This window comes from Salmo salar, chromosome 27 (genome assembly GCF_965601325.2).
Source record: "Salmo salar chromosome 27, fSalSal1, whole genome shotgun sequence".
In the NCBI taxonomy this organism is placed as follows: domain Eukaryota; kingdom Metazoa; phylum Chordata; class Actinopteri; order Salmoniformes; family Salmonidae; genus Salmo; species Salmo salar.
In genome coordinates, this window is record NC_138317.1 from 19,790,036 (window position 1) to 19,862,124 (window position 72,089).

The window sequence follows — 72,089 nt, forward strand, 5'->3', positions numbered from 1 at the left end:
TCCTTTCAATAAAGCACAAATCTGGTTCATCCATGACCCTCTGACCTGCAGAGTGTGCAAGGAGAACACAGGCAACAAGAAAAAAAAAAGAAAATGGAACATGGTAAGATGGGGATGACAACATTTATTTTGTTGGTGAGGAGTTCAGTATCATTGGGCTAAATTACCTCTGGGACACTGAGCTCAGAATGCAAGTCTCTCTCTACCTCTCTGGTTTAGAACCAAATTGATTGAACTATGTCCCAGAAGCTTGGAAACTCACCTAGGTAATTAATATATGAGTAGTAGCTCAATAAAACGGCTTCTCTTCAGCTCTTTAGGACACAACATTAAGTAAAGATCACTGCTTTGAAAATCAGTGTGTTTTCGTCTTCTTCTGTAGTTAAAGAGAGAGTTCACTTAGTAAAGATTGTCTGTGTTAAAGCTCGGAATCAAATGTGGCAGACATACAACATTCAACACTTTTCGTTTGGTTTATAAAAATGTTAAAACTGTTATTTGTCAGTAGATAGGTAGTATATTGATTTGGATTCTTATAAGCTACAACCAAATTATCACTATCTTTTTTATTCATTTTTTGATTTAAGTCAGTTGTACAGGCAGAACCAAACACCCCCTCTGCTGGAATGGCAGCCTACTCAGAGCCAGCCTCTGTCTGACATACAGTAGCCTGGGAGGGAGGGAGAGGGCATTTTACTATAACCTTGACTAGAGTCAGAAAGGACCAAATGACCAACCCACGGCTTTGTACTCATGGGCCACTTTGTGTCACCATTAACCCCCATCCCCCACCCCTCCCCAATGTCAGTTTACTATCAGAGTGCAGAGGGCCCGTTGGCAAAACATTTAATGAAATTAAATGTCAAATGAAAGAGAGAGAGGACAGAAAACTTTGGTCACTGCAGGGCTGGAAGGATTGCTCCTTGAAAGAGAAAAAGTGGCTTACCATGAGAATTCTGTGTTCCTCTAAATGTTCTTATCCGATGTACAACTAAAGATTAAATTACGCTCTCAAATTTGAAGATAATTTACACCTTCCCTCTAAATTTTCTTTGGAGAAAATAGACCTCATGATCTCTTACCAGCAGACCTGGGATCAGTGTGGTACCAGCCTGTAGTGATCATCCTCGCCCTGTAGATGTCTATAATTGTCTGGGATGAACTGTGATCAGATCAATGTGATATCATCCCAAGAACCCTGAATATAAGGTGTGCGTAATAGCTGAAATGGGATCAGTGTGATAGCATCCCCAGGTCCCTGTAGATGATGTCAAGATGGTGCCGACAGAGAGGGCCGCCTCACTTGTAGTCCTTAGGAAACTTTTTTATGTATTCTTACAGAAAACCTTAAGTTTTATTGTGAACAGGCAGGAAGAACAATTGGATATCAGAGCGATGTCAACTAACCAGCACTACGACCAGGAATATCACTTTCCCGTAGCGAATCCTTTGTCTGAACCACCCAGGGCATTCAAACTGATTCCAGAGCTGACCCAAAACAACGCCGCCGCAGAAGAGTTAGATGGAGCGGCCTGGTCAGACTTCAGAGGTGCACACACCACCCATTCCATAAAATGATGTCATGGCTTTAGAAGCTTCTGATAGGCTAATTGACATCATTTGAGTCAATTGGAGGTGTACCTGTTGATGTACTTCAAGGCATACCTTTAAACTCAGTGCCTCTTTGCTTGACATCATGGGAAAATCAAAATAAATCAGCCAAGACCACAGAAAATATTGTAGACCTCCACAAGTCTGGTTCATCCTTGGGAGCAATTTCCAAATGCCTGAAGGTACCACGTTCATCTGTACAATAGTACGCAACTATAAACACCATGGGACCACGCAGCCATCATACTACACAGACGCGTTCTGTCTCCTAGAGATGAATGTACTTTGGTGTGAAAAGTGCAACTCAATCCCAGAACAACATCAAAGGACCTTGTGAAGATGCTGGAGGAAATAGGTACAAAAGTATCTATATCTACAGTAAAACGAGTCCTATGTCGAAATAACCTGAAAGGCCGCTCAGCAAGGAAGAAGCCTCTGCTCCAAAACCACCATAAAAAAGCCAGACTACGGTTTGCAACTTCACATGGGGACAAAAATCATGCATTTTGGAGAAATGTCCTCTGGTCTGATAAAACAAAAAATAGAACTGTTTGGCCATAATGACCATCGTTATGTTTGGGGGAAAAAGGGGGAGGCTTGCAAGCTGAAGAACACCATCCCAACCGTGAAGCACGGGGGTGGCAGTATCATGTTGTGGTGGTGCTTTGCTGCAGGAGGGACTGGTGCACTTCACAAAATATATGGCATCATGGTGAAGGAAAAGTTGGTGGATAAATTGAAGCATCATCTCAAGACATCTATCAGGAAGTTAAAGCTTGGTCATAAATGGGTCTTCCAAATGGACAATGACCCCAAGCAGACTTCCAAAGTTGTGGCAAAATGGCTTAAGGACAACCAAGTCAAGGTATTGGAGTGGCCATCACAAAGCCCTGACCTCAATCCCATAGAAAATATGTGGACAGAACTGAAAAAGTGTGTGCGAGCAAGGAGGCCTACAAACCTGACTCAGTTACACCAGCTCTGTCAGGAGGAATGGGCCAAAGTTCACCCAACTTATTGTGGGACGCTTGTGAAAGGCTACCCGAAACGTTTGACCCAAGTTAAACAATTTAAAGGCAATGCTACCAAATACGAATTGAGTGTATGTAAACTTCTGACCCACTGGGAATGTGATGAAAGAAATAAAAGCTGAAATAAATCATTCTCTCTACTATTATTCTGACATTTCACATTCTTAACATAAAGTGGTGATCCTAACTGACCTAAAATAGGGAATTTCTACTAGGATTAAACAAAAGGATTTGTAAAAAATGAGTTTAAATGTATTTGGCTAAGCTGTATGTAATCTTGCAACTTCAATTGTAAATTCTATCAACATATTGATTGTAGAATTTGTGCTTGCAAAACTCTGGATCACTGCTACTCTAACTTCCACGATGCATGCAAGGCCCTCCCCCACCCTCCCTTCTGCAAATCTGACCACGACTCCATTTTTCTCATCCCTTCCTATAGGCATAAACCCAAACAGGATGTACCCATGACAATGCTGGTTTGACCAATCAGAATCCACGCTTCAAGATTGTTTTGATCACAAGGACTGGGACATGTTCCCGCTAGTCTCGGAGAATAATATTGATTTATTCGCTGATTCTGTGAGTGAGCATATAAGGAAGTGCATAGGAAATTTTGTACCCACTGTGACTATTAAAACAAACCCTAACCAGAAACCGTGGATAGATGGCGGCATTCGTGCAAAACTGAAAGTGCATTTACCATGGAAAGTTGACTGTGTATATGGTCAAATACAAGCAGTGTAGTTACTTCCTCCGCAAGGCAATCAAACAAGCAAAATGTCAGTATAGAGACAAAGTGGAGTCGCAATTCAACGGCTCAGACACGAGACGTATGTGGCAGGGTCTACAGACAATCACGGACAACAAAAAGAAAACCAGCCACGTCACGGACACCGACGTCTTGCTTCCAGACAAACTAAACACCTTCTTTGCCCGCTTTAAGGATAATACAATGCCAACGATGAGGCCTGCAACCAAGGACTGTGGGCTTTCCTTCTCTGTGGCCGACGTAAGACATTTAAATGTGTTAACCCTAGCAAGGCTGCCGGCCCAGACGGCATCCCTAGCCGCGTCGTCAGAGCATATGCCTACCAGCTGGCTGGTGTGTTTATGGATATATTCAATCTCTCCCTATCCCAGTCGGGCGTCCCCACATGCTTCAAGATGGCCACCATTGTTCCTGTAACCAATAAGGCAAAGGCAACTGAACTAAATTACTATCACCCGGTAGCACTCACTCAAGTGCTTTGAGAGACGGATCATATCACCTCCACCTTACCTGTCACCCTAGACCCACTTCAATTTGTGTACCCCAATAGGTCTACAGATGATGCAATCGCCATCATACTGCACACTGCCCTATCCCACCTGGACAATAGGAATACCTATGTAAGAATGCTGTTCATTGACTACAGCTCAGCATTCAACACCATAGTGCCATCCAAGCTCATCATTAAGCTTGAGGCCCTGGGTCTGAACCCCACCCTGTGCAGTTGGGTCCTGGACTTCCTGATGGTCTGCCCCCCAGGTGGTGAAGGTAGGAAACAACATCTCCACTCCGCTGATCCTACACCACCCGATGTCACAGGAAGGCCAAAAAGATCATCATGGACAACAACCACCCGAGCCACTGCCTGTTCACCCCGCTATCATCCAGAAGGCGAGGTCAGTACAGGTGCATCAAAGCGGAGACCGAGAGACTGAAAAACAGCTTCTATCTCAAGGCCATCAGACTGTTAAACAGCCATCACTAACATTGAGTGGCTGTTACCAACATACTGACTCAACTCCAGCCACTTTAATAATGGAAAAATTGATGTAATCAATTTATCACTAGCCACTTTATTACCCTACATTACTCATCTCATATGTATATACTGTACGCTAATACCATCTACTGCATCATGCCATCTTGATGTAATTAAATGTATCACTAGCCACTTTAAACAATGCCACTTTATATAATGTTTTCCTACCCCACATTACTCATCTCATATGTATATACTGTACTCTATACCATCTACTGCATCTTGCCATCTTGATGTAATGTATCACTAGCACTTTAAACAATGCCACTTCATATAATGTTTTCATACCCTACATTACTCATCTCATATGTATATACAGTACCATATACCATCTACTGCATCTTGCCTATGCCGTTCGGCCATCACTCATTTATATATTTTTATGTACATATTCGTATTCATTCCTTTACACTTGTGTGTATAAAGTAGTTGTTCTGAATTGTTAGGTTATATTACTTGTTAGATATTACTGCTTGGTCAGAACTAGAAGCACAAGCATTTCGCTACACTTGCATTAACACCTGCTAACCATGTGTATGTGACAAATACATTTGATTTGATTTGATTTCACACTGGGGTCCCACAAGGGTGCGTGCTCAGCCCCTGCTGTACTCCCTATTCACCCATGACTGCATGGCCATGCACGCCTCCAAATCAATCATCAAGTTTGCAGATGACACAACAGTAGTAGGCTTGATCACCAACAATGACGAGACAGCCAATAGGGAGGAGGTGAGGGCACTCAGAGTGTGGTGTCAGGAAAACAACCTCTCACTCAACGTCAACAAAACAAAGGAGATGATCGTGGACTTTAGGAAAGTTAAGCGTTAAGTTAAGCGTTAAGAGTTAAGCGTAATGAATGAACTGGGATCAGTGTGAAAGCATCCCCAGGTCCTTGTAGATGAGTTGTGCATAATGGCTGAACTGGAATCAGTGTAATAGCATTAGGGTGGCAGGTAGCCTGGCGGGTAGGAGCGTTGGGCCACTAACCAAAGGGTTGCTGGATTGAATCCCTGAGATGACAAGGCAAAAATCAGTCGTTCTGCCCCTGAGAAAGGCAGTTAACCCACTGTTCCCCAGGTGCTGTTGACGTGAATGTCAATTAAGGCAGCTCCCCGCATTGGGTTAATTGCTGAAGACACATTTCAGTTGAATGCGTTAGGTATCCCCCATCCACAGGTCCATCTAGATGAGTTGTGTGATATGGCTGAACTGGGATCAGTGTGATAGCATTCCCAGATCCCTCAAGATGAGGTGTGTATTGTAATGGGAGGATCCTCATATCTCTCCTCTCTGAAGGATGAATCAATGCAGCATGAAGAAGAGAGTTTCCAGGCCATTTCCGCCTCTGATTACTCCCCCCCCCCCCCCCCCCCCCCCCACACACACACACACACAAAGCTTCTTCTTGATATTACCCCCCACCACACACAGCTCCTTAATAGCTTGTTGTGTCCCATAAATCTGTCTTTACCACCCAGGCATCACAGATGGATCACACTGGATGTTTTACATATTACATTGGGCAGCAGGTAGCCTCGAGTTTAGAGCATTGGGTATGTTTTTTTTCTTCTCACCTTTATTTAAACAGGTAGTCCAGATGAGAACAAGTTCTCATTTACAACTGTGACCTGGCCAAGGTAAAGCAAAGCAGTGCGACACAAACAACAACACAGAATACACACATGGAATAAACAAACGTACAGCCAATAACAAGATAGAAAAAGTCTATATACAGTGTGTGCAAATGGCGTAAGGAGGTAAGGCAATAAATAGGCCATAGTAGCGAAGTAATTACAATTTAGCAAATGAACACTGGAGTGATAGATGTGCAGATGATGATGTGCAAGTAGAAATACTGGTGTGCAAAAGAGCAAAAAAGTAAATGAAAATAAAATGGGGATGAGGTAGGTAGATTGGATGGGCTATTTACAGATGGGCTATGTACAGCTTCAGCGATCGGTAAGCTGCTCAGATAGCTGATGCTTAAAGATAGTGAGGGAGGTATAAGTCTCCAACTTCAGTGATTTTTGCAATTCGTTCCAGTCATTGGCAGCAGAGAACTAGAAGGAAAGGCGGCCAAAGGAGGTGTTGGCTTTGGGGATGACCAGTCAAATATACCTGCTGGAGTGTGTGCTACGGGTGGGTGTTGTTATGGTGACAAGTGAGCTGAGATAAGGCGGGGCTTTACTTAGCATAGACTTATAGATGACCTGGAGCCAGTGGGTCTGGCGACGAATATGTAGCGAGGGCCAGCATACAGGTCACAGTGGTGGGTGGTATATGGGGCTTTGGTGACAAAACGGATGGCACTGTGATACATCCAGTTTGCTGAGTAGAGAGTTGGAGGCTATTTTGTAAATGACATCGCCAAAGTCAAGGATCGGTAGGATAGTCAGTTTTACGAGGGTATGTTTGGCAACGTGAGTAAAGGAGGCTTTGTTGCAAAATAGGACACCAATTCTAGATTTGATTTTGGATTGGAGATGTTTAATATGAGTCTGGAAGGAGAATTTACAGTCTAGCCAGACACCTAGATATTTGTAGTTGTCCACATATTCTAAGTCAGAACCGTCCAGAGTAGTGATGCTAGTCGGTCGGGCGGGCGGGCGGGTGGAGCGATCGGTTGAAGAGCATTCATGTAGTTTTACTAGCATTTAAGAGCAGTTGGAGGCCACAGATGGAGTGTTGTATGGCTTTGAAGCTCGTTTATAGGTTTGTTAACACAGTGTCCAAAGAAGGGCCAGATGTATACAGAATGGTGTCGTCTGCGTAGAATCACCCGCAGCAAGAGCGACATCGTTGAAATATACAGAGAAAAGAGTCGGCCCAAGAATTGAACCCTGTGGTACCCCCATAGAGACTACCAGAGGTACGGACAACAGGCCCTCCGATTTGACACACTGAACTCTATCAGAGAAGTAGTTGGTGAACCAAGCGAGGCAGTCATTTGAGAAACCAAAGCTTTTGAGTCTGCCAATAAGAATATGGTTATTGACAGAGTCGAAAGCCTTGGCCAGGTCGATGAAGACGACTGCACAGTACTGTCTTTTATCGATGGAGGTTATGATATCGTTTAATACCTTGAGCGTGAATGAGGTGCACCCGTGACCAGCGCAGAAACTGGATTGCACAGTGGAGAAGATATGGTGGGATTCGAAATGGTCAGTGATCTGTTTATTAACTTGGATTTCGAAGACTTTAGAAAGGCAGGGCAGGATGGATATAGGTCTATAACAGTTTGGGTCTAGAGTGTCACCCCCTTTGAAGAGGGGGTTGACTGCAGCAGCTTGCCAATCTGTAGGAATCTCAGATGATACAAAAGAGAGGTTGAACAGACTGGTAGAAGGGGTTGCAACAAAGGCGGTGGATCATTTTAGGAAGAGAGGGTCCAGATTGTCAAGCCCAGCTGATTTGTGCAGGTCCAGGTTTTGCAGCTCTTTCAGAACATCTGCTATCTGGATTTGGGGGAAGGAGAAGCTGGGGAGGCTCGGGCAAGTAGCTGCGGGGGGTGCAGAGCTGTTGGCCGGGGTTGGCGTAGCCAGGTGGAAAGCATGGCCAGCCGTAGAGAAATGCTTATTGAAATCCTTGATTATCGTGGATTTATCGGTGGTGACAGTGTTTCCTAGCCTCAGTGCAGTGGGCAGCTGGGAGGAGGTGCTCTTATTCTCCATGGACTTTACAGTGTCCCAAAACATTTTGGAGTTAGAGCTACAGGATGCAAATTTCTGTTTGAAAAAGCTAGCCTTTGCTTTCCTAACTGACTGCGCGTATTGGTTCCTGACTTCCCTGAACATTTGTGTATCCTGGGGACTATTCGATGCTAGTGCAGTCCGCCACAGGATATTTTTGTGCTGGTCGAGGGCAGTCAGGTCTGGAGTGAACCAAGGGTTATAGCCGTTCTTAGTTCTACATTTTTTGAAAGGGGCATGCTTATTTCCGATGGTGAGGAAATTACTTTTAAAGAACGACCAGGCATCCTCTACTGACAGGATGAGGTCAATATCCTTCCAGGATACCCGGGCCAGGTCGATTAGAAAGGCCTGCTCACAGAAGTGTTTTAGGGAGCGTTTGACAGTGATGAGGGGTGGTCGTTGGACCGTGGACCCATAGCGAATGCAGGCAATGAGGCAGTGATCACTGAGATCCTGGGATTTAGGGTTCCTTGATAATTTGTGTGAGATTGAGGGCATCTAGCTTAGATTGTTAGACTGCTGGGGTGTTAAGCATATCCCAGTTTAGGTCACCTAACATAACTCTGAAGATAGATGGGGGGGCAATCAATTCACATATGGTGTCCAGGGCACAGCTGGGAGCTGAGGGGGGTCTATAACAGGCGGAAACAGTGAGGGATTTATTTCTGGAGAGATTAATTTTTAAAATTAGAAGTTCGAACTGTTTAGGGATAGACCTGGAATGTATGACAGAACGTTGCAGGCTATCTCTGCAGTAGATTGCAACTCCTCCCCCTTGTTGGGATAGAAATCTCAGAATTTTTGGTGGCCTTCCTAAGCCAGGATTCAGACATGGCAAGGACATTAGTGTTGGCGGAGTGTGCTAAAGCAGTGAGTAAAACACACTTAGGGAGAAGGCTTCTGATGTTTACATGCGTGAAACCAAGGCTTTTACACTTACAGAAGTCAACAAATGAGAGTGCCTGGGGACACACAGGGCCTGGGTTAACCTCTACATTACCTGAGGAACAGAGGAGGAGTAGGATGAGGGTACGGCTAACGGCTATCAAAACTGGTTGTCTAGTGCATTGGGGACAGAGAATAAAAGGAGCAGTAACCGAAAGGTTGCTAGTTTGAATCCCTGAGCCGACAAGGTGAAAAACTGTCAATGTGCCCTTGAGCAATACACTTAATCAACATTTTCCAGGGTCACCATTGATAATGGCAGACCCTAGCTGTTACCCAACTCTCCGAGGGGTCTCAGGGAGAGTTGGGTTTCCAATTCACACGTGTAAAATACACACTTGTACATGTGTGATATTGGACAAATATAAGCACCCACCTAATTATTATAAACACTAATGTGTCTTTGGGATATGGGTAATGTGTGACAGTGCTGTACTATATGATTGGTATGTCAGAGGGATCCAGGCTAGAGTGTATGACATTCAGTCTGTACTGTACTGTATGCCAGAGGGATGTAGGCTAGTCTATATTATAACCAGTCTGTACTGTATCATATGTCAAAGGGATCCAGGCTAGACTGTATAATATCCAGTCTGTACTGTACTGGATGTCAAAGGGATCCAGGCTAGACGGTATCATATACAGTCTGTACTGAATGTCTTAGGTATCCAGGCTAGACTGTATAATAACTAGTCTGTACTGTACTGGATGTCAAAGGGATCCAGGCTAGACGGTATCATATACAGTCTGTACTGTATGTCAAAGGGATCCAGGCTAGACTGTATAATAACTAGTCTGTACTGTACTGGATGTCTTAGGGATCCTGTGATGTGAATAGGGGTCCAGGCCCACAGGCTAAATGTGAAACAACAGGAGCTGGACAATGGAAGGATAAATGTTCCTTCATCTGGAGAAGCTCAATCTTGCCCTGTTTAAACCAGGTGCTCACATACGTCCTGTGTTCTGATCTTATCCACATTCTGATTGTGCCCACATTTTCAGACTGGTGAAGATGATTAAAAGACACATTGTGAACTGATTGTGATCAGATCTTCCTGACCCCCTCCGGAGGTGGTCGAGTGGTATCTGGACATCTTACGAGTGTAAACGGATCCATTTATATCATCATTATCCCGCCCTCAAAAATCATTGATTTGATTTACAGTTGTTTATTTACAACTATGACATAAGCAGCAACCACTGTGTCTACTGCTCTAATATAGTTTCGATAGTAAGATTCCCTGAACTTTTGTGACTGAATCAATATTGATACCTTCTCTAACAAGAACATCTATAAAGCAGACAATATCAAATTAGATGAAGTTTGTTCGTTCACAATAAAACAAGACTGGCAACCAGCAAGCATGTCCTGCAGAGAGTCTGCCATCAATTCATCAGGTGAACAGATAAATGTGCAGCATTAAGTTAAAGCTAGTGATCACATACATCATAATACAGAGCACCTTACAAAGACAAATAGATGTTTCTCAGGACAGTCAGGACTGTTTACAGGCAGCATTTTTCTTTGTCGCAGCAGCAGCATGGATCCACTGAAGAGGAGGACAGGGATATATATGCAAACCAATCAATGGAAAACAACATTGAAAGAGCCAAATTCAGTTAGTATTTTCGTAAGATTAATATGAATTCATTGCTATGTACTCACCAATTATTGGCTTTTTTGTGGAATGCACATTCTTTTTACTTATGATAAACAGAACATGCTTTCCCACCTCTTTCTAAATGTGAGACAGTAATGTCATTCTCTATGTCACAAGCGTCGTCGAAAGGGGACCAAGGCGCAGTGTGTAAAGTGCTCATATTTCTTTTATTAATGATCACACTTCAACAAAATAACAAAAACGACAGCCAACAGTCCCGTCAGGTACGTAGACAAAACGGAAAAACAACTACCCACAAACCCCAAAGGAAAACAGGCTGTCTAAGTATAGCTTCCAATCAGAGACAACGAAAGACATCTGCCTCTGATTGGAAACCATACCCGGCCAAAATCTGGAAAACAAAACATAGAAATAGAATACTAGAAAAAACCCACATATAAACAGAAAACCCAAAACCACCCAACACAACCACCTGTCACGCCCTGACCGCTCTACTATGCAAATTACCTCTTACAAGGGTCAGGACGTGACACTCTAAGCAAAGGATCCCATAAAATTCCCTTTTCCCTGCTGGTAACTGCTTTGAAATCACCTCTGTCACCATTCTCTCCCTAGGAGAATGGAGAATTTTATTGGGAGATTATTTTGCTCAGTAAATGTGAATGCTTTATTACTTTCATTATACAAACTCTCCAGTGAAAGTGATACTTTGCCATGCATGTTTTTACGTCACTAAGTGCAACCTGCGAAATTCAATCGGTGGAAGGGAGCTACCTTGAACTGTTTAACATGAACTCATTCTAATTGAACTCTCCTACTCCTTCCAGACTGGCTAATCTCTTTCAATACGATGAGACACAATGAGGTCACCATGCCAACGACCATGTCACCAGCCAACCAGAGACGTAATCTGAGATCTCTTGCACAGCAGTGACAACATTGACTCCTCCAGCTGTGTTCTTTGGATGTTTTGTTTGTCTTGTACATTTAATATAATAGGATATGCCATTTGTCAGATGCTTTTATCCAAAGCAACTTAGCATGGTGCGTGTGTACATGTTGATATGGGTGGTGGAAATTGAAATCACAATCCTGCAGAATGTTGCAAGTGCCATACCCTACCAACTCTGCCACACAGGACCACAGATTTAGACTGTGGAACATTTCTTCTGGTAGTTCTACCTTTCTATGACTCAAAAGTGTGTGTTAATAGCATAGATATCAAACATACAGTACAGGGTATGTATCATATACTGGGTCTATATACAGCGCATTCGGAATGTTTTCTGACCCCTTGACTTTTTCCACATTATGTTACATTACAGCCTTATAAAAAATAATCCTCATCAGTCTACACACAACACCCCATAATGACAAAAACAGGTTTATAGAAATGTTTGCTAATTTATTAAAACTAAAAAACAGAAATATCTTATTTACATAAGCATTCAGACCCTTTGCTATGAGACTCGAAATTGAGCTAAGTTGCATCCTGTTTCCATTGATCATCCTTTAGATGTTTCTACAACTTGATTGGAGTCCACCTGTGGTAAATTCAATTGATTTGGAAAGTCACACACCTGTTTATATAAGGTCCTACAGTTGACAGTGCATGTCAGAGCAAAAACCATGCCATGAGGTCGAAGGAATTGTCCGTAGAGCTCCGAGACAGGATTGTTTTACCTTTCCCCAGGCACAGATCTGGGGAAGGGTACCAAAACATTTCTGCAGCATTGAAGGTCACTAAGAATGCAGTGGCCTCCATCAGTATTAAATGGAAGAATTTTGGAACCACAAAGACTCTTCCCAGAGCTGTCCGCCGGGCCAAACTGAGCAATCGGGGGGGGGGGGGGGGGGGGGGGGAGTGCCTTGGTCAGGGAGGTGAGCAAGAACCCGAGGTCCTCTGTGGCGATGGAAAAACCTTCCAGAAGGACAACCATCTCTGCAGCACTCCACCAATCAGGCCTTTATGGTAGAGTGGCCAGACAGAAGCCACTCTACACTAAAAGGCACATGACAGCCCGCTTGGAGTTTGCCAAAAGGCACCTAAAGAGACAAGATTCTCTGGTCTGATGAAACCAAAATGTAACTCTTTGGCCTGAATGACAAGCCTCACATCTGGAGGAAACCTGGCACCATCTCTATGGTGAAGCATGTTGGTGACAGCATCATGCTGTGGGGATGTTTTTCAGCAGCAGGGACTGGGAGAATAGTCAGGATTATGGGAGAGATGAACAGAGCAAAGTACAGAGAGATCCTTGATGAAAACCTGCTCCAGACTGCTCAGGACCTCAGACTGGGGCGAAGGTTGACGTCTCAGCAGAACAACGACCCTAAGCACACAGCCAAGACAGCGCAGAAGTGGCTTCGGGACAAGTCTCTGAATATCCTTCAAGGACTTGAACCCGATCGAACATCTCTAGAGAGAAGACTCAAGGCTGTAAATGCTGCCAAAGATGCTTCAACAAAGTACTGGGTAAAGGGTCTGAATATTTATATAAATATGATTTTTCAGGGTCTGAATACTTTCCCAATACACTATATGATATAATAGGCTACCAACTTTAGTCAATTATGTCGACTCAATTAACTATCTGGAAGTTTCTAAATGACAGATATCTCAATTGTGGTAAACATTTCCATGCCCATAATAATTAATAGATGTGAATATCCATGCCTAAACAAATATAGCCTCAGACAACCAAATACTATCATTTACAGATTTTCCTCTTATTTATTTCCTTCGTGACCTAAATGAGTTCAAACTTTAACTTCTTTGGGATAGGGGGCAGTATTTTCACGTGTTCAGACTTTAACATCGAGAAAGTCCTGTGCCTTCCTTTAATCTTCGCCATATTTTTTCATCGTCATATAAACGCTTGGCCAGAATAATTCAGGGATTAAATAGTCGACAAAGAAATAATTTGGCTCTGGGATGTTTGGATTAGTCTTGTATCTGTCCGAGCTTCAGACTGTCAGCTGTGAAACAAGATTTGTTTTTCTTATTCTTTGCCAGAGTTGATCTACAACCTACTAATCACAACTGAACTCTAAATCCCTTTTTCAATCACATCACTGGGAAAATAAAATATTAGATCATTTATTGGGGCATATGCATTTTCCATTTAAATTGCTTACTCAAAGAATAACAAACTGCTTAATTTAGGCTGATGCGGATCATCAGCCTTAAGATAAGAATCAATGCAGTAATTACAATATTACCTCATGTCCCCAGTGGGAGTGTTGTGTCATTGACTTTCGGTCCTCTTAGGATCGGATGGGTTGATGAGTGCATCCAGACAAAAGAATGATTGGCCTTGCATTTCAAGGGTTAGTTGGTTTAGTAATGACAACACAAAACGACCATATGATGACCTGTAGTCCTCAGAAAGGACAGAAGTATCTCTACCCTCTAGTTTATGTCCACACTCTCAAGTTCAGCTGCATGTTTCTGTTAAATTCATTTCAAAATGTCAATATTTAAAATCCTGTGAAAGTCCTGAATACGTAGTCCCGATGCAGTAGTCCTGCAGTAAATAGTTGACGTGCACACAAACCTTTCCTACATTAATGAAGTGTGGCAAATAGCAGTACAATGCAAAATACTGAACAAAAAACACACGTCACACACGCGTGCAGCACTTATGGCAGAGCAGTAGAATACATTCGAGTCAGGTTCTGCTCTCAGAGGACAGAGAGGCTATTATAAACTGATGAGGTGGAGGAGAGCTGTATGAAAATGATTCCTGGGTCTTTTTTTAAAGCATTAATTAGTGGCTCTGTCACTGACGACCATTCTGTAGAGATGACTAATGCTCTCTCCCTCTCTCCATCTCTCCCTCCCTCCCTCCCTCCCTCCCACGGGTCCTCATGACCAGTTGGCACAGGGATGTCAAAGTTACATTCACATAGAATGCTCTACGAGCAAAGGAGTCCCATTGCACCAGTGGAGGCTGGTGGGAGGAGCTATAGAATGAGGGGTTCCTTGTAATTGTTGGAATGGAATGAATGGAAAGGAGACAAACATGTGGTTTCCATATGTTTCATGTGCTTGATAAAATTCCATTGATTCCATTCCAGCCATTACAATGAGTCAATCCTCCTATAGCTCCTCCCACCAGCCTCCTCTGCATTGCACATACAGTAGAACATATCCTGGCAGGCATACAATGTATTAAGTGCTGTTACAGTACCACTATATGCCTTGACACAAAGTCTTCCATTGTTGAAATCGAAGGACATATTATGGATATAATTGCTTTTTCTGGTCAGTTTTGGGTTGAATAGACAGGTCAAGTCTCATTCTATCTCAAAATAAAATTAAATCACATTTTATTGGTTGCATACACATATTTAGATGTTATTGCATGTGTAGCGAAATGCTTGTGTTCATAGCTCCAACAGTGCAGTAATATCTTGCAATCTGCAGGCAGGAGAGCATCCTACATCCCGATCTAAAATAAGAGGCTTGAACATAGAACCAAAGAGGCACTCTATAGAGACTTAGAAATGACTAACATTCATCTTAACATGTTCCACCATGTCTTTCCACAGAGTGAATCTAAAAGAACAGCAGAGCAGCTGGCAGGCTTCGTGAAGGGTCAGAGGTCAGAGAGGAAATGCAGATTGTAGGACAGAGGCAGGTCAGCATGGTCAGCCAGACTGCATCCCATTCCCTATGCCCTACTTTTGAACAGGGCCCATAGTGTGCTGGTAAAAAGTAATGCACTAAATAGGGAATAAGATGCCATTTGGGAATTAGCCAGTCAGTCCACGCTCGACATCCAGTCCAGGCATGGGCCGTTTCTGCAGCATGTTGAGTACAGACTCACACCAGCCCAGCCCGTCCGTCTACCCAGCCACCATCCACCAGCTCACCTCTAACCCCCAGTCGGTCAGGGGTTTGATCCAGCCATCACCCTGCAGCTGCCCAGCTGTTACCAGGAGACCCAGAACCTCCTCCGGACCCAATTAGGCCCAGCCGGGTTTCTCTCCTCTGGGTCCTCATCCCCCAGCTGGCCCCCTCCACAGGGTGTATTCCTCCGAGGAGAGGGGAGAGGAGAGAGAGGGCGAGGATAGGGAGAAGAGGCAGAGCCAGGCATGACACTGATGTGGGCGTACAAATGCTGAAGGGGAGGGCAACGGGAGGTGCAACCTTTGAGGCGATGCCAATAAGTGTTTTCAAATGAATGCCACTCTTGTCAAACGTTCGCTTTTTTTTGTAGCTACACTGCCATAGCCACCATGTCCAGGGTTAGTGCCTGAGGCTATTACACAATGACAGTCACTTTTGTTTTTGTAGTCTCTCATTGGCTGCGTTTAGACAGGCAGCCCAATTCTGATCTTTTTTCCACTAATTCGTGTTTTGACCAATCACAGCAGAACTTTTCACATCAGATCTTTTTCAGAGCTGATCTGATTGGTCAAAAGACCAATTAGTGAAAAAAGATCAGAATTGGGCGCTGTCTAAATGCAGCCATTTTGTCTTCCTTTACCTCTCCTTATTACTCTGTCTGTTTCCCTCGTGTTCTCTTTGTCTGTTCAACAATTTTTCCTTTTGACATTGTTGGTTTTGTCCATTAAGAATATTTCTCTTTTAAGAGTATGAGAATGGTTCCGTATGAAGACTTGGCTGACAGAACACATCTAACTTATGTTAATGAGTTCTCCCAGAGCGACTAGCTGGCCAACTGCCCTACAATGTGAGACAGTGACAATCTATTCTGTCAATTAGCCTGTTCTACAGCCAGAGTGTTGGGGACAGCTGGTCACCGTGATGCGACGCCAGCCAATATATCACAGATTTAATATTCAGTCACTGCAGCTATTATTTTACATTTCTTTCCAGGACTTAAACAGATGACTATTTTCTACATTGTAGAATAATAGTGAAGATATCAAAACTATGAAATAACACATATGGAATCATGTACTTAACTAAAAAAGTGTTAAACAAATCAAATATATTTTAGATTTTAGATTGTTCAAAGTAGCCACCCTTTGCCTTGATGACAGCTTTGCACACTCTTGGCATTCTCTCAGTCTTGAAAGAGTTACCATTTAATGCTGAGCACCTGTTGGCTGCTTTTCCTTCACTCTGCAGTCCTATTCATCCCAAACCATCTCAATTGGGTTGAGGTCGGATGATTGTGGAGGCCAGGTCATCTGATGCAGCACTCCATCACTCTCCTTCTTGGTCAAATTGCCCTTACACTTTCAAAGTTATTGAAATGTTCCGTATTGACTGACCTTCATGTCTTAAAGTAATGATGGACTGTCGTTTCTCTTCGCTTATTTGAGCTCTTGTTGCCATAATATGGACATGGTCTTTTACCAAATAGGGCTATCTTCTATATACCACCCTACCGTGTCACAACACAACTGATTGGCTCAAATGCATTAAGAAGGAAAGAAATTCCACAAATTAACAAGGCCCACCTGTTAATTGAAATGCATTCCAGGTGACTACCTCATGAGCTGGTTGAGAGAATGCCAAGAGTGTGCAAAGTGGTCATCAAGGCAAAGGGTGGCTACTTTGAAGAATCAAAAATATGAAATATGTTTTGATTTGTTTAACACTTTTTTGCTTACTACATGATTCCCTATGTGTTATTTTATAGTTATGATGCCTTCACTATTATTCTACATTGTATAAAATAGTAAAAATAAAGAAAAACCCTTGAATGAGTAGGTGTGTCCAAACTTTTGACTCGTACTGTACATGATGAACCATGTGACAGAATCAGACATTTTATTAGCTTTAATATGCGAATTGAGACATTCGCTATCCTAGAAGTTAATTGGGAGGATTTGGGTCTAGAAAAAAATATTTACTGTGCTATATTCTCTCACTTTATTTGTGTGAAGCACATGACTGGGACAATGGTTTCATTGGATTCAGCATATGGTCATGCTACTCTTATCAACCACCACCAGACCCAATACAGCTATTCAGCCAGGATACAGAACTACTCCCACAGGGTTCAACCAGCACCAGTATTCCCTATACTTTTGGTATTTTTGTTACATTTAATTGTATTTCAAAAAAAGTTAATTGTTTCTCTGACATTAAAATGATTGCATATTTAGAAAATCAAATTCGCCAAGATTTTGTGTGTGTGTGTAAAGAGCTCCACAACAGACACATGAGATCCTCCTCAATGAGCTAAACACAGTGTGACACATGGGTAACTCTGGTCTAATGCTAATAACACAAGCTATTCCGTTTTTTAGAATATTGTGAATAAGTATCTCACGGTTCGGGAGACAAATTGTTTTGCAAACGTGCACAATTAAACTGCATTCCTTTCAGTGCACAGACCATCAATATCATCAAAGATCGGTTCAGCTTCAGAAAGAACACACACGATGGGTCGTATTTGACCGTAGAGACGTGAGAAAAAGGAATAGTTTTTACTACTTATGGACAAAACTGAAGACAAAATCCAAAAAGTTAACTCCTTCAGGAGATCCAATTGAGTTTGTCTTCATGTGACAAATTGATTGGATGAAGACATAATGCTAATTGCCAGGCAGTCATAATATGGGTTCCAAATGGCACCCTATTCCGTATATAGTGCACTACTTTTGTTTTATGGGCCCTGGTCATAAGTAGTGCACTAAATAAGGAATAGGGTGTCATTTGGGATGTAGTCCTGGTAGTGACCCTGCTAAAGAGTCCAGGCCAGGGAGGATTCTAGTCTGAGTGTTATAGTGAGGAGGGTTGGGGGAGGGAGTGCTATGCTCCCTAGAGATGTGTGTGCACACAGCCTTGTGACAAATGAACATCAAACAGGCCCTGTGGTTCACACAAGGTCTATGAGGAAACCTCTCCCTCTACTGATATATTAATCTGTGGTCTCACCCACCGTTAGAGAGAGCTGTGATCTGATACCTTACCGCAGCCCTGGACCACTCTCAATCACATAAAACTGAAGCAATTTAATTCAAAACAAGGGCTCTGTCCCTAATGGCACCCTATATAGAGCGCTACAGGGCTCTGGTTAAAAGTATAGGGAACAGGGTGTCATTTGGGACGTAGACAAGAACTTTATCACCTCCTCCCTATTCACCCGTATTGTAAACCTGGGGAATATCACAGTGATTTTCTACTGCTGACATGCAGGCTAGGTGGGATTTCATTGGCTCTAGGTGCATAAAGATGATCGTTAAGGTGAGGACGACAGAGAACAAGGTTTCTTTTAGTGCAATTAGTTTCATCCTATAAAATACTGTACCTTCTCTGTAATTACCAATCAAATGTTATTCATCCACACTAGACTCTGAAGGCTTTATCTTCATTGTACAAAATATTTATTTTCATTTGACCCCCCCACCTTAAAAAAAACCTCTAAACCTAAAAACGATAAATACATTGTCTGTAGGGCTTGTCACACCCTGATCTTGTTCAACTGTCCTTGTGGTTGTCTCCACCCCCTCCAGGTGTCGCTTATTATCCCCGGTGTATATATCCCTGTGTTTCCTGTCTCTCTGTGCCAGCTTGTCTTGTTTACCAAGTCAACCAGCGGTTTTCCTTGCTTGTATTTCTTCCCAGTCTCTGTTTGTTTCTAGTCCTCCTGGTTTCGACCCTTGCCTGTCCTGACTCTGAACCCGCCTGCCTGACCACTCTGCCTGTTCTGACTATCAGCCTGCCTATCCCCTTGTACTGTTTTTGGACTCAGAACTGGTTTCTGACCCCTGCCTGGCCTAACCTCGAGACTGCCTATCTTCTGGTACTGTTTGGACTCTGACCTGGTTTATGAACTCTCGCCTGTCCCCGAACTGCCTTTGCCTACTGCCTTTGTTATAATTAAAATCAGAGCTTTACCATCTGCCTCCTGTGTCTGCATTTGGGTCTCACCTTGTGCCCTTATAGGGCTGAGAAATTAGAAACTTAGTGTAGGTCTTTGGTAAGACTTTGCAGGGATAAACAACATGAGCTCAGTAGGAAACTTATATAATCAGCATTTATTGAGACGTTCGTAAATGTTAGTAATCCTTTGAAGTTAATATTTTACCATGACTGTCACACCCTGAACTGTTTCACCTGTCTTGTGATTGTCTCCAACACTCACCAGGTTGCCTCATGTGTATTTATACCTGCGTTTTCTGTTTGTCTGTTGCCAGTTTGTCGTGTCCCATCAAGTCCTACCAGCGTGTTCCCGTGTTTCCTGTGATCTAGTTTTTGCTTTTTCTAGTCTTCCCAGTTCTGACCATTCTGCCTGTCCTGACCCTGATTCTGCCAGCCGTCCTGTATCTGCCTGACTCTGATTTGGATTACGACTTTTTGCCTGCCTTGACCTACCAATTACCTGCCCCTTGTATATTAAACCTCTTAGGGCTAGGGGGCAGCGTTCGGAAGTTTGGATGACTGACGTGCCCAAAGTAAACTGCCTGTTGCTCAGGCCCAGAAGCTAGGATATGCATATAATTGGCAGCATTGGATAGAAAACACTCTGAAGTTTCTAAAACTGTTAACATAATGTCCGTGAGTATAACAGAACAGATGTGGCAGGCGAGAATCAATCCGGAATTTCATTGCTAGTCTATGGGATATACAAATAAAAATGACCCAGATTGTAGTTCCTATGGCTTCCACTGGATGTCAACAGTCTTTAGAAAGGGTTTCAGGCTTGTTTTTTGAAAAATGAACGAGTAGTTGTAGTTTTTCCCAAGGCGTCTCTCATTAGAAAAGTAGTCTTGTTGAGCGCATGAATGAGGTGCCCGCTCTTCGTTATTTATCTTCCCTATTGAACATACTATTCTCCGTCTTAAATTGTATTGTTAATTTAGATATTAGAGTACCTGAGGATTAATTAGAAACATCGTTTGACTTGTTTGGACGAACTTTATCGGTAACTTTTTGGATTTCTTTGTGTGCATGTTAACCTCTATGGGCTAGGTGGGACGCTTGTGTCCCACCTACTCAACAGCCAGTGTAATCCCGTGGCGCGTTATTCAAATTCCTCAAAAATGCAAAAACTTCAATTTTTCAAACATATGACTATTTTACACCATTTTAAAGACAAGACTCTCGTTAATCTAACCACACTGTCCGATTTCAAAAAGGCTTTACAACGAAAGCAAAACATTAGATTATGTCAGCAGAGTACCCAGCCAGAAATAATCAGACACCCATTTTTCAAGCTAGCATATAATGTCACATAAACCCAAACCAGAGCTAAATGTAGCACTAACCTTTGATGATCTTCATCAGATGACAACCCTAGGACATTATGTTATACAATACATGCATGTTTTGTTCAATCATGTTCATATTTATATCAAAAACCAGCTTTTTACATTAGCATGTGACTAGCATGTGACTAGCATTCCCACCGAACACTGCCGGTGAATTGACTAAATTACTCACGATAAACGTTCACAAAAAGCATAACAATTATTTTAAGAATTATAGATACAGAACTCCTCTATGCACTCGATATGTCCGATTTTAAAATAGCTTTTCGGTGAAAGCACATTTTGCAATATTCTCAGTAGATAGCCCGGCATCACAGGGCTAGCTATTTAGACACCCAGCAAGTTTAGCACTCACCAAAGTCAGATTTACTATAAGAAAAATGTTATTACCTTTGCTGTCTTCGTCAGAATGCACTCCCAGGACTTCTACTTCAATAACAAATGTTGGTTTGGTTCAAAATAATCCATTGTTATATCCAAATAGCGGCGTTTTGTTCGTGCGTTCAAGACACTATCCGAAAGGGTAAATAAGGGTGACGAGCATGGCGCAATTCGTGACAAAAAAATTCTAAATATTCCATTACCGTACTTCGAAGCATGTCAACCGCTGTTTAAAATCAATTTTTATGCCATTTTTCTCTTAAAAAAGCGATAATATTCCGACCGGGAATCTGCGTTTAGGTAAACAGACGAAAGAAAATAAAGCATTCGGTCGACTCGGGCACGCGCCTAAGCCCATAGTACTCTGATCGGCCACTTGCCAAACACGATAAAGTGTTTCAGCCAGAGCCTGCCTCGATATCGTTCAGCTTTTTCCCTTGGCTCTGAGAGCCTATGGGAGCCGTAGGAAGTGTCACGTTATTGCAAAGATCCTCAGTCTTCAATAAAAAGAGCCAAGATGAAACACAACTTGTCAGACAGGCCACTTCCTGCATGGAATCTTCTCAGGTTTTGGCCTGCCATATGAGTTCTGTTATACTCACAGACACCATTCAAACAGTTTTAGAAACTTTAGGGTGTTTTCTATCCAAAGCCAATAATTATATGCATATTCTAGTTACTGGGCAGGAGTAGTAACCAGATTAAATCGGGTACGTTTTTTATCCGGCCGTGTCAATACTGCCCCCTAGCCCTAACAGGTTAAACTAGTGGATTACTGAAATCAAAGGCGCCAACTAAACAGACTTTTTTTGGATAGAAGGACTTTATTGAACAAAACGACCATTCATTGTGTAGCTGGGACCCTTGGGATTGCAAACAGAGGAAGATCTTCAAAGGTAAGTGATTTATTTAATCGCTATTTGTGATTTGTGTGATGCCTGTGCTGGTTGAAAAAGTATTTTGATGTGGGGCGCTGTCCTCAGATAATCGCATGCTATGCTTTCGCCGTAAAGCCTTTTTAAAATCTGACAACGTGGTGTAGGACATTTGTATGTTCATGTATGTTTAATATTACTATTTTGTCATTTGAATTTGGCGCGCTCCAACTTCACCGGATGTTGTCAATTTTTATCCCGCTAACGGGATCGGATCCCTAAGAGGTTTTAATAAACTCTGAGACTCGTACTATCCACCTCCTGTGTCTTCATCTGGGTCTTTGCCTGAGCCGTGATATTGTGAACTGGCCATGACTGACCCAGCAGACTCGGACAAGCTCCGCAACGCTGTCTCCTCCCAAGGAGCCACCATTGGATGACATAAGGAGTTACTGCAAACTCCATACCCTGGCAGAACGCAATGACCATGTGTTTAATACATTGCTGGAGTAATTCTGCTGATTCCTGACTAGGCAGCAAGCCACAACAGTAATCCCCCAGACTCTCATCAACCCCGCCACCAGCGGCACTTCCTCCCAGCCAACCCCGATGTCCCGAGAACCTTGCTTATCTCCTCCAGAGTGCTTCGCTGGAGATTTTGGAACCTGCTGGGCATTTCTCTCCCAGTGCTCCCTCATCTTTGAGCTGCAGCCTTCTTCGCTCCCTTTGGACCGCTCGAAGATAGCGTACTTGATAACGCTGATGTCCGGGAGGGCCCTCGTCTGGGCTATGGATGTGTCGGAGCAACAATCAACTGTTTGCCTCAGTCTGGAGGAGTTTGTGGCGGTTCTCTGAAAATGTTCAGATTCTCCGTTCAGATTCTCCCAGCAACTTTTAAAGGAAGAACCACTCTACAAAACAGAAAAGACACAGGACGTCTTATTTAATGAAAGTGGTTGCAGTCTGCCGTGAAGCTTTCATCCATGTATACAGGTAAGAGTCAGTTTGATATTATACGTTTCTAATTTTGTCCGAAAGTTGTTTTCATTGCAAGTTAAAGCTTGCTGTTTGCTAGATAGCTGAAGTTTGATGGCTGGATTGCTAGCTAACATTAAACCGTTAGTAATGTTTTCTCAGAATGACATTTCACATTGTTAGTTATAGCCTAATGTTAGCTAGCTAACGAGCTAACATTGAACCTATTTGGTTAACTTTATCTAGCTATGACAAGCGGTTTGTATTACTAGTACTCTGGATTGGGATTAGAGTTAATTGTTTAACTGGCTAGCTACATGCCTAAACAATAGACCCCAAGTTAAATCTTGCTGTTAGGTTGCTAGAGAACATTATGTGTATGAATCAAATCAAATCAATCTTTATTTGTCACATGCGCCAAATACAACAAGTGTGGACCTTACTGTGAAATGCTTACTTACAAGCCCTTAGCCAACAGTGCAGTTCAAAAAGAGTTAAGAAAATATTTACCAAATAAACTAAAGTAAAAAAGAATCAAAAGTAACACAATAAAATAACAATAACGAGAATATATACAGGGGGTACCGGTACTGAGTCAGTGTGCGTGGGTACAGGTTAATTTTGGTAATTTGTACATGTAGGTAGAGGTGAAGTGACTATGCATATATAAAAAACAGCGAATAGCAGCAGTGTACGAAACAAATGGAGGGGTGTCAATGTAAATAGTCCAGTGGCCATTTGATTAATTGTTCAGCAGTCTTATGACTTGGGGGTAGAAGCTGTTAAGGAGCCTTTTGGTCCTAGACTTGATGCTCCGGTACTGCTTGCCGTGTGATAGCAGAGAAAACAGTCTATGACTTGGGTGACTGGAGTCTCTGACAATTTTATGGGATTTCCTCTGACACCACCTCTGAACTGTGTGTAGTGATGTTTTCTCAGAATGAAAATATTTGTATCTGGAATTTGTCTTTCAGCATCAGTTGACCAGTCATAAAAAGAGAATGGTCTAATGCCTCCCATCAAAAAGAGAGCTAGCCCAAGGAAGCACAGTTTACACCTGAAGCATTAGGACTTGCAGCAAGTGGTGAACTTCATCAACTACGCAGATGATAATGCAATAGTATTACCAGGACGCCACCCAGGACACAAACACTTTGGTGGAAAGCTGCTGCCATCTCATGTGACAAAAGCAGCAGTGTTGCGTCTCTACAAGGAATCGATGACAACACTTGGTATGTAAAGCATCAACACGTTTTGATTATTTAATTGACCTCCAAAATGATTTGCACTACTTTTTTGATCTCACATTATTTCTGTATTTTCCAGAAGCTGTTATTAAGTCAGCCAAGCTGAAGAAGCAAGAGCAGCATCTCGTGCTTGTTCAGAATGAGTGGTCTGTCTACCAGAAGATGGTTATTGACTGCAAGACCACCTGTCAAGACCTGCAGTTGTCTATGGGGCCCTACTGAACCAGCAAGCAAGACATCAAGATGCATTACAGCTTTGATTTTGCTCAACAAGTAAGCAACATTTCCTCCTTTATACTGATTAAGGACATAGATGGATAGATAGATATACACCAATATATATATATATATATATATATATATATATATATATATATATATATACACTGCTCAAAAAAATAAAGGGAACACTTAAACAACACAATGTAACTCCAAGTCAATCACTCTTCTGTGAAATCAAACTGTCCACTTAGGAAGCAACACTGATTTACAATCAATTTCACATGCTGTTGTGCAAATGGAATAGACAACAGGTGGAAATTATAGGCAATTAGCAAGACACCCCCAATAAAGGAGTGGTTCTGCAGGTGGTGACCACAGACCACTTCTCAGTTCCTATGCTTCCTGGTTGATGTTTTGGTCACTTTTGAATGCTGGCGATGCTTTCACTCTATTGGTAGCATGAGACGGAGTCTACAACCCACACAAGTGGCTCAGGTAGTGCAGCTCATCCAGGATGGCACATCAATGCGAGCTGTGGCAAGAAGGTTTGCTGTGTCTGTCAGCGTAGTGTCCAGAGCATGGAGGCGCTACCAGGAGACAGGCCAGTACATCAGGAGACGTGGAGGAGGCCGTAGGAGGGCAACAACCCAGCAGCAGGACCACTACCTCCGCCTTTGTGCAAGGAGGAGCAGGAGAAGCACTGCCAGAGCCCTGCAAAATGATCTCCAGCAGGCCAAAAATGTGCATGTGTCTGCTCAAACGGTCAGAAACAGACTCCATGAGGGTGGTATGAGGGCCCGACGTCCACAGGTGGGGGTTGTGCTTACAGCCCAACACCGTGCAGGACGTTTGGCATTTGCCAGAGAACATCAAGATTGGCAAATTCGCCACTGGCGCCCTGTGCTCTTCACAGATGAAAGCAGGTTCACACTGAGCACATGTGACAGACGTGACAGAGTCTGGAGACGCCGTGGAGAACGTTCTGCTGCCTGCAACATCCTCCAGCATGACCGGTTTGGCGGTGGGTCAGTCACGGTGTGGGGTGGCATTTCTTTGGGGGGCCGCACAGCCCTCCATGTGCTCGCCAGAGATAGCCTGACTGCCATTAGGTACCGAGATGAGATCCTCAGACCCCTTGTGAGACCATATGCTGGTGCGGTTGGCCCTGGCTTCCTCCTAATGCAAGACAATGCTAGACCTCATGTGGCTGGAGTGTGTCAGCAGTTCCTGCAAGAAGAAGGCATTGATGCTATGGACTGGCCCGCCCATTCCCCAGACCTGAATCCAATTGAGCATATCTGGGACATCATGTCTCGCTCCATCCACCAACGCCACGTTGCACCACAGACTGTCCAGGAGTTGGCGGATGCTTTAGTCCAGGTCTGGGAGGAGATCCCTCAGGAGACCATCCGCCACCTCATCAGGAGCATGCCCAGGCATTGTAGGGAGGTCATACAGGCACGTGGAGGCCACACACACTACTGAGCCTCATTTTGACTTGTTTTAAGGACATTACATCAAAGTTGGATCAGCCTGTAGTGTGGTTTTCCACTTTAATTTTGAGTGTGACTCCAAATCCAGACCTCCATGGGTTGATAAATTGGATAGATTATTTTTGTGTGATTTTGTTGTCAGCACATTCAACTATGTAAAGAAAAAAGTATTTAATAAGATTATTTCATTCATTCAGATCTAGGATGTGTTATTTTAGTGTTCCCTTTATTTTTTTGAGCAGTGTATATATAATGGATAGTAGGCAAATACCTTTCACTGGCTGTGTAAAGACAGACTGACAGGGGTGAGACAATTAATTGTAATTTATCTTACTGTTCTTTTGTTGTTTGCAGGTGAAGTATGCTTCTGACCCTATACAGCCAGGTTCCATCTACTTTTTAACTCCTCGCAAGTGTGGCTTGTTTGGTGTCTGCTGCGAAGGAATACCACAACAAGTCAACTACTTGATTGATGAAGGATTGTCATCCAGCAAAAGTAGCAACGCAGAGCATCAACTACATGCAACATTTCTTCACCAACACATGTGGACCTGAATTGTGATACTGCAGTAGCCAAAACAAGAAAAAGTTAGTGCTCTGGTATTGTGCCTGGCGAACCATACACAAGCTCCACCACAGTCTGGACCTTCACTTCCTGATCACAGGCCACACCAAGTTTGCCCCCGACTGGTGCTTCGGCCTCATCAAGCAGCGCTTCCGAAATACCAGAGTGAACACTTTGTCTGAGATTGCTGGTGTTGTGAAGGACAGCACAGTGACAGGGGTCAACATCCCACAGCTGGTTGGACTGGAGGATGATACAGTGCTGATGGAAAGCTATGGCTGGCAACAACACCTGACTCCATACTTCAGGCCGCTGCCACAGATCAAGCAGTACCAGCACTTCAGGTGAAAATCATTTTCATTGCCTTGTATGTGTTTATTCTTCTTATATAAACTTGGGAGGTGAACTGATGTTGTGCAAGGTTGTAATGTCTTCTGAATTGTATTCCCTGATTTACAACTCCGATGCTCTGGAGCCTGGTGTTGTTGTCACCAAGGAGCGTTCGAACTCAGTCGGGACCAGGTTTCAACTGCTTTGCAACGCTGACATCCTTCCTCCCATAGATGGTCTGACTTTACAAGCACCACCTAGACTGGACACAGCTAGACAAACATATATTTTTGAGAAGATCAGGGAGTTTTGCGACAAAAAGGCTATGGGCATCACATGCCCTGCACCAAAGTCTGCAGTGTCTCTTTTCAAATGACTCTCTCCTAACACACACGCCATACGCTACATTTTTGGGGTATCCTGCTGCTCAGCCACTTTACCCGATTGTATGCATTGTATGCATATAACTACCTCGTCTATCACTGATATTGTTATTGATATTGTTCTTGTACATACTGTAGATTATTTTATTTATATTGACACTATCTATTTCTGATATTGCTACTATGCAAGTAACAATTTGGCTGTACCGTTTACACCTTCTGTAGAGACCCATCCACTTAGCAAGACTTGATATATTGATATGTAAAATGAATTTTGATATCTGTGGTCGTAACATGATTTTGTGACATACTACAAAATAGCATGTGACCGTATCAAGTGTCCACCACATAAGTATATGGCACATGCATCTGTTTATGTGTTGTACATGTGCACCTCACTCTGGCCTCAATTCAGGTTTTATGGCCTTATATATGGAATACTATGTGATAAGTGCATGTGTAACAGTATATAATGTGTCACGCCTGCTCCCGCTCCCCCTCCCTGGCGCTCGAACGTGCCCGGCTCCCCAGCATTACGCACTCCTGCCACCATCATTACGCACACCTGCTATCTGCCCCGTCATGCGCATCAGGGATTATTGGACTCATCTGGACTCAATCACCTCTGTCATTACCTCCCCTATATGTCTGGTTCCCCGCTCTGCTCCTGGCTTCAGCATTAATTGTCGTTTGTCGTTGTTTACCCGTGTGCTGACGCTGTTCCTGTTTTGTTACCTGTCTGTTCCTGAATAAATGTTGACTCCCCGTACCTGCTTCTCATCTCCAGCGTCAGTCATTACAATAAAGCAAGATAATGTACTGGTGTGAAGGCATTTGGGCAGTGGTGTAAAGTACTTCAGTAAAAGTACTTTGAAGTATTACTTAAGTATTTTTGGGGGATACCTGTACATTACTATTTATATTTATGGCAACTTTTACGTCACCACATTCCGAGAGAAAATAATGTACTTTTTACTTTTTACTCCATACATTTTCCCTGACACCCAAAAGTACTCGTTACATTTTGACAGGAAAATTGTACAATTCACACACTTATCAAGAGAACATCTCTGTTCATCCCTACTGCATCTGATCTGGCAGACTAACTAAACACAAATGCTCCGTTTGTATATTATGTCTGAGTGTTGGAGTGTGCCCCTGGCTATCCGTCAATATTTTATTTATTTATTTATGCCATTTGGTTTAAGGTAAGGAATTTGAAATGATTTATACCTTTACTCAAGTATGACAATTTAGTACTTTTTCCACCACTGGATGTGGCTGGGGTTATAGCATTTCTTTCACATGACCCATCAATTTAGACAAGTGTGTCTGGGTAAGCATCATCTAATATTTATAAATTATTTGGACACTTTCTGTTTACCTGTACATTTTTCCTTATTGTAGGTTACTACCACTTTTAGTCTTAATCTTTACTACACTACTCACTGTTTAGCACATGACCTCACATGTGAATCCTTAAAGAAATGAGTGGGGCTGGCTTAAGAGGGGGCGAACAATGTTGGATGGGTGTAGATAAAGGAGAGCTCTCCAGTAGGTACCAAAAATATTCAAATGCCTTTTTCTCAAAATTGAGTTTACAAGTTTATCAACTTTCAAAGCAGAATTAATTTCCCATTGTTCCTCAAAAATGCAGTTTATGGTATACCATTTTGTATCTCTGAGTCTCCACCAATTACCAATGTAAAAAACTCAATTTCAAATTTTGCTACATAAGACCGAATCCAGGTGGTGAGTAACATTTGTGTTTGCCTACCTCGACGACATCCTCATTTATTCCCTGTCAGCTCAAGAGCACGTCCTCCATGTCCGACAGGTCCTCCAGCTTTTCGTGAAGGCAGAGAAATGTGAGTTCCATCGCTCCACCATCTCCTTCCAAGGATACGTCATCACTGCAGGGAATATTCAGATGCACCCTGACAAGGTGAGAGCGCTGGTGGATTGGCCTCAACCTATATCCAGAGTGCAGCTGCAATGTTTCCTGGGATGTGCTAATTTCTACCGTCGTTTCATCTGGGGTTACAGCACCCTTGCTTCCCCCCTCTCTGCACTCACCTCTCCCAAGGTTCCGTTCATATGGTCTCCAGCAGCTGACTGTTCGTTCTCAGACCTCAAGCAGCGATTCACTACAGCTCCCATCTTAATCCATGGTGGAGGTTGATGCCTCGGACATCGGGGTGGGGGCTGTCCTGTCCCAGCGTTCTGCACCCTCATTGGGTCATCGGCCAGCCTAGCCTCTGGTTTCATCCATCAGTCTAACAGCCAGTCGGAGCGAGCCAATCAGGACCTGGAGACGACTCTTTGTTGCCTCGTGTCCGCCAATCCCACCACCTGGAGCCAGCAACACGTGTGGGTGGAATATGCCTGCAACACCCTTCCCTGTTCTGCTCCTGTTCTCGCCTTTTGAGTGTTCCCTGGGATATCAGTCCCCGCTTTTCCCAGAGCAAGAGGAAGAGGTCAGCATACCTTCTGCCCAGATGTTCATCCGTCGCTGTCTCCGTACCTGGAAGAGAGCCCAGGCCGCTCTTCTCAAGACCACCTCCAAGTATCAACGACAGGCGGACCTCCACCAGACCCTTGCTCCCCGCTACCATCTTGGGCAGAGGGTATGGCTTTCCACTCGGGATCTGCCCCTCAGGTGCCCCCATTTTATCGGTCCTTTCCCCATCTCTAAGGTCCTTAGCCCCTCTGCTGTTCGCCTTCTGTTGCCCCGCAACCTCCGTAAATATCCCACTTTCCATGTATCTAGAAATAAACCTCTGTCTCACAGCCCTTTGTCTCCTGTTTCCAGACTGAGATTGTGGTGTTTTTTTAATCACTTTCTAATAATGGCATGGGGTTGTTCAATGACAAATATTCATGTTATATATGCTATATATTTGCCTCACTCTCAGAGAAATACAGTTGAAGTCGGAAGTTTACATACACTTAGGTTGAAGTCATTAAAACTCGTTTTCAACCACTCCACAAATTTCTTGTTTCCAAACTATAGTTTGGGAAGTCGGTTAGGACATCTACTTTGTACATGACACAAGTCATTTTTCCAACAATTGTTTACAGACAGATTATTTCACTTATAATTCACTGTATCACAATTCCAGTGGGTCAGAAGTTTAAATACACTCAGTTGACTGTGCCTTTAAACAGCTTGGAAAATTCCCGAAAATGATGTCATGGCTTTAGAAGCTTCTGATAGGCTAATTTACATCATTTGAGTCAATTGGAGGTGTACCTGTGGATATATTTAAAGGCCTACCTTCAAACTCAGTGCCTCATTGCTTGACATCATTGGAAAATCAAAATAAATCAGCCAAGCCCTCAGAAAAAAAATTGTAGACCTCCACAAGTTTGGTTCATCCATGGGAGCAATTTCCAAGTGCCTGAAGGTACCACGTTCATCTGTACAAACAATAGTAAGCCAGTATAAACACCATGGGACCACACAGCTGTCATACCGCTCAGGAAGGAGACGCGTTCTGTCTCCTAGAGATGAATGTACTTTGGTGCGAAAAGTGCAAATCAATCCCAGAACAACATCGAAGGACCTTGTGAAGATGCAGGAGGAAACAGGTACAAAAGTATCTATATCCACAGTAAAATGAGTCCTATATCGACATAACCTGAAAGGCCGCTCAGCAAGGAAGAAGCAAAAGCTCCAAAACCGCCATAAAAAAGCCAGGCTACTGTTTTCAACTGCACATGGGGACGAAGATCGTACTTTTTGGAGAAATGTCCTCTGGTCTGATGAAAAAAAAATAGAACTGTTTGGCCATAATGGCCATCGTTATGTTTGGAGGGAAAAGGGGGAGGCTTGCAAGCCGGAAAACACGTGTTGTGGGGGTGCTTTGCTGCAGGAGGGACTGGTCCACTTTACAAAATAGATGGCATCATGAGGGGGGAAAATTATGAGGATATATTGCAGCAACATCTCAAGACATCAGTCAGGAAGTTAAAGCTTGGTCGCAAATGGGTCTCCCAAATGGACAATGACCCCGAGCATACTTCCAAAGTTGTGGCAAAATGGCTTAAGGGCAACAAAGTTAAGGTATTGGAGTGGCCATCACAAAGCCCTGACCTCAATCCTATAGAAAAACTGTGGGCGGAACTGAAAAAGCGTGTGCGAGCAAGGAGGCCTACAAACCCAACTCAGTTACACCAGCTCTGTCAGGAGGAATGGGCCAAATTTCACCCAACTTATTGTGGGAAGCTTGTGGAAGGCTACCCGAAACGTTTGACCCAAGTAAAACAATTTAAAGGCAATACTACCAAATACTAATTGAGTGTATGTAAACTTCTGACCCACTGGGAATGTGATGAAAGAAATAAAAGCTGAAATAAATCATTCTCTTTAATATTATTCTGACATTTCACATTCTTAAAATAAAGTGATGATCCTAACTGACCTAAGACAGGGAATTTTTACTAGGATTAAATGTCAGGAATTGTGAAAAACTGAGTTCAAATGTATTTGGCTAAAGTGTATGCAAACTTCAGACTTCAACTGTATGTAGTACTGCTAGGTTTTACACAGGCACGTGTAACAAATACGTAGCTACATTTTTATAAAGAACTGTGCAAATGCTACATTTGTGACATCAATATTAAAAATGATAATAATAATTCAATAAAGTAATATGAGATCTGTATGTAAGACATTTATATTCTACATTTTAGTAATTTAGCAGATGCTCTTATCAAGAGCTACTTACAGAAAGTGTCACGCCCTGACCATAGAGAGCCTTTTTATTCTCTATTTTGGTTTAGTTGGGGTGTGACTAGGGTGGGTAATCTAGGTTGTTCTATTTCTATGTTGGCCTGGTATCATTCCCAATCAGAGGCAGCTGTTTATCGTTGTCTCTGATTGGGGATCATATTTAGGCAGCCATTTCCCCACTGTGTTTTGTGGGATCTTGTTTTGTTTTTGTGTAGTTGCCTGTGATCACTTCACTTGCGTCACATTTCGTTCGTTCGTTTATTGTTTTGTATTTGCTGAAGTTTCACTTTATAATAAAGATGTGGTACGCTGTGCCTTGGTCCAGTTCTTACGACGATCGTGACAGTAAGTGCATTTATCTTAAGATAGCTAGGTGAGACAACCACATATCACATTCAAATATACATTCAAACATTCCATTCTAGCTAAACAATTAATATATAAAGTTTTGCAACAACAACAACAAATCCTACACATCTAAAATCTATGAATTAAAAATCTGAGCACAGTAATATTTTACACTAACATATGAATGTACCCATAAGCAATAATTTCTGGACAGAAACTTTTCATATGATCATAGATCTGTGGTCATTTCATTTCAGAACCCCTCTGTCCTCTGAAAGTCATTGTGTGACCATCTCTCTGTCTAAGAGGCTTTTCATTACCTGGATCTCACTGTATCATAGCCTCTCCATGCTCAACCAGAACCTCTCTGAACAGCACTTCTAACCCTCGATTGGATATTGATCCTGTTTTCTTTAAGCATATTTCTCCCCCTCGACCCCCCCCCCCCCCCCCCCCCTCGGTTCCTATGTATTTTTAAAAAGTATTTAGAGCATCTGCTATCATGTTAAATGAAGACAAATGCTTAACGTAGTATGGCTATGTCCCATGGCATCTGCCGGACAGGTCCTTCAGGAAAACTAGAATCTTAGTCTTCCAACTGAGCATGCAGTATGATATTTTCAAAAGCATTTATGTTTTTCAATTCAATAGACCCTCGTATTTCATTACCTGAATCAACACTAGACAGTCATGTTCTGAAGCTGTTTCATACTGGCATTATATGCTATTAATAAATCACGCAATTGATTAGGCATGTGTGTTCTCATAACCTCATTCAATCAACGCACCACGGTAACTGACATTGGCTGTTTTTCGATCGAAGGCGAGTTGTCGGCGAGCACACACCGCTTGATATTAAAAAGTAATTTCCGATTGAGGCTACTTCCAGAGTATTTACCATGAATGCGATCTCCGCGAACATTGCGTAAATTGCCTTTAACCAATAAGATTCTAAGCCCTGTCTAACCCTGGGGAGGGGTTCTACTAAGTGATATGTTGTTTTAAGAAGATCATACCAAGGATCATTTTGCTATTTGATTTAGAATTTTAAGACCGCTTGAAGAATCAAAAAATATATAAAAATATAATTTGATAAAATATTTTATTTGGCACACATAAACGCATTGAATCACAGATTCACTACATGGAACGAGACACCCCCCCCCAAAAAAAAATAAATCGAAAGGAAGTTTGTTCTGAAGTGTCTATCCTAAATCTGAGAGATATAAGAAAGATTAGGAAACATTATATATATTTTTTACATGTATTCAAACCCTTATTTTTATCACTAAACAGTCACCCTTTTATTTTTATTTTTTATTTCACCTTTATTTAACCAGGTAGGCTAGTTGTGAACAAGTTCTCATTTACAACTGCAACCTGGCCAAGATAAAGCAAAGCAGTGCGACACAAACAACAACACAGAGTTACACATGGAATAAACAAGCGTACAGTCAATAACACAACAGAAAAAAAAGAAAGTCTATATACAGTGTGTGCAAATGGCATGAGGAGGTAAGGCAATAAATAGGCCATAGTAGCAAAGTAATTACAATTTAGCAGATTAACACTGGAGTGATAGATGAGTAGATGATGAGCAGATGATGGTGTGTAAGTAGTGATACTGGTGTGCAAAGTAAATAAAAACAATATGGGGATGAGGTAGGTCGATTGTGTGGGCTATTTACAGATGGAATATGTACAGCTGCAGCGATCGGTTAGCTCCTGAGATAGCTGATGTTTAAAGTTAGTGAAGGAAATAGAAGTCTCCAGCTTCAGCCATTTTTGCAATTCGTTCCAGTCAATGGCAGCAGAGAACTGGAAGGAAAGGCGGCCAAAGGTGTTGGCTTTGGGGATGACCAGTGAAATATACCTGCTGGAGTGCGTGCTACGGGTGGGTGTTTATATCGTGACCAGTGAGCTGAGATAAGGCGGAGCTTTACCTACCATAGACTTATAGATGACCTGGAGCCAGTGGGTCTAGCGACGAATATGTAGCGAGGGCCAGCCGACTAGAGCATACAGGTTGCAGTGGTGGGTGGTATAAGGTGCTTTGGCAACAAAACGGATGGCGCTGTGATAGACTGCATCCAATTTGCTGAGTAGAGTATTGGAAGTTATTTTGTAGATGACATCGCCGAAGTCGATGATCGGTAGGATAGTCAGTTTTACTAGGGTAAGTTTGGCGGAATGAGTGAAGTAGACTTTGTTGCGAAATAGAAAGCCGATTCTAGATTTGATTTTGGATTAGAGATGTTTGATATGAGTCTGGAAGGAGAGTTTACAGTCTAGCAAGACACCTAGGTATTTGTAGTTGTCCACATATTCTAGGTCACGACCGCCCAGAGTAGTGATGCTAGTCGGGCGGGCGGGTGCAGGCAGCGAACGGTTGAAAAGCATGCATTTGGTTTTGCTAGCGTTTAAGAGCAGTTGGAGGCCACGGAAGGAGTGTTGTATGGCATTGAAGCTCGTTTGTAGGTTTGTTAACACAGTGTCCAAAGAAGGGCCAGATGTATACAGAATGGTGTCGTCTGCGTAGAGGTGGATTAGGGAATCACCCGCAGCAAGAGCGTCATCGTTGATATATACAGAGAAAAGGGTCGGCCCGAGAAATGAACCCTGTGGTACCTGCATAGAGACTGCCAGAGGTCTGGACAACAGAGTGATTGACAGAGTCGAAAGCCTTGGCCAAGTCGATGAAGATGGCTGCACAGTACTGTCTTTTATCGATGGCGGTTATGATATCGTTTAGTACCTTGAGCGTGGCTGAGGTGCACCAATGACCAGCTCGGAAACCGGATTGCACAGCGGAGAAGGTACGGTGGGATTCGAAATGGTCAGCGGTCTGTTTGTTAACTTGGCTTTCAAAGACTTTAGAAAGGCAGGGCAGGATGGATACAGGTCTTTAAAACAGTTTGGGTCTAGAGTGTCCCCCTTTGAAGAAGGGGATGACCGCGGCAGCTTTCCAATCTTTAGGGATCTTGGACGATCCGAAATAAAGGTTGAACATAGGGGTTGCAACAATGGCGGCGGATAATTTTAGAAAGAGAGGTTCCAGATTGTCTAGCCCGGGTGATTTGTACGGGTCCAGATTTTGCATCTCTTTCAGAACATCTGCTATCTGGATTTGGGTGAAGGAGAAGCTGGGGAGTCTCGGGCAAGTAGCTGCGGGGGGTGCGGAGCTGTTGGCCGGGTTTGTGGTAGCCAGGAGATAAGCATGGCCAGCCTTAGAGAAATGCTTATTGACATTTTTGATTATCATGGATTCATCTGTGGTGACCGTGTTGCCTAGCCTCAGTGCAGTAGGCAGCTGGCAGGAGGTGCTCTTGTTCTCCATGGACTTTACAGTGTCCCAAAACATTTTGGAGTTAGAGCTACAGGATGCACATTTCTGTTTGAAAAAGCTAGCCTTTGCTTTCCTGACTGACTGTGTGTATTGCTTCCTGACTTCCCTGAACAGTTGCATATCACGGGGACTATTCGATGCTATTGCAGTCCGCCACAGGATGTTTTTGTGCTGGTCAAGGACAGTCAGGTCTGGAGTGAACCAAGGGTTATATCTGTTCTTAGTTCTACATTTTTTGAAAGGGGCATGCTTATTTAAGATGGTGAGGAAATTACTTTTAAAGAATAACCAGGCATCCTCAACTGACGGGATGAGGTCAATATCCTTCCAGAATACCTGGGCCAGGTCGATTAGAAAGGCCTGCTTGCAAAAGTGTTTTAGGGAGCATTTGACAGTGATGAGGGTTGGTCGTTTGACTGCGGACCCATAGCAGATGCAGGCAATGAGGCAGTGATTGCTGAGATCCTGATTGAAAACAGCAGAGGTGTATTTGGAGGCAACGATAAACAGCTGCCTCTAATTGGGAACCATATTCGCACCAACATAGAAATTATAAACTAGAACACCCCCTAAACATGAGGGTGCCCATGTTTACGGATTTAGGGTTGTACCTGGTGGTTTCCTTGATCATTTGTGTGAGATTGAGGGCATCTAGTCTAGCTTGTAGGACTGCTGGGGTGTTAAGCATATCCCAGTTTAGGTCACCTAACAGAATGAACTCTGAAGATCGATGGGGGGGCAATCAATTCACATATGGTGTCCAGGGCACAGCTGAAAAAGTCAATTGACTGATAAAAGCTTATTCAGTTATGTATACGTGATGTGTGTTTATGTGGAATTCCAGTTATGCTTATTATAAAATACAGCTATAATCAGATGATGTTGTGTTCTATAAGCAGTAATTGTCTCACACAGAGAGCTAAGAACTAAACATTTAGGCTGCGTTTACACAGGAAGCCCAATTCTGATATTATTTCCACTAATTGCTCTTTTGACTAATCACATCAGATCTTCTCACATCAGATTTTTTTTTCGGAACTGATGTGATTGGTCAAAAGACTAATTAGTAAAAAAAAATATCAGATTTGGGTTTTCTGTCTGAATGCAGCATAAGATATGAAGTGAAGCTCTATGTGTGTGGGAGGAATCCTTCATCTCAAAATCACTCTGCACCACTGTAGCCATTGCATTCATTAAGACACACGAAGGCACGCATGCAACCACACCCACACACACACACACACACACACACACACACACACACACACACACACACACACACACACACACACACACACACACACACACACACACACACACACACACACACACACACACACACACACACACACACACAATCTCTCTCCCCCTCTCTCTCTCTGAAAGCAATGGCAGTCATTACAGTGAACTTGTCACGACTTTTGCATTAGTGTTTTTGAGTAAATATACATTGATTACTCATATCTGCTGTCCTGTGCCTGACTCTCTACACCAGCTACACACAGGATGTATTTACAGAACTATAAGAACATATTGACCAGTCTTAACAAGCGATTGGCATTAGATATTCTGTCACTGTTCTGAAAGCTGATATTTATCTCCCTTGGAATCTCTCGCTGCATCACAACTGGCATCCCATTCCCTTCATAGTGCACTACTTTTAAGCAATGCCCATGGGGATCTGGTCAAATGGCACTCTATTTCCTATATCTACTTAATCTATATTTTCTGATGACATATGTGATGCACTGTAGAGAGAAGAGTCTTCTTTGATCAAAGGAATACTTAGATCAATGGAAAGGTATGTTTTTAATCATACAGACCTTTGTCAGAGCATCATCCTGAGCACTGAACATGGAAATACAAAGTGGGTCTGTGTCTGACACTGGTAGGTCTCTCTCCATGCTCCTTGCATAGTATGCATGGATAACAAGTAGTATGCACTAACATTGAGCCCACACATAGTTAGAGGCATTTAAAGTGATTGAAAAATGATCACTCCGTCAATAATCTCCTTAGCAAAGCCATTTGTCCCAAATGCACCATATTCCCTGTATAGTGCTGTCACGATCGTGTGGAGTGACGGACCAAGGCGCAGCGTGATTGGAGTTCCACATCTTTATTTTACTGAAACTTAAAACAAACCAAGAAACAAACAACGACCGTGCAGTTCTGAGGTGCTACATGCATACACTCAAAAACAATATCCCACAAAACACAGGTGGGGAAATAGCTAGCTAAATATGATCCCCAATCAGAGGCAACGATAAACAGCTGCCTCTAATTTGGAACCATATTCGCACCAACATAGAAATTATAAACTAGAACACCCCCTAGTCACGCCCTGACCTACTACACCATAGAGAACCAAGGGTTCTCTATGGTCAGGGTGTGACAGTACCCCCCCCCCCCCCCCGCCAAAGGTGCGGACTCCGGCCGCAAAACTTGAAACCAAATGGGGAGGGTAGGGGGGGTGATTAGTGGCGGCTCCGGTGCAGGTCGTAGCCCCCGCCCAGACCCCGGATCCGGCCATCTCGCCGGGCTGAACGCCGCGCCTGGCCGGGGCATCGGTGCAAAGGAGGGCTCCGGCCATGGAGCTGGGTTGGACGCCATGCCTGGACTGGGCACCGGTGCAAAGGAGGGCTCCAGCCATTGGAGCTGGGTTGGGCGCCATGCCTGGACTGGGCACCGGTACAAAGGAGGGCTCCGGCCATGGCGCGGGACTGGATGCCATGCCTGGACTGGCCACCGGCGCAGAGGAAGGCTCCTGCCCTGGAGCTGGACTGGACGCCGTGCCTGGACTGGGCACCGGCGCAGAAGAAGGCTCCGGCCATGGAGCAGGACTAGACACTGTGCCTGGACTGGGCATCGGTGCAGAGGAAGACTCTGGCCTTGGCGCTGGACTGGACGACGTGCCTCGACTGGGCACCGGCACAGAGGAAGGCTCCTGCCATGGAGTGGGACTGGACACTGTGCCTAGACTGGGCATTGGCACAGAGGAAGTCTCCTGCCCTGGAGCTAGACTGGACGCCATGCCTGGACTGAGCACCGGCGCAGAAGGTTCCGGACCATTGACCGTCGCTGGAGGTCTCGGACCGTTGACCGTCGCTGAAGGTCCGGAAGCTCCGGACTGGGAACCGTCGCCGGAAGCTCCGGACTGGGAACCGTCGCCAGAAGCTCCGGGCTGGGAAACGAAGCCAGAAGCTCCGGGCTGGGAATTGTTGCCGGGAAGCTCTGGACTGTGAACCGTCACCGGAAGCTCTAGACTGTGAACCGTCGCCGGAAGCTCTGGACTGTTAACCGTCGCCGGAAGCTCTGGATTGTGAACCGTCGCCGGAAGCTCTGGAATGTGAACCGTCGCCGGAAGCTCTGGACTGTGAATCGTCGCTGGAAGCTCTGGACTGTGAATGCACACTGAAGGCCTAGTGCGTGGAGCCGGTACAGGTGGCACTGGACTGGTGACACGCTCTTCAGGGCGAGTGCAGGGAGCAGGCACAGGACGTACCGGACTGGGGAGGCGCATTGGAGGCCTGATGCGTGGGGCCGGCACAGGTTGCACCGGACTGGTGACACGCTTTTCAGGGCAAGTGCGGGGAGCAAGCACAGGACGTACTGGACTGGGGACATGCCCTTCAGGGCGAATGCGAGGAGCAGGCACAGGACATACCGGACTGGTGAGGCGCACTGGAGGCCTGATGCGTGGGGCCGGAACAGGTTGCACCGGACTGGTGACACGCTCTTCAGGGCGAGTGCGGGGAGCAGGCACAGGACGTACTGGACTGGGGACACGCACTTCAGGGCGAGTGCGAGGAGCAGGCACAGGACGTACCAGACTGGTGAGGCGCACTGGAGGCCTGATGCGTGGGCCCGGAACAGGTTGCACCGGACTGGTGACACGCTCTTCAGGGCGAGTGCAGGGAGCAGGCACAGGACATACCGGACTGGGGACACGCACTTCAGGGCGAGTGCGAGGAGCAGGCACAGGATGTACCGGACTGGGGACACGCACTTCAGGGCACTTCTTCCTCTAACATGCTAGCGTGTACACACACACACACACACACACACACACACACACACACACACACACACACACACACACACACACACACACACGGATTCTTGCTCACTCACACATTCTCCCACACACTCAGAAACACAGACACTTGCACACACACACACACACAGACACACACACACACACACACACACACACACACACACACACACACACACACACACACACACACACACACACACACACACACACACACACACACACACACACACACACACACACACACATATGCAGGTATGCACAGAAACTAACCAGCAATCAGTCAACCCGTATTCAATCATTACTGAGGGCCTGTTATGCACAGTGTTGGGAATCAATATCCTGGTGAATCTTCTAAAGGGTATATGCCACACACACACACAGCCTGGAGGAGCAGAGGGTCTGGTGCATAGTGGTGGAAAAAGTATTCAATTGTCATACTTGAGTAAAGGTAAAGATACCTAATAGAAAATGGTATGGTTTTAAATATACTTAGGTAACAAAATTAAATGTAATTGTTAAAATATACCTAACTATCAAGAGTAAAAAGCATAAATCATTTCAAATTGCTTATATTACAGTTTTTTGCGATTGCTTACACACTTGTTGCAGAATTTGTCTCATTGTGTCAATACTCTACACACAAGCCAAATAAGACAACACTTGGAGATAAACATCTCACTTCTATGTCAAAATGAAACTCTGCAATCAAAACCTAACAATCCTTTTTCTAAATGGCATTTTTGCAACAACATGATACCCACATGCACCGTTTGAATGACTCTTTCAAAGCAGCAACAACACACCGATGTACTTTATACAAAACACTGCTGTCTTTAGTACTTTGTATACCTTTAAATTGTTCTCATACAGGGTTCTGTGAAAGATTGTTCCAGTACAGTACAGTACATGTACTCACATTTCAATAAACACAAAAATAGAAAGGCTTCTGAAAAAAATATATACAGCTTATTTTTTTGCCATGGCAGGTTTTTACAACAAAAAAAACACAAAGAAAAGTAGAATTACAGTACAGTAGTCAATACAATATGTTACTGTAAACTCACGGAAACAAAAATAGTAAAATTACAGTGCAATGGTAAACCAAAAATAGTATTGTATGGGATTGTAAGGGAGGGGGTGGATGGTTTATGGATCCCGCCTTCTGTTAGGGTCTGGCCACATCACCTCATCCACATCACAAGCAATGTCATCCCTGGCTAGGCAATGGGGAAAATGTCGCCAACCCTGGACTGACCCCACCTCAATGTCTCCGCGTGCCTCTTCCATTGCTTGCAGAAGAGGCAGGCGGGCATGTGATCGGCGGTCATACACTTTCCAACACCAAGCAGAAAATAATTCCTCAATCAAATTGAGAAATGCGGAGTAAGGGAGCAAGTACACAACTGTGAATTTATTGTGGTTGGTGAACCAGTCCCTGACCAGAGCAGCCCAGTGGAAACTAACATTATCCCAGATGACAACAAACCTGGGCTGCTCTGGTCCATCCTGTACAACTGCATTATGTAGTGCATCCAGAAATATGATTATGTGTGCAGTATTGTAGGGACCTAGGGTTGCATGGTGATGGAGAACTCCTTGCAGACTAATGGGGGCATAGAAGGTGATATTTCCCCCCCGCTGCCCAGGGACATTCACAACGGCTCTTTGTCCTATAACATTTCGGCACCGACGCCTGGTTTTGGCTAGATTGAATCCAGCTTCATCAATGAAAATGAACTCATGAGGCTGTGCAGCTGCATCAAAGTCCAGGACTCTCTGTAACAGAAAATGCATACACTGTACCGTGAATATGGTGTAACTCAAAACACAGGACTACAATGTCTACATTTTCACACAAGGATGGGGGGTAGGTTGGGTCAGACACACTCAGTCAAAACTACATGCTACAGGCAAGGCAGGTGCCCCCACAGACAACCCCCCACCCCCAGAATGGGGGCACCTGCCTAGGTCACATACTGCTTTGTCTGAATGTATCTATGCAGTGCCAATAGGACACAATCTACTGCCATTACTGTAATACAGTATAGTACAGTGACACTTACTAGCACATAGTCACAGCGAAGGTATTTGACTCTAACGCTGTTCCTCTCAAATGGAACTCTGTACAGCTGCTTCATCGTAAGTTGGTGTTGATGCAAGACGCGGCAGAGTGTCGACATACTGACATGGTTGATATTATGGAATGTTGTGGGATCTGCAATGATTTGCTCACATAGTTTATGTGGGCGGATGGTGTTGTTTGCCAACACTAGACTGACAATGGCCAGTTACTGTTCATGGATGAACAGACGTGGCCTTTCACCCTCAGGGGGTCGTCTGGCAGTTCTGTAGAAAAGGCAAGAATATGATGTCATTGGTTAGGTTGTTTTTTAGATACTGTACTGTCATACTGAACACAGTAACATCAAAACTGTATTACATGTACTTCACAGCACTATACCTTTTATTGTTTTTCACTGAGGAGCATAGACCTAATATTGTAGGACTACATTGTATTGTGCTGTGATGCAGAATGATGTGCAACAATTACATTTGTACAGCCTAGTGTAGAAAGTTGAAGACATACCTGTTCTCCAGTCTAAATGTCCGTATTATGGATGCTATCGTGTAGCGACAAAGGTTGGGCTGGACTCCCTCATTGTCAGGCCATGATTTATGATATGGTCCACCAAAGTGACCCTAATGTCGTCGGAAATATGTCTCCGTCTATTGCCTGGTCCCCTTCTTTGTTCTTGTCCTCATCCTCCTCCTACTCCTCTCTCTCTTCCTCTACCTCTTCCTCTTCCTCTCGCTCTCACTGCCTCTATGTTTGCAAAGTTCCTCACAAAAGAGGTGAGCTTACCTGAGCTCTGTTTGTAGTGTTTTCATGTGTGTTTGTGTGTGTTGCCAATTTCAGGTATGTTTTGCATTAAGAATAGTGTTTTCCCAATGATTGCAAGAGATTTCATTCTTGAACGAAGTGTCTAACGTAAGAAGCATTGTGTAGTGTTTCACAAGTGTGTTGCAGGATTGCAAACAAAGTGCAAAGCAGAAAATGTATTTGTATTTTTGGTGTCTTTGTTTAAGGCATGGTTACAAAAGTTAAGGTTTTGATGCTTTTGTCTAAGCATTCACTTTCAGTGTGTAAGCAATCGGCAAAAACTGTAAGCAAACCAAACGGCACCATTTTTATTTGATTTATTCCAGATAGCCAGGGGCACATTCCAATACTCATTCATCATTTACAAATAAGGCATGTGTGTTTAATGAATGTACCAGATCAGAGGTAGTAGGGATGACCAGAAATGTTCTCTTGATAAGTGGGGCGGCAGGTAGCCTAGTGGTTAGAGCATTGGGCCAGTAACCAAAAGGTTGCTGGATTGAATCCAAGAACAACGTACTTAATTAAAAATACTTTAAAGTACTACTTAATATTTTTTTGTGGTATCTGGACTTTACTATTAATATTTTTGACAACTTTTACCTTTACTTCACTACATTCCTAATTAGAATGATGTACTTTTTACTCCATACATTTTCCCTGACACCCAAAAGTACACATTACATTTTCAATGCTTAGCTGGACAGGGAAATGGTCCAATTCACACACTTATATATAACCTTTATTTAACTAGGCAAGTCAGTTAAAGAACAAATTCTTATTTACAATGACGTCCTACTGGGGAACAGTTGGTTAACCACTGTACAATGTATAAAGGGATTAGAGAGATGTGTTAGTGCTCTAGCTAGCAACTTCTTCTTGTTAGAGGTGTGTGTGTATTGCTTGTATTGTTGCCTTCTTCCCCTGGCTGTCCTAATGAGCTGCGGAGGCTCAGAGTACACGTTGCTTTTCAGATCAGGGATGTGTTCAAATGGCACCCTATTCCCATATAGTGCAATACTTTTGACCAGGACCATAGGTCTCTAGTAAAAAGCAGTGAACTGTGTAGGGAATAGGGTGCCACTTTGGATGCACCCAAGCAGAGTACCTCCCGGTCACAGCATTCTTATGCTGCCGTACTGTTGCTGTCGTTGTATTTGCCATGTATTGACAATATACAATTTATCTCTCTTATCTGGCATTTTGTTTGTTGAGAAGGTGATTTTGATCTATTATTACCCCAGTATGGTCTGAAAAATGAAGTCTTTATTCTTACAGCCTCCATAATATCAAACATTGAGTTGTTCTGATTGACCAGCAACACTGTATTCTGTACAAAACACAGCGTAATGATGTCAGGCTGACGACTGTCAGACCATATGTTTAGGTTAGAGATTGATTGAAAGCAGAGGTCATGACGCTGACCTCCAGACAATCTCCATACAACCTCCACAAAGACCTCAGAACGTTGCATCCACTGCATGCCAAATCTGGTCACACACCAGTAGCCACCCTGCAAGCAGCCTCATTTAAAACAATTTATCTTGAATCTCGACCCAGATGGCTTGACCTGCGTCTGAATCTGATGATAACATACGTTGCGAAGATGACTCGGATGAGAACCACCAATGCCTCTATCCTGCTTTTTGATCACAACCCTGCAATTTCATTCCTGGTCCCTCTGTCCCTGTGTCTTCATGGAAGATGTAGAGGCAGGTTCAAAATGATTGGCACCCTTGATAAAGATGAGCAAAAGAAGACTGTATATAATCAGTAATTATGAGAATGGAGAACACATTGGACTGATCTCTTCAATTCAAACCACAGGTTTTCAATTGGATTCATGTTCGGAGACTGAGATGACCATTGCAAAATGTTGATTCAGAGGTCAATTAACCATTTCTTTGTGGATTTTGATCAGCGCCTGGGGTTATTGTTTTGCTGGAAGCTCCACTTGTGGCCAAGTGTCAGCCTCGTGGCAGAGTCAACCTGGTTTTTGACTAAAATGTCCTGGTGTTTTGTAAAGTTCATGATGTCGTTGACCTTAACAAGGACTCAAGGACCAGTGGAAGCAAAATAGCCCCATAACATTAAAGATCCACCACCATATTTTACCGTAGATATGAGATACTTTCCTGCATATGCTTATGTTTTCATGTCATTTGACTATAGCACCGGTTACAATCCAGGTGCCAATGCCGTTTATCAAACTCCAGGCGGTGCTATGTTTACATGACATGAAAACAGAGCTCTTTGGCAACGCAGATCGGTGGCAATTTTGGACCTGACTGTATGTATGACTAGCATGCATTAAAGATGGTGGTGTTCGCCTTAGCAATCTCACTAGTATAAAGACCTCCTCCATCCCTGCCATTATTGAAAGAGATTGTGATACCTCACATCTCAAAATAGGACTACTTAATGTTAGATCCCTCACTTCACAGGCAGTTATAGTCAATGAACTAATCACTGATCATAATGTTGATGTGATTGGCCTGACTGAAACATGGCTTAAGCCTGATGAATTTACTGTGTTAAATGAGGCCTCACCCCCTGGTTACACTAGTGACCATATCCCCCGCGCATCCCGCAAAGGCGGAGGTGTTGCTAACATTTACGATAGCAAATTTCAATTTACCAACAAAAAAAACAACAACGACGTTTTAGTCATTTGAGCTTCTAGTCATGAAATCTATGCAGCCTACTCAATCACTTTTTATAGGTACTGTTTACAGGCCTCTTGGGCCATATGCAGCGTTCCTCACTGAGTTCCCTGAATTCCTATCGGACCTTGTAGTCATCGCAGATAATATTCAAATTTTTGGTGACTTTAATATTCACATGGAAAAGTCCACATACCCACTCCAAAAGGCTTTCGGAGCCATCAACGACTCAGTGGGTTTTGTCCAACATGTCTCTGGACCTACTCACTGCCACAGTCATACTCTGGACCTAGTTTTGTCCCATGGAATAAATGTTGTGGATCTTAATGTTTTTCCTCATAATTCTGGACTATCGGACCACCATTTTATTACGTTCGCAATCGCAACAAATAATCTGCTCAGACCCCAACCAAGAAGCATTAAAAGTCATGCTATACATTTTCAGACAACCCAAAGATTCCTTGATGCCCTTCCAGTCTCCCTCTGCCTACCCAAGGACGTCAGAGGACAAAAATCAGTTAACCACCTAACCAAGGAACTCAATTTAACCTTGCGCAATACCCTAGATGCAGTCGCACCCCTAAAAATTAAAAACATTTGTCATAAGAAACTAGCTCCCTGGTATACAGAAAATACATGAGCTCTGAAGCAAGCTTCCAAAAAATTGGAACGGAAATGGCACCACACCAAACTGGAAGTCTTCCGACTAGCTTGGAAAGACAGTACCGTGCAGTATCGAAGAGCCTTCACTGCTGCTCGATCATCCTATTTTTCCAACTTAATTGAGGAAAATAAGAACAATCTGAAATTTATTTTTGATACTGTCGCAAAGTTAACTAAAAAGCAGCATTCCCCAAGAGAGGATGGCTCTCACTTCAGCAGTAATGAATTCATGAACTTCTTTGAGGAAAAGATCATGATCATTAGAAAGCAAATTACGGACTCCTCTTTAAATCTGCGTATTCCTCCAAAGCTCTGTTGTCCTGAGTCTGCACAACCCTGCCAGGACCTAGGATCAAGGGAGACACTAAAGTGTTTTAGTACTATATCTCTTGACACAATGATGAAAATAATCATGGCCTCTAAACCTTCAAGCTGCATACTGGACCCTATTCCAACTAAACTACTGAAAGAGCTGCTTTCTGTGCTTGGCCCTCCTATGTTGAACATAATAAACGGCTCTCTATCCACCGGATGTGTACCAAACTTACTAAAAGTGGCAGTAATAAAGCCTCTCTTGAAAAATCAAAATCTTGACCCAGAAATTATAAAAAACTATCGACCTATATCGAATCTTCCATTCCTCTCAAAAATTTTAGAAAAAGCTGTTGCGCAGCAACTCACTGCCTTCCTGAAGACAAACAATGTATAAGAAACGCTTCCGTCTGGTTTTAGACCCCATCATTGCACTGAGACTGCACTTGTGAAGGTGGTAAATGACCTTTTGATGACTTCAGACCGAGGCTCTGCGTCTGTCCTCGTGCTCCTAGATCTTAGTGCTGCTTTTGATACCATTGATCACCACATTCTTTTGGAGAGATTGGAAACCCAAATTGTTCTACATGGACAAGTTCTGGCCTGGTTTAGGTCTTATCTGTCGGAAAGATATCAGTTTGTCTCTGTGAATGGTTTGTCCTCTGACAAATCAACTGTACATTTCGGTGTTCCTCAAGGTTCCGTTTTAGGACCACTATTGTTTTCACTATATATTTTACCTCTTGGGGATGTCATTCGAAATCATAATGTTAAATTTCACTGCTATGCGGATGACACACAGCTGTACATTTCAATGAAACATGGTGAAGCCCCAAAATTGCCCTCGCTAGAAGCCTGTGTCTCAGACATAAGGAAGTGGATGGCTGCAAACTTTCTACTTTTAAACTCGGACAAAACAGAGATGCTTGTTCTAGGTCCCAAGAAACAAAGAGATCTTCTGTTGAATCTGACAATTAATCTGGATGGTTGTACAGTCGTCTCAAATAATACTGTGAAGGACCTCGGCGTTACTCTGGACCCTGATCTCTCTTTTGAAGAACATATCAAGACTGTTTCAAGGACAGCTTTCTTCCATCTACGTAACATTGCAAAAATCTGAAACTTACTGTCCAAAAATGATGCAGAAAAATTAATCCATGCCTTTGTTACTTCTAGGTTGGACTACTGCAATGCTCTACTTTCTGGCTACCCGAATAAAGCACTAAATAAACTTCAGTTAGTGCTATGTACGGCTGCTAGAATCCTGACTAGAACCAAAAAATTTGATCATATTACTCCAGTGCTAGCCTCCCTACACTGGCTTCCTGTTAAGGCAAGGGCTGATTTAAAGGTTTTACTGCTAACCTACAAAGCATTACATGGGCTTGCTCCTACCCATCTTTCCGATTTGGTCCTGCCGTACATACCTACACGTACGCTACGGTCACAAGACGCGGGCCTCCTAATTGTTCCTAGAATTTCTAAGCAAACAGCTGGAGGCAGGGCTTTCTCCTATAGAGCTCAATTTTTATGGAATAGTCTGCCTACCCATGTGAGAGACGCAGACTCAGTCTCAACCTTTAAGTCTTTAATGAAGACTCATCTCTTCAGTAGGTCCTATGATTAAGTGTAGTCTGGCCCATGGGTGTGAAGGTGAACGGAAAGGCTGGAGCAACGAACCGCCCTTGCAGTCTCTGCCTGGCCGGTTTCCCCTCTTTCCACTGGGATTCTCTGCCTCACTGGCTTACTGGCTTACTGGTGTTCTTCCATGCTGTCCCTGGGAGGGGTGCGTCACTTGAGTGGGTTGAGTCACTGACGTGGTCTTCCTGTCTGGGTTGGCGCCCCCCCTTGGGCTGTGCCGTGGTGGAGATCTTTGTGGGCTATACTCGGCCTTGTCCCGGGATGGTATGTTGGGGGTTGGAGATATCCCTCCAGTGGCGTGGAGGCTGTGCTTTGGCAGAGTAGGTGGGGTTATATTCTACCTGTTTGGCCCTGTCCGGGGGTTTCATCGGATGGGGCCACAGTGTCTCCTGACCCCTCCTGTCTCAGCCTCCAGTATTTATGCTGCAGTAGTTTATGTGTTGGGGGGCTAGGGTCAGTCTGTCACATCTGGAGTATTTCTCTTGTCTTTTCCGGTGTCCTGTGTGAATTTAAATATGCTCTCTCTAATTCTCTCTTTCTTTCTTTCTTTCTTTCTTTCTTCCTTTCTCTCTCTCTCGGAGGACCTGAGCCCTAGGACCATGCCTCAGGACTACCTGGCTTGATGACTCCTTGCTGTCCCCAGTTCACCTGGCCGTGCTGCTGCTCCAGTTCCAACTGCTCTGCCTGCAGCTATGGAACCCTGACCTGTTCACCGGACGTTCTACCTGTCCCAGACCTGCTGTCCCAGACCTGCTGGAACCCTGACCTGTTCACCGGACGTGCTACCTGTCCCAGACCTGCTGTTTTCAACTCTCTAGAGACAGCAGGAGCGGTAGAGATACTCTCAAAGATCGGCTATGAAAAAGCCAATAGACACTTACTCTTGTGTTACTGACTTGTTACACCCTCGACAACTACTATAATTATTATTATTTGACCATGCTGGTCATTTATGAACATTTGAACATCTTGGCCATGTGTTGTTATAATCTCCACCCGGCACAGCCAGAAGAGGACTGGCCACCCCTCATAGCCTGGTTCCTCTCTAGAGGTTTCTTCCTAGGTTTTGGCCTTTCTAGGGAGTTTTTCCTAGCCACCGTGCTTCTACACCTGCATTGCTTGCTGTTTGGGGTTTTAGGCTGGGTTTCTGTACAGCACTTTGAGATATCAGCTGATGTAAGAAGGGCTATATAAATACATTTGATTTGATTTGATCTGTATTCAACCAGGATCTCAGCGATCACTGCCTCATTGCCTGCGTCCGTAATGGGTCTCCGGGCAAATGACCACCCCTCATCACTGTCAAACTCTCCCTAAAACACTTCAGTGAGCAGGACTTTCTAATTGACCTGGCCCGGGTATCCTGGAAGGACATTGACCTCATTCCGTCAGTAGAGGATGCCTGGTTATTCTTTAAAAGTGCTTTCCTCACCATCTTAAATAACCATGCCCCATTTAAAAAATGTACAACCAGAAACAGATACAGCCCCTGGTTCACTCCAGATCTGACTGCCCTTGACCAGCACAAAAACATCCTGTGGCGTACTGCATTAGCATTGAATAGCCCCCGCGATATGCAACTTTTCAGGGTAGATAGGAACCAATATACACAGGCAGTTAAGAAAGCAAAGGCTAGCTTTTTCAAACAGAAATTTGCATCCTGTAACACAAACTCCAAATAGTTCTGGGACACTAAAGTCCATGGAGAATAAGAGCACCTCTTCCCTGCTGCCCACTGCACTGAGGCTAGGAAACACTGTCACCTCCGATAAATCCGCGATAATTGAGAATTTCAAAAAGCATTTTTCTACGGCTGGCCATGCTTTTCACCTGGTTGCCCCTACCCCGGTCAACAGCCGTGCACCCCCCACAGCAACTTGCCCAAGCCTCCCCCACTTCTCCTTCACCAAAATTCAGATAGCTGATGTTCTGAAAGAGCTGCAAAACCTGGACTCGTACAAATCAGCAGGGCTAGACAATCTGGATCCTCTCTTTCTAAAATAATCAGCCGAAAATGTTGCAACCCCTATTACTAGCCTGTTCAACCTCTCTTTCATATCGTCCGAGATCACTAAAGATTGGAAAGCTGCCGCGGTCATCCCCCTCTTCAAAGGGGGTTACACTCTAGACCCAAACTGTTATAGACCTATAGCCATCCTGCCCTGCCTTTCTAAAGTCTTCGAAAGCCAAGTTAATAAAAAGATCACTTACCATTTTGAATGCCACCGTACCTTCTCTGCTGTGCAATCCGGTTTCGGAGCTGGTCAAGGGTGCACTTCAGCCACGCTCAAGGTCCAAAACGATATCATAACCGCCATCGATAAAAGACAGTACTGTGAAGCCGTCTTCATCGACCTGGCCAAGGCTTTCGACTATGTCAATCACCGTATTCTTATCGGCAGACTCAATAGCCTTGGTTTCTCAAATGACTGCCTCGCCTGGTTCACCAACTACTTCGCAGACAGAGTTCAGTGTGTCAAATCGGAGGGCCTGTTGTCCAGACCTCTGGCAGTCTCTATGGGGGTACAACAGGGTTCATTTCTCGGGCGGACTGTTTTCTCTGTATATATCAATGATGTCGCTCTTGCTGCGGGTGATTCCCTGATCCACCTCTATGCAGATGACACCATTCTGTATACATTTGGCCCTTCTTTAGACACTGTTGGGGATAGGGGGCAGTATTTGCACGGCCGGATAAAAAACATACCCGATTTAATCTGGTTACTACTCCTGCCCAGTAACTAGAATATGCATATAATTGTTTGATTCGGATAGAAAACACCCTAAAGTTTCTAAAACTGTTTGAATGGTGTCTGTGAGTATAACAGAACTCATATGGCAGTCAAAACCCTGAGACAAATACTGACAGGAAACTGAAATCTGATGTGTGGATATCATTTCAAACATTTGCCATTGAAACACACAGGGGCTTATGAATCATTTAGCACTTCCTAAGGCTTCCACTAGATGTCCCCAGTCTTTACAAAGTGGTTTGAGTCTCCTACTATCAAAACTGACTGAAAGAGAGGCTGTGGAAAGTGGTCACAGGTGGAGGGCCATTTACCATTATGACGCGGCCGCCCATGGCTACCCTCCCCTTTCGAAAAGTTTTGAAAGACAATGCAAACGTCCCCATGGAATATTATTGAAGCTCTGGTTGAAAAAAGCCCTAAAGATTTATGTTATACAATGTTTGACATGTTTGAACGAACTTAAATATATTTTTTTGGTTCATTTGTGACGACAAGTCCGACTCACCACGGTACATTTTCAGTAGCCTAGCGCTAACAATTGGGACATAAATGATTAACTTTTTCGAACAAAACTACATTTGTTATGGACCTGGGATTCCTGGAAGTGCTTTCTGATAAAGATAATCAAAGGTAAGGTTTTATTTACAATAGTATTTTTGATGGTTGATCGTTCCAAGATGGCTCCAACATGTATAGCCTAGCCTATTTTGCTGGGCATACCACGTCGTTTATTGCAAAGTGTGATTTCCCAGTAAAGTTATTTTTAAATCTGGCAAAGCGGTGGCATTCAAGACATGTTAATCTATAAGTCTTTGAATGACAATATTAAATTTTAACAATGTTTTCGAATAGTAATTTTGTAAATTGTAGCGCTGATCCACCGGAAGCATTTGAGGGAAAAGATTTTCTGAATGTCACGCGCCGATGTAAAATGCTGTTTTTATATATATATATGAACTTTATCGAACAAAAAATGCATGTATTGTGTAACATGATGTCCTAGGATTGTCATCTGATGAAGATTGTCAAAGGTTAGTGCTGCATTAAGCTGTGTTTTGGGTATTTGTGATGCATCGAGTTGCTTTGAAAATGGCTGTGTGATTATTTCTGGCTGGGTTCTCTCCTAACATAATCTAATGTTTTGCTTTTGCTGTAAAGCATTTTTTGAAATCGGACAACGTGGTTCGATTCAGGAGAGGTGTATCTATAAAACGGTGTAAAATAGTCATATGTTTGAGAAATTGAAGTTATAACATTTATGAGGTTTTCTACATTTTTTGAAAGGGGCATGCTTATTTAAGATGGTGAGGAAATTACTTTTAAAGAATAACCAGGCATCCTCAACTGACGGGATGAGGTCAATATCCTTCCAGGATACCTGGGCCAGGTCGATTAGAAAGGCCTGCTCGCAGAAGTGTTTTAGGTAGCGTTTAACAGTGATGAGGGGTGGTCGTTTGACCATGGACCCATAGCGGATGCAGGCAATGATCGCTGAGATCCTGGTTGAAAACAGCAGAGGTGTATTTGGAGGGCAAGTTGGTCAGGATAATATCTATGAGGGTGCCCATGTTTACGGATTTAGGGTTGTAGCTGGTGGATTCCTTGATCATTTGTGTGAGATTGAGGGCATGCAGCTTAGATTGTAAGACTGCTGGGGTGTTAGGCATATCCCAGTTTAGGTCACCTAACAGAATGATCTCTGAAGAAAGATGAGGGGCAGTCAATTCACATATGGTGTCCAGGGCACAACTGGGAGCTGAGGGGGTCTATAACAGATCTTTGGGGATCTCAACAGTGAGGGACTTATTTCTGGAGAGATTCATTTTTAAAATTAGAAGCTTGAACTGTTTTGGTATAGACCTGGAAAGTATGACAGAACTTTGCAAGCTATCTCTGCAGTAGATTCCAACTCCTCCCCTTTTGGCAGTTCTATCTTGACGGAAAATGTTGTAGTTGGGTATGGAAATCTCAGAATTTTTGGTGGCCTTCCTAAGCCAGGATTCAGACATGGCAAGGACATCAGGGTTGGTGGGGTGTGCTAAAGCGGTGAGTAAAACAAACTTCGGGAGGAGGTTTCTGATGTTAACATGCTTGAAACCAAGACATTTTCGATTACAGAAGTCAACAAATGAGAGTGCCTGGGGACACACAGGGCCTGGGTTAACCTCCACATCACCCGAGGAACAGAGGAGGAGTAGGATGAGGGTAAGGCTAAAGGCTATCAAAACTGGTCGTCTAGTGCATTTGGGACAGAGAATAAAAGGAGCAGATTTCTGGGCGTGGTAGAATAGATTCAGGGCATAATGTGCAGACAGGGGTATGGTGGGGTGTGGGTACAGTGGAGGTAAGCCCAGGCACTGAGTGATGATAAGAGAGGTTGCATCTCTGGACATGCTGGTTATACTGGGTGAGGTCACCGCATGTGTGGGAGGTGGGACAACGGAGGAATCCGAGGCATGTAGAGTGAGACTAGGGGCTCCTCAGTAAACTAAAACAATGATAACTATCCTAAACAACAGTATACAATGCATATTGACATTTGAGAGAGACATAAAGTGAGGCATAAAGCAATCACAGGTGTTGATTGGGAGAGCTAGCTAAGACAACAATGGGTAAGACATCTACAGCTAATCAGTTTAGAAAACAACAACAGGTAAAATGGCAATGAATGGGCAGAGAGGGTCGGTTAACTACACACAGGGCCTGAGTTCGGGGCTATGGACGACAGATAAACAAAAAGTAAACAAAATGGAGTACCTTGATAAATGAACAGTCCAGCAGGCATCAGCTATGTAGCCAAGTGATCATAGGTTCCAGTGAACAGCAATAGATGGAACAGGGAAGTCGTTACTACGCTAGCACGCAGGAGACACGTCGTTTAACGTTAGCAGGCAGGGGTAAGAAGAAGCGTAAGTAGAAACGCCGGATGGAATTGCGTCTGCGGACCAGTCGTGGTGGTATGGCTTCTGATGGCTAGCTTCTGATGGAGGTTCTGGCTATAAGGTCTAAAAAAAATAGCGGATCCGTGTCACATTGAGTGAGACGGGTTACCGGAAGGTATGTTTAATTTAAAAATGGAAGAGCAATTGAAAAATAAATTGAAATATATATACAAAAAAAGATGAAAAATACAAAAAGTAAACGAGAGGACGGCAAAACACGTCTGCCTACACCATCTTGGAGTTTAACCAGGTGTTTGGTTACACTGTAAACTGTCCTTCCAGACTCACATTAAGCATCTCCAATCCAAAATTAAATCTAGAATCAGCTTCCTATTTCGCAACAAAGCATCCTTCACTCATGCTGCCAAATATACCCTAGTAAAACGGACTATCCTACCGATCCTTGACTTCGGCGATGTCATTTACAAAATAGCCTCCAACACTCTACTCAGCAAATTGGATGCAGTCTATCACAGTGCCATCCGTTTTGTCACCAAAGCCCCATATACTACCCACCATTGCGACCTGTATGCTCTCCTTGGCTGGCCCTCGCTTCGTATTCGTCGCCAAACCCACTGGCTCTAGGTCATCTATAAGTCTTTGCTAGATAAAGCCCTCACCGGTAGCACGCGCTCCAGCAGGTATATTTCACTGGTCATCTCCAAAGCCAATTCCTCCTTCAGCCACCTTTCCTTCCAGTTCTCTGCTGCCAGTGACTGGAACGCACTGCAAAAATCACTGAAGCAGGAGACTCATATCTCCCTCACTAGCTTTAAGCACCAGCTGTCAGAGCAGCTCACAGATCACTGCACCTGTACATAGCCCATCTGTAATTAGCCCATCCAACTACCTCATCCCCATATTGTTATCTATTTTATTTATTTTGCTCCTTTGCACCCCAGTATCTCAACTTGTACACTCATCTTCTGCACATCTATCACTCCAGTGTTTAATTGCTATATTGTAATTATTTCACCACTATGGCCTATTTATTGCCTTACCTCCGTTATCCTACCTCATTTGCACACACTGTATATAGACTTTTTCTATTGTGTTATTGACTGTACGTTTGTTTATTCCATGTGTAACTCTGTGTTGTTGTTTGTGTCGCACTGCTTTGCTTTATCTTGGCCAGGTCACAGTTGTAAATGAGAACTTGTTCTCAACTGGTCTACCTGGTTAAATAAAGGTGAAATAAAAAATAAAATGGTAGTAGCACTACAAGTAGAGTTTGTCGTATGTATCTCTATGGACACAGGCCTTACTTTTTTTTAACCATTTATCAATTTTCTAGCAAACGGAATGAGCAGCAGATACGTTTGGCAACATACTGACCATTAGTAGAATTCCAGCGAGAGAGTAACGGTTAATGTGATTGGATGTTAATTATTTGACTAGGCTACCTGTATTTGACATTGTGTTGTTATTTCACTGAACACTAGACTAGGTTTAATTTTATATTTGGCAGTGAAAAGAAGCTACTCAGGCGAGGAAAAAAACATCACACAAATGTACAGCTCCGTTGTAAAATCTAAATGGACTGTTTGAACGGCATTTCGCATACCCTTGGGGGTATGTGCACCCCAGTTTGGGAATAGCCGCTCTATGGGATCGGTGTCCCTGTACCGGGACAGTTGTTGCTCAATATGTGATAATGTAACCAGAAAATGTTGTATACAACAGCCAACTTTCCGGGACATAGACGTGTCTTATATGGGCAGAAAGCTTAAATTCTTGTTAATCTAATTGCAGTGTCCAATTTACAGTAGCTATTACAGTGAAATAATACCATGCTATTGTTTGAGGAGAGTACACAACAACAAAACACTTTTATCCCAGCAACTGGTTTGATACATTCACCTCTGAAGGTAAATAATATACTTACATTCAGTAATATTGCTCTGATTTGTCATCCTGAGGGTCCCAGAGATAAAAATGTAGTGTAGTTTTGTTTGAAAAAAATAATTTTTGTATTACAATGTAGGAACTGGGTTCTACAGTTTCACCCCACTGCTGTCTCTGGCTCTACACCCACCCAGCCCGGTGATCTAGATGTGTCTTTCCTGTAGGGAAGCTACTAATCCATCATGCAGGACATTCCTTGGAGTGTTTAAACCCCCAAAAATATTACCATAGAATGTTTGTATGTTCTCTATACTTATGTACTTGAAAATGTATAAATGGACCAATTCGGCACATTTGGGCAAACTCCTGGCAGACTTGATACAAAATGTTGTGTAGTATTGTAATTATATACTGGATCAGTCTAAAACTTTCAACACACACCGTGACCGTCTTGTGGACAACATCTAAATTACACCTAAATTCCTATCTGAATTGACAGCCTTTTTCTTGCATTTCAAAGATGATGGAACAAAATAAATGGAATGTTTGTACTATCTTTTACCAGATCTAATGTGTTATATTCTCCTAAAATTATTTCACATTTCCACAAACTTGAAAGTGTTTCCTTTCAAATGGTATCAATAATATGCATATCTTTGCTTCAGGTCCTGAGTTATAGCAGTTAGATTTGGCTATGTCATTTTAGGCGGAAATTGAGAGAAATTGAAGAAGTCCCCGCAGCAATGTTCCAACATCTAGTGGAAAGCCTTCCCAGAAGAAGGGAGGCTGTTATAGCAGCAAAGAGGGGACCACCTCCATATTAATGTCCATGATTTTGAAATGAGAAGTTCGATGAGCAGGTGTCGTAATACATCTGGTCAGGTAGTGCAGTTAAGCTCCATAAGTAGATTTTTCAACACATTTTTCAGGAGGCTAAATATAATACCAAGGAGCTGTATGGTGTACGTGAGCAATGAAAGGAAAAGTGTTGTTATGGACACTTTTCACTGTGTGTGTGCGCCTGCATGTGTACCATTATGACAATGTCAGTGTCTGTTGACATCACCCAGTAAGCAAACACACGTACATTGTCACCTATGGAAAGACCCCAAAGACCTGTAGATCCACATGTGATCCTTCCATATAGCACATTAACGATGTTCAACAATTCTGTCAATTTATCTAGTCAGTGTAACATGCATGCAATCGGTTGATGGCAGATACACTCTCCAGTCATATCCAAGGAAGCCCTGGTACGGAGAAAAATCAGAGGCCTGCTTTTAAAAACATCCATTAACTGTCTCTAATGGTAGTTCAATACATTTTGTAAAAGACAGGCTACCTCGATTGATATCATTGTCGTGGGACATATTCATTAATCGGCTGTGGCAGCCTATTGGGTAAGCAGGGTCGAAGGAGTCATGGATAGGATTGAGGGGGCAGCGGGACTGGGTTTGAGGGGTGGAATTTAGATGAAATTTGTTGATTTGACAATGCACCTGGAGTCCAGTTGAAATAGGATGCTAAAGGTATATGTACTGTATATATACTGTAAATATATTTATTTTTTTATATTTTCCACCAGGTTCTCCAACCAGGAGAGGGGATTGCAGGATGGGGCTTGAGGGGGCCAAATAGTTTGGTTTGATTCACTGCAGCTTTCTCTCTCCGGGCGGATGGCACCTAAACGACCGGAGCGCCTTAATGACCAAATCAAGTTAGGTAAATCACCACCTGTGCCTTAGTGAACAGGATAATAATAGTTCAGCTTGCCGGGAACTGGCAAGCAGAGAGCCGGGGGCCAGGCCACAGAATGAGCAAGTTTGTCTTGTCGCTCTCTCTCTCTCACTCGGGATGACTGGGCTCTAATGGGGCATTTTGTATAATTCTTTATCATGAGGATATTAGACGTACCCAGATGAGATGATCTGTACCTGTCATTAAATAATGGTAATTTGTCACTTATTGCCTTATTTATTTATTCTAATATCGAGATATTATACACATTAAGATGAAAGGATTTGAAATTATGTGTAACAGAACAAAAGTTTTCTATGTATGCAGACCATACCAAAGATCCTTTCAGCCCACATCCCGGGTCATTGAAAACAACCAAGTACGGCTAAGCCTTACTCACCTTAATCCAGGTGAACGAACTGCCAGTCCTGAACAATACTAGGTGATATTGAACTGTTGGGAGGAAGGTATACTGTAGGTTTCTATAGCAACAATACTAGATGATATTGAACTGTTGGGGGGGAAGGTATACTGTAGGTTTCTATAGCAACAATACTAGGTGATATTGAACTGTTGGGAGGAAGGTATACTGTAGGTTTCTATAGCAACAATACTAGATGATATTGAACTGTTGGGAGGAAGGTATACTGTAGGTTTCTATAGCAACAATACTAGATTATATTGAACTGTTGGGGGGGTGGGGGGGTGGGGGGGTAGGTATACTGTAGGTTTCTATAGCAACTATACTAGGTGATATTGAACTGTTGGGAGGAAGGTATACTGTAGGTTTCTATAGCAACAATACTAGATTATATTGAACTGTTGGGGGGGGGGGGGGTAGGTATACTGTAGGTTTCTATAGCAACAATACAAGGTGATATTGAACTGTTGGGAGGAAGGTATACTGTAGGTTTCTATAGCAACAATACTAGGTGATATTGAACTGTTGGGAGGAAGGTATACTGTAGGTTTCTATAGCAACAATACTAGGTGATATTGAACTGTTGGGAGGAAGGTATACTGTAGGTTTCTATAGCAACAATACTAGATGATATTGAACTGTTGGGAGGAAGGTATACTGTAGGTTTCTACAGCAACAATACTAGATGATATTGAACTGTTGGGGGGGAAGATATACTGTAGGTTTCTATAGCAACAATACTAGATGATATTGAACTGTTGGGGGGGAAGGTATACTGTAGGTTTCTATAGCAACAATACTAGATGATATTGAACTGTTGGGAGGAAGGTATACTGTAGGTTTCTATAGCAACAATACTAGATGGTATTGAACTGTTGGGAGGAAGGTATACTGTAGGTTTCTATAGCAACAATACTAGATGGTATTGAACTGTTGGGAGGAAGGTATAGTGTAGGTTTCTACAGCAACAATACTAGATGATATTGAACTGTTGGGGGGGAAGGTATACTGTAGGTTTCTATAGCAACAATACTAGATGGTATTGAACTGTTGGGAGGAAGGTATACTGTAGGTTTCTACAGCAACAATACTAGATGATATTGAACTGTTGGGAGGAAGGTATACTGTAGGTTTCTATAGCAACAATACTAGGTGATATTGAACTGTTGGGAGGAAGGTATACTGTAGGTTTCTATAGCAACAATACTAGATGATATTGAACTGTTGGGAGGAAGGTATACTGTAGGTTTCTACAGCAACAATACTAGATGATATTGAACTGTTGGGGGGGTGGGGGGGTGGGGGGGTAGGTATACTGTAGGTTTCTATAGCAACTATACTAGGTGATATTGAACTGTTGGGAGGAAGGTATACTGTAGGTTTCTATAGCAACAATACTAGATTATATTGAACTGTTGGGGGGGGGGTAGGTATACTGTAGGTTTCTATAGCAACAATACAAGGTGATATTGAACTGTTGGGAGGAAGGTATACTGTAGGTTTCTATAGCAACAATACTAGATGATATTGAACTGTTGGGAGGAAGGTATACTGTAGGTTTCTATAGCAACAATACTAGATGATATTGAACTGTTGGGAGGAAGGTATACTGTAGGTTTCTATAGCAACAATACTAGATGATATTGAACTGTTGGGAGGAAGGTATACTGTAGGTTTCTATAGCAACAATACTAGATGATATTGAACTGTTGGGGGGGAAGATATACTGTAGGTTTCTATAGCAACAATACTAGATGATATTGAACTGTTGGGGGGGAAGGTATACTGTAGGTTTCTATAGCAACAATACTAGATGATATTGAACTGTTGGGAGGAAGGTATACTGTAGGTTTCTATAGCAGCAATACTAGATGGTATTGAACTGTTGGGAGGAAGGTATACTGTAGGTTTCTACAGCAACAATACTAGATGATATTGAACTGTTGGGAGGAAGGTATAGTGTAGGTTTCTACAGCAACAATACTAGATGATATTGAACTGTTGGGAGGAAGGTATACTGTAGGTTTCTACAGCAACAATACTAGATGGTATTGAACTGTTGGGAGGAAGGTATACTGTAGGTTTCTATAGCAACAATACTAGATGATATTGAACTGTTGGGGGGGTGGGGGGGGTAGGTATACTGTAGGTTTCTATAGCAACTATACTAGGTGATATTGAACTGTTGGGAGGAAGGTATACTGTAGGTTTCTATAGCAACAATACTAGATTATATTGAACTGTTGGGGGGGGGGGGGGTAGGTATACTGTAGGTTTCTATAGCAACAATACAAGGTGATATTGAACTGTTGGGAGGAAGGTATACTGTAGGTTTCTATAGCAACAATACTAGGTGATATTGAACTGTTGGGAGGAAGGTATACTGTAGGTTTCTATAGCAACAATACTAGGTGATATTGAACTGTTGGGAGGAAGGTATACTGTAGGTTTCTATAGCAACAATACTAGATGATATTGAACTGTTGGGAGGAAGGTATACTGTAGGTTTCTACAGCAACAATACTAGATGATATTGAACTGTTGGGGGGGAAGATATACTGTAGGTTTCTATAGCAACAATACTAGATGATATTGAACTGTTGGGGGGGAAGGTATACTGTAGGTTTCTATAGCAACAATACTAGATGATATTGAACTGTTGGGAGGAAGGTATACTGTAGGTTTCTATAGCAACAATACTAGATGGTATTGAACTGTTGGGAGGAAGGTATACTGTAGGTTTCTATAGCAACAATACTAGATGGTATTGAACTGTTGGGAGGAAGGTATAGTGTAGGTTTCTACAGCAACAATACTAGATGATATTGAACTGTTGGGGGGGAAGGTATACTGTAGGTTTCTATAGCAACAATACTAGATGATATTGAACTGTTGGGAGGAAGGTATACTGTAGGTTTCTATAGCAACAATACTAGATGATATTGAACTGTTGGGAGGAAGGTATACTGTAGGTTTCTATAGCAACAATACTAGATGATATTGAACTGTTGGGAGGAAGGTATACTGTAGGTTTCTATAGCAACAATACTAGATGATATTGAACTGTTGGGGGGGAAGATATACTGTAGGTTTCTATAGCAACAATACTAGATGATATTGAACTGTTGGGGGGGAAGGTATACTGTAGGTTTCTATAGCAACAATACTAGATGATATTGAACTGTTGGGAGGAAGGTATACTGTAGGTTTCTATAGCAACAATACTAGATGGTATTGAACTATTGGGAGGAAGGTATACTGTAGGTTTCTACAGCAACAATACTAGATGATATTGAACTGTTGGGAGGAAGGTATAGTGTAGGTTTCTACAGCAACAATACTAGATGATATTGAACTGTTGGGAGGAAGGTATACTGTAGGTTTCTACAGCAACAATACTAGATGGTATTGAACTGTTGGGAGGAAGGTATACTGTAGGTTTCTATAGCAACAATACTAGATGATATTGAACTGTTGGGGGGGTGGGGGGGTAGGTATACTGTAGGTTTCTATAGCAACTATACTAGGTGATATTGAACTGTTGGGAGGAAGGTATACTGTAGGTTTCTATAGCAACAATACTAGATTATATTGAACTGTTGGGGGGGGGGTAGGTATACTGTAGGTTTCTATAGCAACAATACAAGGTGATATTGAACTGTTGGGAGGAAGGTATACTGTAGGTTTCTATAGCAACAATACTAGGTGATATTGAACTGTTGGGAGGAAGGTATACTGTAGGTTTCTATAGCAACAATACTAGGTGATATTGAACTGTTGGGAGGAAGGTATACTGTAGGTTTCTATAGCAACAATACTAGATGATATTGAACTGTTGGGAGGAAGGTATACTGTAGGTTTCTATAGCAACAATACTAGATGATATTGAACTGTTGGGGGGGAAGGTATACTGTAGGTTTCTATAGCAACAATACTAGATGATATTGAACTGTTGGGGGGGAAGGTATACTGTAGGTTTCTATAGCAACAATACTAGATGATATTGAACTGTTGGGAGGAAGGTATACTGTAGGTTTCTATAGCAACAATACTAGATGATATTGAACTGTTGGGGGGGAAGGTATACTGTAGGTTTCTATAGCAACAATACTAGATGATATTGAACTGTTGGGAGGAAGGTATACTGTAGGTTTCTATAGCAACAATACTAGGTGATATTGAACTGTTGGGGGGGAAGGTATACTGTAGGTTTCTATAGCAACAATACTAGATGGTATTGAACTGTTGGGAGGAAGGTATAGTGTAGGTTTCTACAGCAACAATACTAGATGATATTGAACTGTTGGGAGGAAGGTATACTGTAGGTTTCTATAGCAACAATACTAGATGATATTGAACTGTTGGGAGGAAGGTATACTGTAGGTTTCTACAGCAACAATACTAGATGATATTGAACTGTTGGGAGGAAGGTATACTGTAGGTTTCTATAGCAACAATACTAGATGGTATTGAACTTTTGGGAGGAAGGTATACTGTAGGTTTCTACAGCAACAATACTAGATGATATTGAACTGTTGGGAGGAAGGTATACTGTAGGTTTCTACAGCAACAATACTAGATGATATTGAACTGTTGGGAGGAAGGTATACTGTAGGTTTCTACAGCAACAATACTAGATGGTATTGAACTGTTGGGAGGAAGGTATACTGTAGGTTTCTATAGCAACAATACTAGATGATATTGAACTGTTGGGGGGGTGGGGGGGTAGGTATACTGTAGGTTTCTATAGCAACTATACTAGGTGATATTGAACTGTTGGGAGGAAGGTATACTGTAGGTTTCTATAGCAACAATACTAGATTATATTGAACTGTTGGGGGGGGGGGGTAGGTATACTGTAGGTTTCTATAGCAACAATACAAGGTGATATTGAACTGTTGGGAGGAAGGTATACTGTAGGTTTCTATAGCAACAATACTAGGTGATATTGAACTGTTGGGAGGAAGGTATACTGTAGGTTTCTATAGCAACAATACTAGGTGATATTGAACTGTTGGGAGGAAGGTATACTGTAGGTTTCTATAGCAACAATACTAGATGATATTGAACTGTTGGGAGGAAGGTATACTGTAGGTTTCTATAGCAACAATACTAGATGATATTTAACTGTTGGGGGGGAAGGTATACTGTAGGTTTCTATAGCAACAATACTAGATGATATTGAACTGTTGGGGGGGAAGGTATACTGTAGGTTTCTATAGCAACAATACTAGATGATATTGAACTGTTGGGAGGAAGGTATACTGTAGGTTTCTATAGCAACAATACTAGATGATATTGAACTGTTGGGGGGGAAGGTATACTGTAGGTTTCTATAGCAACAATACTAGATGATATTGAACTGTTGGGAGGAAGGTATACTGTAGGTTTCTATAGCAACAATACTAGGTGATATTGAACTGTTGGGGGGGAAGGTATACTGTAGGTTTCTATAGCAACAATACTAGATGGTATTGAACTGTTGGGAGGAAGGTATAGTGTAGGTTTCTACAGCAACAATACTAGATGATATTGAACTGTTGGGAGGAAGGTATACTGTAGGTTTCTATAGCAACAATACTAGATGATATTGAACTGTTGGGAGGAAGGTATACTGTAGGTTTCTACAGCAACAATACTAGATGATATTGAACTGTTGGGAGGAAGGTATACTGTAGGTTTCTATAGCAACAATACTAGATGGTATTGAACTTTTGGGAGGAAGGTATACTGTAGGTTTCTACAGCAACAATACTAGATGATATTGAACTGTTGGGAGGAAGGTATACTGTAGGTTTCTACAGCAACAATACTAGATCGTATTGAACTGTTGGGAGGAAGGTATAGTGTAGGTTTCTACAGCAACAATACTAGGTGATATTGAACTGTTGGGAGGAAGGTATACTGTAGGTTTCTACAGCAACAATACTAGATGATATTGAACTGTTGGGGGGGAAGGTATAGTGTAGCTTTCTACAGCAGCATGAGAAGAGCCGTTTGACAACTAATTACTGTCGGCAGCTGTCAGATCTGTAATGGCGTCGCTTTGAAAGTTTGATACTATGGTTCTATTTTTACAGCTCTTACAGCTCTGAGAGTGAGAGTGAGTGAGTGAAGGAGTGAGTGAGTGAAGGAGTGAGTGAGTGAGTGAGTTAGTAGAGAGAGAGAGAGAGAGAGAGAGAGAGAGAGAGAGAGAGAGAGAGAGAGAGAGAGGAAGAGAGAGAACTTATATCAGTTAGATTCTTGCCACATATTTTTACAATATGAAGGGCTGATTTCTTTCTTTAATGGAGACGACAGGTGTCAGCTCAGCTCCGAAAAATTTACTGAAATGTACCTAAAGTTGTCAGACGGTGACATTCTGAGGAGGTTGAGGTGTGAGGTGTCTATTCCTGTATACTTAGCACAAGGGGAAAGGGGATGGGGGTATGCTGGGGGCTGCGGAGTGGAAGATGGGGGATTAGTGGGGGAGCTTTGAGAGGGAGCTTTGAGAGGGAGCAGGGTGGGGGTTGGTGGGGGAGCTTTGAGAGGGAGTAGGGTGGGGGTTGGTGGGGGAGTTTTGAGAGGGAGCAGGGTGGGGGTTTGGTGGGGGAGCTTTGAGAGGGAGCAGGGTGGGGGTTGGTGGGGGAGCTTTGAGAGGGAGCATGGTGGGGTTTGGTGGGGGAGCTTTGAGAAGGATTAGGGTGGGGGGTTGGTGGGGGAGCTTTGAGAGGGAGCAGGGTGGGGGTTTGGTGGGGGAGCTTTGAGAGGGAGCTTTGAGAGGGAGCAGGGTGGGGGTTGGTGGGGGAGCTTTGAGAGGGAGCAGGGTGGGGGTTGGTGGGGGAGCTTTGAGAGGGAGCAGGGTGGGGGGTTGGTGGGGGAGCTTTGAGAGGGAGCAGGGTGGGGGTTTGGTGGGGGAGCTTTGAGAGGGAGCAGGGTGGGGGTTGGTGGGGGAGCTTTGAGAGGGAGCAGGGTGGGGGGTTGGTGGGGGAGCTTTGAGAGGAAGCAGGGTGGGGGTTGGTGGGGAGCTTTGAGAGGGAGCAGGGTGGGGGTTTGGTGGGGGAGCTTTGAGAGGGAGTAGGGTGGGGGTTGGTGGGGGAGCTTTGAGAGGGAGCAGGGTGGGGGGTTGGTGGGGGAGCTTTGAGAGGGACTTGGGTGGGGGTTGGTGGGGAGCTTTGAGAGGGAGCTTTGAGAGGGAGCAGGGTGGGGGTTGGTGGGGAGCTTTGAGAGGGAGTAGGGTGGGGGTTGGTGGGGGAGCTTTGAGAGGGAGCTTTGAGCGGGAGCAGGGTGGGGGTTGGTGGGGGAGGAGGGTGGGGGTTGGTGGGGGAGCTTTGAGAGGGAGTAGGGTAGGGTTGGTTGGGAAGCTTTGAGAGGGAGCAGGGTGGGGGGTTGGTGGGGGAGCTTTGAGAGGGAGCAGGGTGGGGGGTTGGTGGGGGAGCTTTGAGAGGGAGCAGGGTGGGGGTTTGGTGGGAATGTTGAGTATCCAATTTTTCCAGCCTGTAACCTATTTAATGTTCTGGAAACCACATCCCCTGTACTGTACATGACCAGCAGCACACATGCACACACAGATGCACACACAGATGCACACACACACACACACACACACACACACACACACACACACACACACACACACACACACACACACACACACACACACACACACACACTCTCACACACACACACACACACACACACACACACACACACACACACACACACACACACACACACACACACTCACACACACACACACACACACACACACACACATACACACATACACACACAGTATGCACTTCTCTTTATTTTCTTCAGAGGGCTGTACTGTAGCTGCTCAAATAATATTTCTTTCAAAGGCTTTGACGTCAACACAGCAACTCGCTGGGTTGTAACTGTAGATTCGATTATAGCAGCCCACTTATCAAATATAATATCCTTCATCAACATCTTTGGGATCTTACACACAAACAAACAAGCAGGTTCCAACAACACGTATCTGTTAGCTATAATTATCTATTAGGTAGAGTAGAGTATGCTGCTGCATGACTAATAGAATAAGAAAGCCATTAGTGTCTCTCCAACTTGTCCTAAGAGCCACTGTTGTTTAGGGACCAAGTTCTTCTCAGATGACTGGAAGAAGAAGCTATCATGTCATTACGCTTTGGCAGGATACACACAACGCATCCCTCCCGAAGCAATTTGCTTACTACATAAATTAAATTAAAGATGTCTTTGAAGTAATTTGAAATGCACAAGATGAATTTGTTCATAAGAGTGCTTCCCATTTCTCCTGAGTCTCTTTTGGAAGGTTCACCTTGGGTTGAGGTTTGTTTCCCCATCTGGTGCAGAAGGATCAATACCCAGACTAGCAGAAAAGGGCAGGTGACATGGATGGCTGTGAAGGAGAGAAGTGATAATGGACCCACAGCTTGTCTGATAGCAGCAAGTCTCAACCTCTTCCTCATCCTGTTACATATCAGGTGATTGTTTCCAAGGTGACTGTATTACGGTTCAGGGACAAAGATGCTTCTTGCGCTGCATTGCTGTTGTAGGATCCTCTGTGGCTCAGTTGGTAGAGCATGATACTTGCAACGACAGGATTGAGGGTTTGATTCCCATGGTGGGCCAGTGACACTTTGTTCACTCACTAGTGTAAGGTGCTCTGGATAAGAGTGTCTGCTAAAATATAATTTACCAGAAGGAGTCACCACATTGGGGCTGCAGCTGAAATGGCAATGGACTCAGTAGTGCCCATAGGGCTCTGTTCAACAAAAGTAGTGCACTATATATGTTTTATGTAACTAGGCAAGTCAGTTAAGAACAACCTCTTATTTACAATGACAGCTTAGGAACAGTGGGTTAACTTCCTTGTTCAGGGACATAACGACAGATTTTTACCATGTCAGCTCAAGGCTTAAATCTAGCAACCTTTCGGTTAATGGCCCAACGCTCTAACCACTAGGCTACCTGCCACCGCATGGGGTACAATTCGGGATGCAGCCTATGTCTACAGTACCCACATTGTGGATATAATGTGAAGAATTCTGTATGGCTCTATCATACCATGATCGTCTCCTCATCTGAAAGATATACTGTACCTGCCATGTTGAGAGCCAGAGGAGTGGGATGATGCCACTCAGACCATCTGTCGTTCCGTCCTTTATAGAGAGCTGTGTGACGGATGGCAGAAACGGGACCTGTCTGTGACTTTCTCTCTAACTGAGAGTAATGGCTTTACCAGGCAGAGATAGATAGAACTTAGAATTAACTTTGGACGAGAGGCACTAGGACTAACCACCGCACCACAACTGAAAAAGGTACTATGGCCAGCGCTGCACATTGCACCACTGACAAAACACTTGTTTATTAAGGCAATTTTTCTAACGTTCGTGAGATCGCATTCATGGTAAATGCTGCAGATATCGACTTAAGCATAAATGACCTTTGCGATATGCTTGTCGGTAACATGTCTTTAATTTAATCCTGGCCTTAGTACGACTATTTGGCCTAATGAATAAGAGTAAGTCTAATATGTGTCTTTCATGTTATTAAGAGCTAAATATAGGCTACTTACCGTCGTGCCAGCCCTGGTCCATAATACCCACAAAGCACCTGTCAGTCAGTCAGAACCAGAGTATGTGAGAGGAGCGGTGCTGGAGCGATCCCAATTTGACCGTAGCGTGGAGCGAGATTCCCAAAGGCTGGAGCGTTGGCCTTCTCGCCCGATCCAATTTCACTCCAGTAGCGCTCCAGTAGTGCTCACTTCACGAGCTCAGGGCATGCCTGGCCCATAATGCACTTGAGTCTACTTGTGTACTGCTATAGCTACTGTCATGGAGTTCGCTACATATTTTCATAAAGAAACTGATAAAACACACAGGTGCTAAAACAAGGTGACTTACAAAGATGAGGACCAAGAGCAAGAGATAGTGTGTGGTGATGTAGTGTCCACAACTAAAGAATCATTGTGGAACCTGAAAAGACATATATCCTGAAAGCATGTTGGTGTACTTACTATGTGCACATGCTAAAAAAAAGGAACGAAGTGGGTAGATAACGAAGTGTGTCATTGCAAAGTCCCTGTGTCATTGCAAAGTATTAATAAGCTAAAAAGCTGATCTCAAACGTGTTGTTAATTTTGCTCTATTATCTATACAACAGCCATTGTTGATTTTGGCCCAATAGACCTGGTATATTCCCACATTCAAGGATCTTTCCGTTTTCATTGGTTTATTTTTCATAAACAACTTTTAAGCCTACTACCTATAGAAAATAAAAATAAAACACTCTGCATCTCTGCCCAGCCTGGCAAGAGTGGCCAAAAGGGTGTTTAGCATCCCCAGTGGCTCTGCCAGCTCAGAGAGGATATTCTCCACTGCTGACCTGCTCTCCAGGCACCGTCACATGAGCCTGAATCCACAGACTCTGGTCAAACTTCAAAGGCACTAATAAGTGATTTTTTTGTTTAATTTGCATTTAATTCTAAGTAAGACACAGCCTAAATGCGCAATGTATAGATTGTAATGATTTAATACAACGAAATGCTGTTAAAATGCTGAGTGCTTTATGTCCCTACCGGCCTATTGAGTCGCACTCGCAAATGCTTCACAATGTATTTTTTTGTAGGCTAGAGCCTTGAAATAATTGTAATAATATAGCCTAAATAATGTATTTTCATTCCTTCTTAGTCTCCCTGTCTGGCTCCTGACCTATTTAGAGTGTTTTATATGCTGTTTAATATGACATGAAGCCTATGAAGCCCATGAAGCCTTGGTGTCCACATCAACATGTGGACATCAACTTGGTGTCCACATCAACAACAAACTAGAATGGTCCAAACACACCAAGACAGTCGTGAAGAGGGCACGACAAAGCCTATTGCCCTTCAGGAAACTAAAAAGATTTGGCATGGGTCCTGAAATCCTCAAAAGGTTCTACAGCTGCAGCATCGAGAGCATCCTGACTGGTTGCATCACTGCCTGGTACGGCAATTGCTCGGCCTCCGACCGCAAGGCACTACAGAGGGTAGTGCGTACAGCCCAGTACATCACTGGGTCTAAGCCGCCTGCCATCCAGGACCTCTACACCAGGCAGTGTCAGAGGAAGGCCCTAAAAATTGTCAAAGACCCCAGCCACCACAGTCATAGACTGTTCTCTCTACAACCGCATGGCAAGCGGTACCGGAGTGCCAAGCCTAGGACAAAAAGCTTTCTCAACAGTTTTTACCCCCAAGCCATTGGACTCCTGAACAGGTAATCAAATGGCTACTCGGACTATTTGCATTGTGTGCCCCCCCACCCCTCTTTTTACGCTGCTGCTACTCTCTGTTTATCATATATGCATAGTCACTTTAACTATACATTCATGTACATACTACCTCAATTGGGCCAACCAACCAGTGCTCCCGCACATTGGCTAACCGGGCCATCTGCATTGTGTCCCACCCACCACCTGCCAACCCCTCTTTTTACGCTGCTGCTACTCTCTGTTTATCATATATGCATAGTCACTTTAACTATACATTCATGTACATACTACCTCAATTGGGCCAACCAACCAGTGCTCCCGCACATTGGCTAACCGGGCCATCTGCATTGTGTCCCACCCACCACCTGCCAACCCCTCTTTTTACGCTGCTGCTACTCTCTGTTTATCATATATACATAGTCACTTTAACTATACATTCATGTACATACTACCTCAATTGGGCCAACCAACCAGTGCTCCCGCACATTGGCTAACCGGGCTATCTGCATTGTGTCCCGCCACCCGCCAACCCCTCTTTTACGCTACTGCTACTCTCTGCATAGTCACTTTAACCATATCTACATACTACCTCAATCAGCCTGACTAACCGGTGTCTGTATGTAGACTCGCTATTTTTATTGCCTTGCTGCTGTATATAGCCTGTCTTTTTACTGTTGTTTTATTTCTTTACTTACCTATTGTTCACCTAATACCTTTTTCGCACTATTGGTTAGAACCTGTAAGTAAGCATTTCACTGTAAGGTCTACACATGTTGTATTCGGCGCACGTGACAAATAAACTTTGATTTGATTTGAAATGGTGACAACGTAACCGCCATGACAGTCAACCTTCTCCAAGTTGTAATACTTCCGCAGTGACAGTCAATGTTGAGTTGCACTGTGTATTTAACCATGTGATTTTCTGCAAGTGGTGCATGTTGTATTGATGTTAGAGCAGAGAAAGGTGTGGCCTCTATTGATGTTGAACTGGGCCGTCTTTGGTCAGCAACTATGGCAAGGCAGTCCTCAGGCATTGTGTTTTATTTTCCATGAAAACTGATTCATTATTAAATGTACTTCCTCTACCAGTATTATGACAAGCAGCTTTTTAAGGTTCTCTTTTTTTTTTACTCCCGAGTGGCGCAGCAGTCTAAGGCACTGCATCTCAGTGCAAGAGGCGTTACTATAGTGCCTGGTTCGAATCTGGCTGTGACTGGGAGTCCCATAGGTCGGTGCACAATTGGCCCAGTGTTGTCCGGGTTTGGCCTCGGTAGGCCGTCATTGTAAATAAGAATTTGTTCTTAACTGACTTGCCTAGTTAAATAAAGGTTAACAAATTCGAAGCCCGTGCCACCGGCATGCATTGAGAAACAGTAACCTGCAATATACCCCATTCTGGGGTTTCAAGTTGAGAACCTGCAGTATCTGGGACTACTGACCTTTCCTGCTAAGAGATAAATGGTGAAGTTTACAACTACATTTTGGCCTGTGGTGAATCACACTTAAATGCTCTGCTTATTATCTAAAATAATGCAGCAACTGTTTTAGACCCATTTTTTTCAAGATTCTGTATGGTTATTTTCATATTAGTAATTGATTGCCCTTTAACAGAGCTTCTATAAGAGAGTATAGGTCACATCATTAAGGTGTGCCTCTCTTCCCTCTCTCCTCCAGATCTGTAGACCATGGAGACATTAGCATAATGTTTCTCCAGCCAATCTGGGTCTAAATCGGAGTCCTAAATGGCACCCTATTCCCTATGGGCCCTGGTCTAAAGTAGTGCACTATATAAGGAATAGGGTGCCATTTGGGAAGCAGCCTGAGATGAGATGAGTCGTGAGCGCCGCTTCATCAGGAAATTAAGTGTAAAATAAAGCCAAGCGATGAGACCTTGTTGTTTTCCTGGGATGGACAGATGAAAATAGAGAGAGATGGAGACAAAGAGAGATGGAGACAAAGAGAGATGGAGACAAAGAGATATGGAGATGAAGAGATATGGAGACGAAGAGATATGGAGACGAAGAGATATGGAGACAAAGAGATATGGAGACGAAGAGATATGGAGACGAAGAGATATGGAGACGAAGAGAGATGGAGACAAAGAGAGATGGAGACAAAGAGAGATGGAGACAAAGAGAGATGGAGACAAAGAGAGATGGAGACAAAGAGAGATGGAGACGAAGAGAGATGGAGACGAAGAGAGATGGAGACAAAGAGAGATGGAGACAAAGAGAGATGGAGACAAAGAGAGATGGAGACAAAGAGAGATGGACAGATGGCGATCACCTCGAATAAGAAGAGTGAGTGATTGTGATAATGAGTGATTGTCATTATAATATCATTGCGCTCTTCATATTCACAAAACAATAGCAGCAGATGGTCTAATACAGTACATGGCTTAAACTTGTGTCTGTCCCTGTGGCCTGAAGAACTCAGAATAAGGACTGATCTTAGTATGTATAGCTGTCAGGAGATTCATTTTTAGACAGAGGAACACGATTCATAATTCTGTTTGTTGTATTATCACTGTAAAGCATGACTTACTTACTGAGATGTATTTGCTTAGCAAATAATACTATGGACAGTTACAAGAGAGATTATTACTGTCTCAAAAGCCCCATAGTGCTCCGGTCAAAAGTAGTACTCTATACAGGCAATAGGGTGTAATTTGGGAAGCGGATTATATCTGTCATAACATGACTTCAGCTGAAATACGAAAGTCCTCAAGTGCCAATAATGACATTTAGTCCCTATAAGTATATGAACTACACAGTGGCAGAGAAATCGATCATTTGTACCTACAGTCCATGAGGCTCATATATATTTCCCTATTCCTGTGGATGAGTGAGAACCTTCCTCCTAGGGCTCAGCTTGGGTAGCACCCAAATAGTCCCCTATTACCTATATAGGGATCTACTGTTGACAAGGGCCCATAGGAATTAGGGAAGAAGGTGCCATTTCAGACACAGCTTCTGTCTGTAATTAGGGAGCCACCGGTTTCAATCCTTCTGCTGCCACTGCCGCATTTCTATCCTCAATTACCTTTAAACATTTTGGACGCGGATCAGACGAGACCCGTCTTCGAGACGCTGCTCTCTCACTGCCGAGTGCAGCGCAGAGCTGT

General features: G+C 43.3%; 1 long non-coding RNA gene across 1 annotated transcript; it reads left to right on the plus strand.

The window, feature by feature from the left end:
* The first annotated feature begins 21,924 nt into the window (after positions 1 to 21,924).
* Positions 21,925 to 28,155, plus strand: LOC106588607 (uncharacterized). The gene is made up of 3 exons (XR_001324678.3): positions 21,925 to 24,378; positions 24,473 to 24,666; positions 26,463 to 28,155. It is a non-coding gene; the product is annotated as an uncharacterized LOC106588607 (long non-coding RNA).
* The last annotated feature ends 43,934 nt before the right edge of the window (positions 28,156 to 72,089 follow it).